General features: G+C 42.6%; 2 protein-coding genes across 3 annotated transcripts in view; one reads left to right on the top strand and one right to left on the bottom strand.

Moving 5' to 3' along the window:
- Nucleotides 1-11,901: 11,901 nt before the first annotated feature.
- On the top strand, nucleotides 11,902-46,175 carry WASL (WASP like actin nucleation promoting factor). Of its 2 annotated transcripts, XM_081211692.1 has the most exons (12): nucleotides 11,902-12,633; nucleotides 26,407-26,541; nucleotides 27,167-27,253; nucleotides 27,744-27,840; nucleotides 32,031-32,054; nucleotides 34,469-34,637; nucleotides 37,283-37,325; nucleotides 37,660-37,813; nucleotides 38,535-38,552; nucleotides 40,997-41,526; nucleotides 42,399-42,507; nucleotides 43,266-46,175. In XM_081211692.1, exons 1-12 carry the CDS (start codon nucleotides 12,520-12,522, stop codon nucleotides 43,325-43,327), a joined length of 1,542 nt encoding a protein of 513 aa, XP_081067818.1. In that variant the 5' UTR covers nucleotides 11,902-12,519; the 3' UTR covers nucleotides 43,328-46,175. The 2 variants fall into 2 exon arrangements, with proteins under 2 accessions (XP_081067818.1, XP_081067819.1); XM_081211693.1 differs by lacking the exon at nucleotides 38,535-38,552 and having other exon boundaries at nucleotides 11,906-12,633.
- Nucleotides 46,176-63,249: 17,074 nt separating this feature from the next.
- Nucleotides 63,250-72,089, bottom strand: part of LMOD2 (leiomodin 2) — a 21,404-nt gene continuing 12,564 nt past the window's right edge. Inside the window, exons 2-3 of the mRNA XM_081211664.1 lie at nucleotides 66,965-68,413; nucleotides 63,250-63,680 (exon numbers count right to left, since the gene is read on the bottom strand). Of these exons, the coding sequence (XP_081067790.1) occupies nucleotides 63,654-63,680; nucleotides 66,965-68,413 (1,476 nt within the window). The 3' untranslated portion in view covers nucleotides 63,250-63,653. The remainder of the gene's footprint in view (nucleotides 63,681-66,964; nucleotides 68,414-72,089) is intronic.

Here is a 72,089-nt window from a genome sequence, read left to right as displayed (position 1 = left end):
AGCAAAGTGGAACGCTTTCTCTGTACTAGATAGCAGCAGAGCCTGGGACAACTTTTGATGTTGATTTTTTGACCCTCCCAACAATACCCACCTGCCCAATACCCAGTAGAACACATCACTTCTAATTCCTTTCCTAGTTTGACTCCTCTTATAACGCATTTGCTCATTGGCCTAGATGGTTTCCCATTACAGTTTGTACCTTGCTCCATTTATTCCTACATGTTAAAATTAGTTCTTAAGCATTGTGTTTTTATGCCTAGCTTTTCAGTTCTCCGAGCCTTTTGTTTCTCGAGGGAACGTTCCAAACGCCCTCGGTCTAAGAATACCTCCCTTATAATTTCACGGCGAGGATTCTTTGTTCTTTAGTTTTAGCAAATTGTCTCCTGTCTCAGAGTATTTATTTCACTGTGTTCTTGTATTGCAATCTGTATTCCTGGGGGCTCGCGATCACAGAATCACTTTACTCCTCCTCGCAAGAGTCCAAAATGGCGAGGCAAAAATTCAAATTAACTCTGTGATTTCCATTCTGAGCAAGTCAGTCAAGAGTACACATACTGACTGGTGAATCTGGAACCCGGTTGCAGACTTCCTGCACCCTCTGTACATGCTGCCGTCTGAATTGCGCTCTCTTACCCCCAATCCCCACCCTCATTCAGCAACACTTTTGCACACAAAGTTTGTGTGCTCCCACTGCTGCATAGAGACTGCAGTTTGGATTATGCCCTAAATTATTAACCTCTTTGAACGCAATCACAGAGAATGAAGAAGTTCTAGGAAGCTCAAGAATAAGGGTGGGCAACCTCAGGTCTGCCGGCCAAATCTGGACCACCAAACTCCTCTGTCTGTTCCTTAGGATTCTCCCCAGTGCCCTGTTTTGAACCTTAACTGTTTTTGCCTGACTGGAATGTGTTATTCAACTCTGATAATGCTCTATATGAACCTACCCAGACCCTGAGATCATCTTCCGAGGCCCTTCTTCCTGTGACTCCTCTACAAGAGGTCCGAAAGGTGGCGACACAAGAACAGGCCTTTTCTAGAGTGGCTTCCCATTTGTGAAATAGCCTATTGTTCAAAAGGGAAAATTTATATTTCTTCTGTCCACCTTTTTTTTAAAAAAGATATTTATTAAGGTTTTCAAAATATTACAAAATAAAAAAACAAAAAAAATACAAAATAAAAATAGTTAAAAACAATTCGGTCTTTCAGTCACTTATCTTTCATTTGCTTATTTCCCGGACCTCCTCCCGCCTCCCTTTTCTGTATTCCAGTTCAATTTGTTAATTCAGCAAATCCCTCCCCTCTTTATTCATCCTAGTCTTCAATCTTAAAATATTGCAACATTAAATTTTTACCTATTAATAATCCATTTTCTCATATTCCCTTATAGCATTACAGCTAGAGACCACTTAGTTTCTATCCAACATCATTCTAACATTCATTAATTTTACAATATTTCTATAAATAGTCTTTAAACTTTTTCCAATCTTCTTCCACCGACTCTTCTCCCTGGTCTCGGATTCTGCCAGTCATTTCTGCCAGTTCCATATAGTCCATCACCTTCATCTGCCATTCTTCCAAGGTGGGTAGATCTTGTGTCTTTTCTGTCCACTTTTACCTCTGAATTCCCATACAGTCTTCAAGGGAAGGCCCACATAAAGTGCATTACAGTAGTCCAGCTTCACCAGAGAATGAGTAACCATGGCCAACCTATCCCTATCTGGAAACAGCCATGTTCTTAAATTGAAATAATTATTAATGTTCATGTGATAAACAAGTTCAGCATCTAGGCCAGCTTCAGATGGTGAAATAAAATGCCACTAAATATCTAGAAATTTCTAAGTGCACCTCAAAGTCAGAATAAATTAAATGGCAAGCACCCAAAGGGATGTAAATCAGCTGCCTAAGTAACACGTGTGCTTCTAATGTGTCATCTATCAAGTGTTTACAACAGACGTGACAAGTTAATTAAAATTAGTAAGAAGGCATTGATGAAAATGCCAATTAGAATAGCTTGGCCTTGCTAATTTTCTTGTAGACGTTTGTTAAGCACATACAATGAGGTTTCTTTGTAATTTGTGATAACTTTCTTTTAATTTCAAATACAGTGGCTCCAACATGCAATTCTGGAAATTGTGATACGGAAAGCTGACCAAGTGAAGCAAAGCCATGTCAGGTATGGGGAACTTCTGGACTGACAGGTGTTTCTGGACTACATCTCCCATCAGCCCCGGTTAACATGACTATGGAGGGCAAAGATTCCCCACCCCTGACCAACCTTCTTGGAGGCACATGTAAACAGCTGAGATGGCCCACAGTGTATGTAGCCATGGCCACATAGAGAAACCACACACATACAAGCAAGCATGCATGCATACATACACACACATCACATACTAGATCATTGATCTATTGGGACCCACAACCTGATCTAAGGTGGGAGTATTCTTCTTCTTCTTCAGCTTTAGCTTCTTCAGCTTCTGCTTCTTCCTCTTCTTCCGCCCATCTGACTGGGTTGCCCCAGACACTCTGTGCAGCTTCCGACAAATTAAAACATCAAACACAGTGAAACATCAAACAATAAAAACTTCCCTATACAGGGCTGTCTTCTAAAATACATACATACATTCTAAAAGTCAGGTAGTTGTTTATTTCCTTGACATTTGATGGGAGGGCATTCCACAGGGTGGGCACCACTACTGAGAAGGCCCTCTGCCTGCTTCCTTATAACCTCACTTCTTGCCATGAGGAAACTGCCAGAAGGCCCTCAGACCTGGATCTCAGCGTCCAGGCTGAACAATGGGGGGTGGAGATGCTCCTTCATATAAACAACTATACAAATTTCAGAAGACACCTGAAGGCAGCTATGTTTCAGGAAGTTTTTAATCTCTCATACACACACACACATACACACACATATATTTCAGTTGGAAGCTGCCCAGAGTGGCTGGGGCAACCCAGTTATTATAAGTAATAAATTTATTATCATTAGATGGGGGGAAACAGGAAATGGGTCCCCAAATACATGTTTGGATTAAAGGTGGGTCCTCTTGAGTCTGACTCCTGCACTAGCTTCTAGTGACTATAATGTTTCCTGTTGCTTCGAACAGATACTGGCTTATTTATATATGTGGTATTATCCAGTGGAGGCTGCTGCCCAATGAGACCGGGAAGGCAGAACATGGAAGGGCCAACAGTAGGTGGGGCCAAAGCATATGGCTGGTGAAGCTATGTCAATGAAAGCCAGAGCCTACTAATTCTGGTTTTGTCCTCCTCTCCACTACGAAGACAATGCTGAGACTAAGGAGGAGGAGGAGGTAATTGAGAGTCAACACCCTGTAGACTGGTTGTAAGTCAAAAAGTGGGCAGGTGGAAGCTGGCTGAGGGCAGACTAAGGTTGGCTGGACAGTGCTCCACTTGCCCTCCTGGACTGGTATGGTCCATTGTTGACTAACACGGAATCACAGAACTGGAAGGGACCCTGAGGGTCATCTAGTCCACCCCTGCAATGCAGGAATCTCAAAAAGATTATACATGACCGATGGCCATCTGAGCTCTGCTTAAAAACCCCCACTCCAGGGAAGGAGAGTCCACAACCTCCCCAGGGAAACTATTCCACTGTCAAATAGGTCTTACTGTCAGAAAGTTCTTCCTGATGTTTAGTTGCAATCCCCTTTCTTGTAACTCAAAGCCATTTCTCCTGAGCAGGAGAAAACAAGCATGCTCCCTCCTCCATATGACAGCCTTAAGAGATTTGAAGATGGCTACCATATCTCCTCATACCCAGCTCCTTCAGCCGTTCCTCATAAGGCTTGGTTTCCAGACCCTTGATCATCTTGGCTGCCCTCCTCTGCACATGTTCCAGCTTGTCAACATCCTTCTTAAATTGTGGTGCACAGAATTGGACTCAGTATTCCAGGTGTGGTCTGACCAAGCCAGAATAGAGTGGTACTATTACTTCTTTTGATCTGGACACTATACTTCGGTTGATGCATTAGCTTGTTTGGCACCTATGTAAAGCTGTGAACTGTCATATATTAAAATATAGCTGCTGCTGAATACAAGATGCTATCTGTGAAGTCAAATGCTGTTATCATGTAGACACAGGAAATGTTGCCTCTTGTGTAAGTGAACTGATCAGATATAAGCAACTTTAGTACTCCCACACTGGTTGTTAAAAGGGGCATTTTTACACATTGGTCTACATCAGGCATGGCCAAACTTAGCCCTCCAGCTGTTTTAGGACTACAACTCCCATCATACCTAGCTAAACAGGACCAGAGGTCCCAAAACAGCTGGAGGGCCAAGTTTGGCCAAGCCTGGTCTACATGAAGTAAACACACAAGACGTAACAGGCTGTACTTTTGAATAAATAAAGTATACTGTTCATTGTATCAAATTGTAGATTTCAGTGGAAGTCTCATAAAGTTCAGCGAAAAAAGCAGAAGACCCAGTGGATCAGTTCATTCTCTAGTCAGTTCATGTATAAGGTCCATACATGTATAAGTATCTATTCCACCTGTCTGTTCATAGAGTGGAATAATCCACATGAAGGGTTGTTACAGTTCCACAGAATCCTTTCACGTAGTCTATTTCTGGAATATTAGCCTTGTTTCGCCATCCTAGGCTTCATCAGTAGAACAGGCTCATATGTAATATTACAGGATAGTGGATCTTATAGTATAGGAGCGGCTTGTGGCATCCTGGAGCTTCTGACTTGAATCCACGTCAGAGGCAAAATCCAGCACACACTACCACATTATGTTTCCTCCTAATCCAGGCCATTAAGCACCCACTGAAGCATATTATAGAACAATGTGCTCAGGCCAGAAAGAGGTAGCAGATTGCCCTCTACATTTCAGTATGAAGTTTCAGCATAGGCCACTCGAACCCACTTTGGGACTACAGCACTGAAATGAAGCCATGCGATTAATGAAGACCACAAAAACAGTATCATCCCCTGACAGCTGTTCATCCAATGCTTATATAAAGTGAGTAAATCAGTTTGGCGCCCTTCTTGATGGGCAAGTGTGTTAGCATAGCCTCCAACATTTCTCTAATGAAAATGGGGACATCCTATTCCATCATCACCAACATCATTTTATTATTTACACCCCAGCCACCTGAATGGATTGCCCCAGCCACTCTGGGCGGCTTCCTACATATATAAAAGCATAATAAAACAATAAAAAACATTTTTTTAAAAATACTTCCCTATACAGGGCTGCCTTCAGATTTCTTTTAAAGGTTGCATAGTTACTTATTTCCTTGGCTTGGCGGGTCTCACAATTCCATATCCTCTAACATTTCTCTGATGAAAATAGAGATATCCTACCATACACACCCTCTAGCATTTCTTCGATAGAGACTTCCTACCATACCCTCCAACATTTCTCCAATCAAAATAGGGACGTCCTAAGGAAAAGCGGGACATTCAGGGATCAAATCAGAAACCAGGAAAAGCTTCTGTAAATCTGGGACTGTCCCGGGAAAAATAGGGACATTTGGAGGGTCTGCAAAAATGTAACAACAGGGTCAGTATTCTGTTCTCTGTCCTGAAAATTTCTCTACCCAGCAGAAACGATGGAAGGAAGGCGACAGTATTAGAGGAGGGGGAAATCCAACACATTCATGTGGTATTTTCTTAGGAATAAGCATTGAAAAAAATGTTTTGCATTGATTGCTTTACAAATGTCCTGTTTTAAATAACAGATAGCACAGCCCTATGTATGCCTTCTTCGAAATAAGTCCCATTGCATTCCATGTGACTTACTCCCAGGATTGTAGCCAGAATATCCTCAAGGACCTATTGATGGCATTTTACCACTGTACTGTTGAGAGTGTGTTAACTTATGGTCTGTGTGTGTGGTTTGGGATCTGCATGGTCAGGGAAAAAACAATGCTGTCCAGGGTTGTAAAGACTGCGGAGAGAATAATTGGGTGCACTCTTCCCACCTTGGATCAAATCTATGCTTCCAGGTGCCATAAGAAAGCTGTAGAGATAGCTCAGGATAGTGCACACCTGGGAAATGATCTCTTTCAGCTTCTGCCTTCTGGAAGACGGTACAGGGTTATAAAGACTACGACTAGCCGCCTGAGAAACAGTTTCTACCAAATGCGATTTTGGTTTTAAACGCAGTGTAAGGAATCTCTATGGGAGTAGAGTGGTACCTCGGGTTACATACACTTCAGGTTACATACGCTTCAGGTTACAGACTCTGCTAACCCAGAAATAGTACCTCGGGTTAAGAACTTTGCTTCAGGATGAGAACACTAATCGCAGCGGGGTGGCGGCGGGAGGCCCCATTGGCTAAAGTGGTGCTTCAGGTTAAGAACAGTTTCAGGTTAAGAACGAACCTCCAGAATGAATTAAGTATTTAACCCGAGGTACCACTGTATATTGTATTTTAAAAATGGGTTATCAGAGTTTTTAGGGGGCTAACCAGGTTGGGATAGCTGGGATAACAGGCTTGTTCGTTTTGAATGTTCTATGTATATGTATATGTATATGTATATATATATATATTCAATTTCGTTGCTCTGTATGGGATAATGACAATAAAGATTATTGTATTGTATTGTATTGTATTGTATTGTATTGTATTGTATCGTATCGTATCGTATCGTATCGTATCGTATCGTATCGTAAGTATGTAAGATCGGCATACGCTTCTGAGGTGAAATAAAAGCCCTCTATTGGTCAGGAATGTCACGGTCAAATCAATATTCTTTTCTGACGGTGTCCTTCACTAGCATACCCTGAAGTCAGCAACAATTCCACCCCCATCTCGTGGCTCAATACCTTGGTAACATCCTCTGCTGAGGTGGGTAGAAAGCACACAGGAATGAAGAGCCTTCCTTCATTATCTGAGGAGACAGGGATACTAGCTTACGGCTGAAATCAAAATTGAGTAACCAATATTAGGAGACTTGCTGTTCCATACCAATGTCTTTTTAGCTTGTTTGAGACTTGGAAAGTCATGCTGAAATCTCACCTTTTCTTCTTCTTCTTCTTCTTCTTCTTCTTCTTCTTCTTCTTCTTCTTCTTCTTCTTCTTCTTTTACTATTTTTAAGCTGTTCCTGAGACTTCTGGCTATTCAATGCCCCTGGGTGGGCTGCATAACTGCTGGCTGTCAGTCTTCAAAGCTTATTTTTGCTAACAGCATTCAGGGGGAATTCTGAGAGATTGATTCTGAAGAAGCGGGAGCTTCAGGGAGTCTATCATTAGGCAGACGGTTAGGCTGAAGGTCTCCATGCTGAAGAGGAACTTCCCCATAATAAATCTCTGTGGTTCTCATTAACCAGTGCTCTGCTCTGAAAAAAGGGTGGTGGTTAGTATTCTTTCAAGGTTGTAGTACTGGTATATATAGCCCTAAAACAACTTGAGAGGTGGTTACCTGAGAGAATGCCTGTAGGGAGATTTGCTTGGGTATCAAAATGGGCAAAAGCAGAATATCTATGTCCCTATTTTCCAAGGACAGTCCTGGATTTACAGAATCTGTCCTGGTTTCTGATTTGATCCCAGAATGTTCCACTTTTCATTGGAAAAATGTTGGAGGGTATGGCAGGATGTCCCTATTTTCATCGGAGAAATGTTGGAGGGTGTGGAATTATGCAAACCCCTGAACCAAGGAGATAAGTAACTATACAACCTTTAGAAGACATCTGAAGGCAGACCTGTTTAGGGAAGTTTTTTAAAAAAATGTTTAATGTTTTATATATTTTATAAATGTTGGGAACTGCCCAGAGTGGCTGTGGCAACCCAGTCTGATGGGCAGGGTATAAATAATATAATTATTAAATGATTGTTATTAAATAGGACTTCCCTTTTCTCATCAGAGAAATGTTGGAGGGTATGCAAAAGCCTTCTTAGTGGTGGCACCCCACTTTGGATCCCCCCTCCTTTCTGAGTTGTGACTAGCTCTGATGTTAATCTGTTTTCAGCCACAAGTGTAGATTTGCCATGTTTGCTGGAACTGATGGAAGTTGTAGTTCAGTAACATCCTATAGGCCAGGAGTCAGCAAACTTTTTCAGCAGGGGGCCGGACTATATCTTTTGGGGGGAAATGAACGAATTCCTATGCCTCACAAATAACCCAGAGATGTGTTAAATAAAAATAAATAAATGCAAACATTCTACTCATGTAAAAACACCAGGCAGGCCCCACAGATAACCCAGAGATGCATTTTAAATAAAAGGGCATAAAGATTTAGAAGGCAATTGGGCTGGATCCGGCCCCCAAGCCTTAGTTTGCCTACCCATGCTATAGACCAAATACTCCCACACTGGGCCTAAAAGTGATGACATAATCATCTCGAAGCAATTCGAATGAACAATTCAACTTTAATACAGTTTCTAAAGATGGAGCTTTTGTTGAAACAAAAGCACCAAGCACATTAAAAGTACCAACTCTGATTATTCAAATCAGTACCAGGAATGTTAAAGCAAAGCTATTTTTTTAAACGAAGTGAGGTTTCTCTGCAAGCTTTTCAGAATTCTTTGGGTGTATTTGGCACTGATATGTGTTGAATCTGGTCAGCTGTGAAAACAGACGGTAGTCAAAATTCTTTTTCTAACAAAAATGCTCTTTTCCAGTCGCGTTATGCCAACGTTTCTGATGTGCCAGGGTCTGAGAGTTGGCAGCCCGTCCAAATTCCCGCTGAGTTGCACAAAGCATGATGCAGCGGGATCTCCAGGTACGTAAGCCGACTTAACATTCAGCTGCAAAATTGCTCATTATTTGTATAAAGCTACAGTTGCCTGTAAAGTAGGTCTATTAATCTGTCTCTGTTTTGTGATGTGAAAGATGAAGATCTGGGAAATGTATCAGCACTGCAGCTCGACCTAGACTCTGGATTCCATAACAATGCTACCAGCCATCACATACCCTCCAACATTTCTCCGATGAAAATAGGGACGTCCTGTTCAACAACAACACTATTTATACCCCATCCATCTGACTGGGGTACCCCAGCTACTCTGGGTGGCTTCCAACTGAATACACACACACACACGCATATATAAAAGATAAAGGGACTCCTGATCATTAGGTCCAGTCACGGACGACTCTGGGGTTGCGGCGCTCATCTCGCTTTATTGGCCAAGGGAGCTGGCGTACAGCTTCCGGGCCATGTGGCCAGCATGACTAAGCCGCTTCTGGCGAACCAGAGCAGCGCACGGAAACGCCGTTTACCTTCCCGCCAGAGCGGTACCTATTTATCTACTTGCACTTTGACGTGCTTTCGAACTGCTAGGTTGGCAGGAGCTGGGACCGAGCAACGGGAGCTCACCCCGTTGTGGGGATTCGAACCACCGACCTTCTGATCGGCAAGTCCTAGGCTCTGTGGTTTAACCCACAGCGCCACCCGCGTCCCATATGCATATATACATACCTGTATATAATATATATAATATGAAACATCGAACATTAAAAACTTCCCGATACAGGGCTGCCTTCAGGTGTCTTCTGAAATTCGTAGAGTTGTTTGTATGTATATATACCTTCCAACATATATAAAAACACAATGAAACATTTAAAAAACTGCCCTATACAGGGGCCTGCCTTCAGATGGCTCAGGGATCTGATAACTCCATTCCCTCCAATGTTTGTCTGGTGAAAATGGGAAAAGTGGGACATTCCGGGATCAAATCAGAAAACACGGCTGCTCCTCTAAATCCGGGATTGTCCCCGGAAAATCGGGACATTTGGAGGGTCTGCCATCAATCTGGCAGGTCTCTCCATAAACTTGGCTGTAGGAGTGAGATAAAACAAGGATAGCAGGCTTCTTCTAGCAATACTCATGAGAACGGAGTTTGAAGCACTGGAGAACATCTTTGTGCCTTGTTGACGTGCAATTGCCCCAACTCCACTGCTATCCCACCAAGCCAAGCTCTGCTGGAGGCAGGGGGCTTCACCCTTTACCCACATGGCAGTGGCCGTGGTGGAGAGCTCTATGTTGTTGGACAAGTAGACATGCCCCTGACTGATGTGTACAGCCTCCATCACTATTTTTATCATGGCCTGCCAATTGTATGAACACCACCTCCCAAGTAGGAGGCTATGTTGTTCCACAACGGAAGTACTGTTCAAGCAGGACAAGGTGACCAACTGACTGGTTCTTCTTCACCTTTTGTAATCATTATCATCATCAATAATAGAGAAGTCATGTGCTAGCAGAGTAAGCTTTGGCAACAGTGAGTTGTGATCCCTAAGCTGAACCAAGCTGACATGCATTCTTAGGTCTCAACGACCGAAAAGACATGTATGTGTGCTTTTAATAATGGGACACCATACATCATATAATCGCAATAGTCCCACAGTTTCAAACAGAGCTACTGTATATCTATTTAACGTGAATCGCAGTCAAATATATGAAGAAGTTTCAGCCAAACATTTTCCTTTTACATACGCTGCTTAGAAATATGATTAAGCAATATAGAAATGACTAAAATTAAACAACTAATATCTATATTACTGTGGCCAGGGGGCTATTGTCCCTGTGACACAACTTTTGCTGGTTGCATTAAACCATCTCTCTATTCCCCCTGCCCACTCTCTCATTTGTTTTATATTTGAATGACTTATATACTGCAGGCATTGCACAAAAACAGGGAAAATCCAGATGATGTGATGCCCAAAACAGGACTCTGAGATCCGACCTGTTTAAGGTCATCCTCATATGCTCAGATAACATTGTAGTTCAAGCAGAAGAAACTACACTGCAGATTCACTTTTGTTTTGAATGCAGATCACAGGTAGTCTCTAAAATTTCCCTCGTCTCACTGGGATGTGTTATACTTTAGGATTTTTAAAAATCCATTTATTTTTAATAGTATGCAAGGGAATACCTGTATACTCCCCACAACCATAGGTATGTATAGAAGACTAATGATGTCAGAGGTGGCACTTCCTTTTTGCCCTCGTAACCTCTATTCAGATTCCTAAAACTCAGAGTGCATCCCTTTATGAAGAATACACTGCTTTATTCAGCTTACCCACTAGGAAATTTTATGTTACCCTTTCACTCTCTTTCTCCTCTTTGGATAAAGGTTGGTATATCAACTGAAGAAACAATAATAACAAAGACATGACAAATCAGGACGACCTTTTAGAAGACATCTAAAGGCTCAAGAAAGTTTTCTAACGTTTTATTATGATGTTCTATAGTCTATACGTTGGACTATACAACGTATAGTGGCTTTACTATATGATTTATAATAAAACCATTTATTGGGCGGGTATAGGGCAGAATATAAATTGAATAAATGATTTGTTGGAAGCCGCCCAGAGTGGCTGGAGTTACCCAGTCAGATGGGTGGCATATAAATTAACTATTATTATTATTAATTATTATGGGGTTTTTCGGTTTTTCAATGCTATGAGATTTATTCATTTATTTGTAATATTGTTGCTGTTGTTGTGAGGTTTACTCATTTATTTACAATGTTGGTGTTGATGATACTCATTCATTTATTTAGAATATTGTTGTTGTGAGAGTTATTCATTTATTTACAATGTTGCCATTGATGATATCCATTCATTTATTTAGAATATTGTTGTTGTGAGAGTTATTCATTTATTTACAATGTTGCTGTTGATGATATTCATTCATTTATTTAGAATATTGTTATTGTTGTTGTGAGATTTATTCATTTATTTACAATGTTGTTGATTATGAGATTTATTCATTTATTTAGAATATTGTTATTGTGAGGTTTATTCATGTATTTACAATGTTGATGATGATGATATTTATTCATTTACTTAGAATGTTGTTGCGAGATTTATTCACTTATTTACAATGTTGTTGTTACTGTTATCATTATCATCCACAGTTTTCTCCCCATCCAGCAGAAGAACTTCCACCCATCCTCTTCCTCCCACCCTGGCCAACAACCCACGAGCGGCGGCCTCGCCTCTCCATCTCCCGGCCGCCGCCGCCTCTTTCCCCGGCGAGAGTCAGGCTCGACCAGCCCAGCCGGTATTTAAGCGGCGCAGGCCGCGGGCCGCGCCACTAACCGGGCCGCGCGGAACAGCGGCGAGAAGCAGCAGAGCAGCCGCCGCCACTCAGTCCCCTCCTCCTTCTCCTCAGGCCGGCGGGGAAGAAGGAACAGGAAAGGGAGGGCGAGGAGGAAGGACGGGCCTCTCTCCTCCGCCGCCGCTGCTTCCCTGGCCCGGCGGCCGAGTTCTTTCCCCTCACGCCGCCCGCTCTCTCGCCGCCTCGCCCCCCCTGCTGCCATGTTGGATCGCTCGGCCCGAGCCGGGGCGAAGCGGGGCGTTTGAGGGGGGAAGGAGTGAAGCGAGAGGCCGAGGAGGAAGGGCTCCGGCCTAGAGCTCGCCCAGCCCCCTCAGCGCCGTCTCCGGTCGCCGCCCCGATGCTGCCGCCGCCGCTGCCGCAGTAGCCAGCGGGGCGGAAGCGGCTGCCGCTGCTGGTCGAGAGCCGGGGGGACGCGGCCGCCGCCGCCACGAGAGCCCGGAGCCCCGAAGCAGAAGCGGCCGGCCGGCATCTCGGAGCGGCGCGATGAGCAACAACCAGCAGCCTCCGCCGCCGCGGCGGATCACCAATGTGGGCTCCATGCTGCTCACCCCGCAGGAGAACGAGAGCCTCTTCGGCTTCCTGGGCAAGAAATGTGTGGTGAGTGAGGAGAGGGCCGAGCCGGGCCTGGGGGAAAAAAGCAAAACCGAAGTGGCCCGTGTTTACCACCCCGGGCTGGGCGTGGGGGGATGTGTACAGGACGCGTGTGCGTGTGAACACGGCTTCAGGGAGGGCTTGGGGCTCCAGGACGCTTGGCCAGCAGAGCCCCCTTGACCTCTGAGGGCCTTGCTGTGGGGAAAATATGCCTGCGACTTGGGGGGGGGGGGGCTGCTGCATTTGGGTGGGAGCAAAGGGTTTAGAATGGGGGGTGGGCCCCATAGGCATAGCCAGGATTTATTTTACAGGGGGAAAGTAACCAGAATTTTATGTTTGGGGGGCAGATAGCCAGGTGTTGGGGGGCAGATACCAAGGGTTTGTATTGGAACAAGTAGTCAGGATTTAGGGGGGGCAGGTAGCCAGGGCTTGTTGGGGGAGAGCAGGTAGCCAGGGTTTATGGGGGGGCAGGTAGTCAGGATTTTGTTGGGATAAGTAGTCAGGACTGATGTTGGAACAAGTATTCGGGATTTATGTTTTGGGGGGAGGGCAAGTAGCCAAGGTTTATGTTGGAGGGAGTTGGACACCCACCTGTCATCGTCCTCTGACTCTAGCAGATTCGGAATGAAATGTCTCAATGATTAAATTACTTTCTTTTGAACCCAAGTGCTCAGAAAAATCTGTCCAAATCTTTCTACATTTTCTACTTTTAGCTAAGTGTTTCTGTTTGTTTACTTGAATGGGGGGGTGGCAGCTGCTGCTCTGGCCCCCCCATCTACTCCCATGGGGATGGCTGCCCCTTTCCTCTTTTGGTCAAGATCGGGGGGGGGGGGGGCAGATGCCTTGCTGGTCTTTCTGGGGTTGGGAGAACAGGAACGCCGCTTGCCAGGCCTTTCCCACATAACAGCTGCTTGCTTCCTTTTTTCTCAACCTGCCCTGCCCGGCTGTCGTAGTGGGAAATAAGTAAGGTGTGTGGGGTGGAGGTTTGTTCCTTTCCTTCCATTTGGGCGAGGCGTTCATCAGCATTTCCTCTTTTTGGTCCGGTGAGTGGGGGGAATGTGGGGCACAGGTGAGTACAGCCGCAAGCAACACTGTGCCAGGAAAAATAGTCGGTGCTTTCACTGCCCCGCCTCTCTGTGTTCCCTTCCAGGTGCCCCCTTAGTTGGGTTGCACTTTGGCACTGCTCTGTGCTTGCAGGAGGAAATAGATCTGGCAGGGGACTCCAGGGACATGTCTTTCACAGGTGTACAGTCACAGCACTTTGCTTGTTTTGCACAGGTGTGAGCTGCAATGATACTGCTCGGCTGCTGTTAGCTGGTTCCTACTGGTTACTTGCTCTCCCACTTCCTCTATGCTTCTCTCTTGACAGGTATATTTTGAAAAGGGCAGTCCCAGTAATGCTCTGCGGTATGAGTGTGTCAGTCATAGAGCTGTTGCAACGCTTCGTGGAAAAGTTCAGCAGGTTAGAGCAGGCCTGAATCGGTCTGCCTGGATTGTACCTGTAGGATTTCGTGAACTTTCAGGAAACAAGGTGGTATGATCTGGGCCAGGCAAAACCAGAATGTACTCTGTTTTGTTTCCCTTTAAACAATAGGCTGACATGGCAGATGCACCCATGTAAATACACTTCACTGAGGGATCTTTTAAAAAGACTGGAAATCCTTGGTAGATTTCTTTTTTTTAGTCCTAATTATTAGTATCCTGTAGGTATTTGCAAGCTTAAGAATTCTGACATTTGCTTTTATTGTTATTGGGCACCCAACATTGTTACTAATACTGTTCAAAGCCTTTGCACTGAAACTTTTTGCTCTTTTTCCAATTTCTTAGACAAAGTAAATCCCAAGAAATACAGTATCATCCTGTTTTTGGCTTGTATTTTATTCTGTGAACTGCCTTGAGATCTTACGATGAAGGGCAGCAATACATCACCACCACCATTATGTAATGTTTGGGCCCATGTCATTGTCTGAATTAATCTATTTTTCTGGGCCATTGTTTTATTTTCTAAAACGTAAATATAAATAGTAAATCTTCTTGTGAGCGAGCTACTAAAGACTTGTTCTGATTTAATTGAGTTGTAATGTAAGCTTACCAGGAGAGAAACAGCACAGATAAAAAAATTATAATAACTAGGTATATCACAGCAAGAAGTTAGGGCATTAGAACAGGGATTAACAACCCAGCACTGGATTGTAGAAAACCAACAAAAGTAAGACATGTTAGGCAGAGATAGAAGGTCCAGTAAAGATTGCAGTAATTTACTAGCATCTGTGGAAGGCTTGATTTATTTATTTTTTAGCTCTAGAATTACTTGGGTAGATGAGGCACACTACAGATCATTGCCTCCAGCTATGCCTCAGTGAAAACTGGCTTATATTATAGATCTATCTCAAATGTCAGTAGGAATCAGTGAATTCTGACCATACTCTTCCATTATTTCCCTTGCAGTAGGAAGTATTCAGAGTCTGAGGTTATTAGTTATTTACTGAGACCATTTAGACTAATGGTAGTAAATGCTACTACAAGGGGAGGGGACTACAGTTCCCATAATCTCCTCCTATTGGCCGTGCTTGGCTTGGGTTGATGGGAGCTGGAGTCTCAACATTACAGGTTCACCACAACGCCAGTAGTAAGTCACTTTAGGCACCCTTCTTCTGAACTACTGTAATTCTTCTTACTCTTCCCCTGAGCCCTGCCTAATTGTCCACTCCGCCATAGTGACTCTAATGACTTTTGCACACTGGTATTACATAAAGAGCTTCTGCACATAGGCAAAATATAATGCTAAAAGCAAAACGTAATGCCAAAAGAGTGTCAATACTGTCGAAAGGATGCTGGCAGTGGCATTATGCTATTCCCTGGGGATGCTGAGACTTGCCAGGGAGGGTATAAATTCCTCTAGGGTACGTTGAAGTACTATTTACCTTAACTGGGCTGAGTGGCTTAATGCCAGCTCCCTTGCCAGTTGGTGCAATGCAGGAGAGTGTGCCCCACCCTCAATGTTAATAGTGCCATTAGCAACCCTCCCCCCCTTTTTTTGCACAGTCACTACATTAGATTGAGGACTAGGCAGCTGAAACAATTGCTAAGATTGAGCAGGCATTTTTCTGACTTTCAAAGTTATAAAATTTGGAACTTTTGGTAAAAGCATGCAGTAATTGTTTCATTAGATTCTAGTGGTAAAAGGATACCTGCAAGGGCTGCAGTGTTTAGCAAACTTAAATCTTTACCTTGGAGTAAACTCCATTGAATCCAGTGGAGCTTACTTCTTAGTTAAGCATAGGGCTGTGCTTTTGATTGTCTAAAAACCATTGCACCGTCTTAAAAAAGTAGCCTGATTTAATCTGTCATATTTCTTAAAGTATCCATTTAATTTTTTTTTAAAAAATACAAGAAAATAGTGTAGGTGGCAGGCATATGTTAAAAGGATCCGCTCCTTCTCCCTTGGGAAGAAGAGCACAAGCTTCGTGTGCCAAGGGTTTCACATTCATTCCTGGCATCTCCAGGTAGATCTGATAAAGACTGTTTGAAATCCTGAAAATCACTGCCAGCCTTTCTAGACGGTAAAGGTAAAGGGACCCCTGACCGTTAAGTCCAGTTGCGGATGACTGGGGTTGTGGCGCTCATCTCCCTTTACAGGCTAAGGGAACCGGCGTTTGTCTGCAGACAGCTTCCAGGTCATATGGCCAGCATGACTTAAGCCGCTTCTGGTGAATCAGAGCAGCGCACAGAAACACCGCTAACCTTCACACCAGAGTGGTACCTATTTATCTACTTGCACTTTGACGTGCTAGGTTGGCAGGAGCTGGGACTGAACAACGAGAGCTCACCCTGTCGCGGAGATTTGAACCACTGACCTAATCAGCAAGCCCCAGTCTCTGTGGTTTAACCCACAGCACCACCCGCATCCCGGTAGTACTAGACAGTACTGAGCTAGATTAACTACTGAACTGAATTGGTTTAAGGCAGCTTCAATTGCACACAAATAAATGCCTCTTCTGAGAATGTGCATGAGTTATCAAAAAGCCCCAAAAGAAAATAAAAGCATGCTAAATAAAAAACCACCATGTTATTCATATAGTTTATAAACGATGGAAGTCTTAGTCAATTATGTGTCAACACTGCAGGAAGCCTGGGTAAAATGTGTTGCTAACTGCAGCGATTAAATATTTAGGCTACCTGAAGACTCCCCACAAACGTGTGAGCAATTTTAGAGCAAGTTAGCAGTTTGCTTTGAAAATTAGGTGGTATACCCTTATAGTATTATAGGAAGTTGAATGTGTGTCAGATTAGGAGAAAATAAATAAAATACTAGGTGCCAGTTCTTCGGTGCTGCAAACATATTTCAAACTCTAGGCATCTGGGGGGCACAGTATTTAGGACATCCTATTGATGAGGTTGCTAAAATTTTATTTGAAAGTGATTATATTGCAGACTTCCCCAGAGTGGCTGGGGAAACCCAGCCAGATGGGCGGGGTATAAATAATAAAATTATTATTATTGTAATAAATAAATGAATAATAAAATTATTGTTTATATGTTGATGAGAATCTTACAATTCTGAAATGACAGAGTGAATTTTCTCTTCACTTTTCCAAGTGCAAACTGTAATGCATATGTAACACTAAGTGTACATGCTTGGTGTGCAAGGAAGTCCCAGGCTGGATCTCTGGTTAAAAGGATCAGGGAGAAGGAATGGAAATGCCCTTTTTTGTGAATCCCTGGAGCTGCTACTCTTCAGGGTAGGCAGTATTAGTCTAGATCAGTGTTCCCCAACCTTGGGCCTCCAGCTGTTTTTGGACTACAACTCCCATCATCCCTCGCTAGCAAGACCAGTGGTCAAGGATGATGGGAATTGTAGTCCCAAAACAGCTGGAGGCCCAAGGTTGGGGAACACTGGTCTAGATCAGACAGTATTAGTCTAGTTTAGATCAGGTGTGGGGAACCTTTGGCCCTCCAGATGTTGAACAACTCCCATTAGCCCCAGCAAGCTAGGCCAATGGTCAGGGATGGGAGCTGTAATTTCCATGTGGAGGGCCAAAGACTGCCCATACCTGGTCTAGATGGACAAATAGTCTGGCAGCATCCTATGTTCCAAACGAGGAATATCACACAGAAATTGCCACTCCATCTTCTGCTTATGTAAGAAATATATATGGAGAAAAAAGACATTAGCCTGTTACTGCAGAAAGGCAGATTAATTCTCAAGCTCAATACTGCAATCTCTGAACACCTTTCACCATCGGTTCCTGCACCAGCTTCAGTCAGATGTCACTATTCCAATTTTGGTTTCATTTTTGTTAACTTGGGGCTCCTCCCATGCTGCTGCTCACATGAAAGCATGCTGCAGATATATTTACAACCATGCAATCAATTGTATGATTGTCTTGGTTTTATGAAAGCAAAAGCTAGTATCTTAGGTGGCTCACATTCCATTCTTTTCTTTTTTAAAATTTCATTTATTGCTAGCCCAGCACATTGCTATAACCTATGCCATTTTTGTTTCGTAACTGAAACAGTTAAATGAGGCCCTGGTTCAGTATGTCCACTTCAGCAGTTGAAAGACATCAGAAGGCTTTAGAAAAATAATATTGATTAGCTCACACTGCAGGCTGAGTGAAATACATGTCTGCAGAATATGCATGCAATATGCTAGTTTGTCTAAATGATCTTCAAAGAAACAGTGTCATACTATATAATACCTTCATTTGTCTAATATTGACAGATCTATCTGTGGCCTCCCCTGAGTTGCCTTAATGGGCCCTAGTTTCCAGGGGTAGCCAAGATTCATGACTTGCAACATTGTTTTGTAATTTTTTTGCATCTGTACTTGTTCCTTTTCCAGATGCTTAACTCTTGACACTTTCACTTTGTTCCTCGTCCTCCCCCTTACTTCTGGCATCCAGCTATGCTGCGGAAATACAATACAATCAATGATAACAGGATTCTGCTGTTACTGTTCTGTTGACTGGATTGTACTATGGAAAGTTGGTGTTTAAGACACACTTTCAGATAATACAAAAGTAGTAGGCATTGTTCATTCTTAGACGAGGAGGCTGCAGTTAAATTTTTGCCATTCTTTCCCAGTTTGTATTGGACACTCATTGGGGAAGGAAAAAGTGGGATTTGCATTGTCTTCAGTCATGGGATTTTTTTAAACAGTAGCAGCACACAGACCTGAGCACCAGGAAAGGTAGTGTGAGTTCTTGCCGTAACAGTTGAGCTATACAAGTACGTGTGTGGAATCCCCATTTTCTGTGAGAGGAAGGTGCTTGAAGCAGGGTTCATGTGGGATTCCTGCATTTTATTAAGTGTGTGCGAAAGTAGCAACAACTGTTATGTTTCATCTAGACTTTTATACGAGCAGCCTTGTGGAATTAAGGGCAGTACTTTCAGAAAACAGCACGAACATCATGTGGCCTTGGTGTTAAATAAGCCATTCCAGTAGGATTTTTAAAATACCTTTATGTTCTGGCTTTATGTATAAATTCGTGGTGGTTGTAGCTTAGCAAGGGGCTTCTATTATGTACTCCCTTTCAGTGTTCTCTAGCGTGTGGGTTTGCATTGCTTTCAGCATGCTTGCCATTTGCCGCCTCCTTCCCCTTCCATACTGTGAATAAAAGAGTGATGAGATGATTTTGTGCTGTTAAAAGATTGAACAGGTTGTCTCGTTTTTTGCAAGCCTAGAGAGAGGGCATGCAACTGCTTTTATTGCCGATCTTCATTTGTTAAAAAAGAGTTATAATTTGAAACGTTTTTACCCTGCTCTTTAGCTGAAAAGGCCAGCTTACAGAGATCTTTGGTGAGACTGATATAATCAGTCCAAGGACTTAAGATACCAGGAGGGCTGGAAAACTCTTTATTTTGCTGTGTATTGCTTTGGCCCATGATAGGATTGCATTTTGAAATTGTTTGCAATTGCTATTAGTCCTCTGCATATTTTGTATGAGGCTTCCTGGCAAAGGGCACTTGTGAACAACAAAGCTGGGGTATAGTTACCCTAGCACCCTGAAGGATTGGCCTGCAGGACAGCATTGTCTTGAGTATGGACAGTACAGGATTGTATGTAAAGCAGCTTCAAAACTTCATTGGGCTAATAATGCAACAATATTTTTTTAAAAAAGAAAACAACAAAAAAGAAATACCCTTTGTAAAACATGATTTATTTAGAAAAGAAGTAAAGGTAACTGTCTGTGCTAGGTTTGGAATACCTGTCTGTTGATCAGTTAAACAATTGTGTTTGTCACAACTGGAAGCCACAATCTATTTCTCTCCTCCCTCCCTTCCTCCCCCTGCCCCCAGCAGTTGCCTACAATCCTGCCAGTATGGTTTTCTTCTCCCAAAGGTGAGAAAGTTAAAAGCTTTAAAGATGAATACTGGAAGTTGGGTGTAAGGTTCTGGAATAACTGCAACGGGTCAAAGACTCCTCTGTCCTGTGTCTGTGGTCCTGATTGTCTACCAGTTTGATCATGGCCTGGCAATTCTGTAAAGCTGAGTGCCTTTATGTAAGTGGCAGCCCTAGCCTCTGTTTGACTTAAAAGCAAAGCCGGGAATAAAGCTTGTAATAAACCAGACATAGAATGGACTTCTTGTTTATAGTACTGCTTGTTTTTACTTTTACAAAGTTTTGCTGCTGCATTTTTCTTCGAGTTCTTAAAATAAGAAACTACTGTAGTCACTGTCTTGTATATAGTTTGCTGCATTGATTTGCCTAAAATTGCAAAGTTAAAAATAACTGATTACAGTTATTTAGAGTAACTTTATTGCATCACAATAAAGTGGATTTTTCTGTAAGCAAAGATGATGCATCTCAAGGTCTATCCCACCTTTTCTTGTTTTGTTTTTTGGTTAAATCTATTGTCCTTTTGTGTGTTCTGCTACAGCATTTGTAGCAGCCAGGTGCAGCTTGATGTAAATCATGAGCAATCTGAGGAGGAGGGGATCTTGTAGAACTCCAGCAGTTCTAAATTCACTTACCAGCAGGGATCCACAAGTTTTGCGTATTCTTAATAGTGAAGACAAAAGTTTCTGGATTCCATGACCTTGCCCCCTTCCTTTACTACAGACCTATTAATTTCTACTTGGAAGTGAATAATAATATGTAGCTGTGCTGTCCTTGTAGGGCCTCAGCTATTCAGCAGAGCCTTACTTGTGCCCACCCTCTCTAGCTGGGGAAGGGTAGCAAGGACTGTTTGGGGCAACATAGTGCTCTGAGTACCTTGACTGCCACAGCCTGGTTCCATCCATTCACTTTGGAGCTAGATAGAGATTAGGCTTTTGGGGGCAGTAGACAGCAAACACATGCGTTGAAACACCTACTGTCACCCACTGCCCAGATAACCAGCTCCAGCAGAGATGGGTGTGACTCTTCCCCCTAGTTGCATTGAGTTTTAGAACCATCCACAACTCAACACTGACTGTGGGGGTTGTGCTTGTCACTGCCGATAGATGTAGCGACTAGAACCATACCGTATTTTGAATATGGTGTGGCATGATTTGATTAAAGGAATTACAATACTGACAGCTCTATTTTCAATCCCTTTCCTACTAATCCTTGACATGGCATTCACCGCTTTCCGCAGCCGCCACATATGAAGTCTGCACTTACATTGCATTATCTGCCACAACCCCAAGATCCTTTCTGTCAAGTCAGCACCACCTGAGAGCCCATCAACTTATGTGTGTGTTAGAATTTATTTTAGCCTGAAAGGTTGCACCACTTAATGCATGCTTACATTGAACCACTTTTGAGCATTTATCCATTTTGGAGAGATCCGTTGGGAGCTTTTTGCTTTTACCAATCAATACAATAGGCAGTCCTCCATGGGCTAAATGCCAGAGGTAGTTGGGGGCAGAGGTAAAAGTGTGTGGAACTATAGATGTGGCCTTTAAACTTGTACTGTGGGCTGTGTCTCAGCTATGCAAAAGTAGTTGTCCCCCCCCCCCCCAATACTTACACACATCTCTCCATTCTCCTATCCAGGCAAGCAAGAAGCATTATCACAGTTCAGGAAACTCTTCCATTCATTTAAAAGCGCTTGAGGATAGAAAATGTGGAGCAGGGCTGTTGAGAGGCATGACCTGGAAAGAGTCCCAAGGGGCAGATAGAGAGGCCTGATGAACCGGAAGAACCTCAGCTTGAGGTTGATGAACCGGAAGAACCTCAGCTTGAGGTTCTTCTACGTGCTGGTGTATTATTGTGTTTCAGTATGTAAGGAATGGGGAGTACATTTTAAATATTTCTGAAAACTTGGAGCATAGCTCATGAAAAATATCAATTTGGGAGAGTCTCAAAATATTCTTAATCTAAGTTTTGGTCCATTCATTGAGCCAAATCAATTTGAAATTGCTTGCTGATGTTTTCAAGGTCAGAAAGATGTATTGCTGCAGAAACGGAGGATCTGCAATGCCTGTTCTGTGGTTAAAATTGCAAGGGCCAGAATCATTCTGTAGTATTGTGGCTTTGGGTGAAATACCACAAATTAACTTCCTTTTTCTTTGCAGCTTGGCAATAGCCTGTACTCATAGTGTGTGTGAGACTTTGCCACTTTGAGTGATTACTTCTGCTTTATCTACAAGGGAACTTCCTTGGGCTTTAAGAGGAAGAGGGTTGTGGTCTGCAGGAATTGGTTTGCTGGTTTCTGTAACCTCAGCCACAACCTCTTCCTGAGGGGTGCGGGGAGGTGAAAAACTTATCAGAGTTGCCATTCCTTCCTCCCCACTTGGACATCGCATCCAAGACCCAGCATGGGGGTAGCGGGGAATCTAGAGAAGAAGTTATTCAAATAGTGGTGTATTCTAGTTCACTTTAAAATTCAGTAGGATCACGTTTTTGTTTTGCGCACAACGAGGTTTTATGACAAAAGGCTTCTCCAGCTGTGCTAGCTAAAATCATCTAACTGGAAATGTTGATGAGCCTGTATACATGTAGATAATGTGCAATGCCAGCTGTCCATATGATTTTGTATTTCTTTAACACCAGTTCTGTTGAACAGGTCTCTCTAAGACCTAGATAAAATTGGTCAAATGATGACTAATATTTTTAATTGTTAGGAAATGTAAGATGCTATTTTTTAATTGCTATGAAATGCCATACCCCGAAGCCCTGTCAAACTAGTGGTAGTTGTAACTCCAAGTGAAGATCAGTCACAAGACCATTCTCCCACTACAAAAAATATGATAAATTTATTTTTGAATCGCTATAAACTTCATAAACCACTTTGAAGAAAGTTGGGACTTTATATAAAATTAGCCATACTAAGACTTGTATATCTTCATAAAGGTGTTAATTTGCTTAGTCTTTAATTCTTAAGGCTGAAAAGGCTTTTGATTGGGTAGAGAAATTATACTACACACATAAAAGACTTTTATTTATCAGTCACTGCTGAATATTTCCAGTCCGTGATCAAATATAATGTAATGATATGCAACATATACACATATACATATTAATTTTTTTAAAGTACTACAAACAAATGTCCTGAGTCACTACTTGTTTTTGCTGTCTTTATTGAACCGCTAGCTTTTTATTATATAACACCTAAACGATATAGCAAAGAGCATTGGCATTGATTATTTGATTCTATCAAATGCAGGGTAAGCTATAAAATCAGAGGTAGCCAATGCCTCCAGATACTGGAACTGCAACTGTCAGCAGCCCCATGCAGGTATGGGCAGGGGTGGTGGGATTATAATCCAACAACATATGGAAGACATCATGTTGCGTACCTCTGGTTTAGGTGGTCCTAATTGGTAGACACTGTGGAGTTAGCATATTTTCAGACTTGTGCCTTTCAAAGTCAGTTAGGTCTTTCTAATACAGTATAAACAGAATCAGGTAGTTTTTGTCCAAAAACAGTATTTTATGGCTTGACTGCCTTTCTTTAAGGTACTGAAATATTTCCAACACAACACAGCACCTCGCTGATGCAAAGGTAGGAGTGCCCCTGTTTCCTGCAGGTTTTCCTTTAGTTATAGCCCCTAGCAACACAGCTTACACAATTCTGGCTTCCTGATCCACAGTGAGTGGCTTTTCATGAAGTTCTGCAACAGTGAGGAGGAGACAGAATAACCCTGTTACATGAAGAGAGCTTTCGTTTGCACTTGTTTAGATTTAAATCAATAAATCTTGCTAGTTTACCAGGTGGCAACTGCTTTTCTATTAAAACAATGGTCAAAAGGATTCAAGAACTATCTCGTTCAAGTTAACTAGATTCTAACCCAAAGTACAAGAATGATGGGAAGGGGATTGGCAGATGGGCCACCTCTACATCCTTATGTTTGGGGTCACTTCTTCTGTGGCCACAGGTGGGGTGTGCATTGCTCCCCTGGCAGTTGTGCACTTCATCCACTGCCCCACAAATGCTCGCCCCATCCCAGAGGTCACCTGTGGGCAAGTCCACCCCTCTGTGACATGGGCCTGAGCAGGGTGAGCTCTATCTGTCTCTGCCTAGAGCCCTGTCTAAAGGCATCTCAAGGGCATTCCTCTGTGAAACAACTCCCAGGAATGCTTGTGGGTGGAATTGCAGGTATTGTTCCACTGCTTATGTAAGGAATTGGCCTCACAGCGGTAGCAGCCTTGGGTGGGAGGGAAGGGTTCCTTAAGTGGTAAGTGTGGCTACACTCCAATGAATGTAGGATAGTTAATGTGAGCTTCTGAGAAATGTCTTTTTAGAATGGTAATCCCCTCACCCCCAATTTTATCTCTGTACTAGACATTATTTTCTTCTGTTTAATTTTAAGCTGTTAGGTTAGTGTATCTGTATTGTTTTATACAACATTGTGTGGATAGGTGTTTTTTTTGGTATTAATAGCATTGCAATTATTTCTTGTCTCTATTTTTATTTTTATTTTAACCGTTACACTTGTTCATTTGATGTGCTTCGGACTGCTTCGGCCACAATTTTGCAGAAAAGTGACGTACAAATTATGCCGGCTGCTTTGAAGTGCTGCATTAGAATCCATCTCTTAGAGTAGATCATTCAAAGGACCATGAATCTTTCAATATTAGGAAAGGATTGTCATTTAAGCAATGTTAGCAATAACCAACTTTGTATTAGGTAGTTGGAATTTGCAAGATACCTGTTCTTAAAGGCTGCCTTGGATTCATGTTGGCTGCTCGAGCCCTTGAGAGAGGGAAAGCCTGTTCTGAATAAATCTCAAATTCTGCCAGTCGTGTCTAGACTTCAATGAACCTTGAAAGGAGAGAGTACAAATAGCATATGCTATCCAGTCTTGCAGAACCAGAGTTGCAATGAAGTCTGCAAACTGCAGTGTAGGTAAATGTTTGATATTTGCAGAAGGGTTATAAAAGTCCAGTTATCTGGTCATCCCCGGCACCTGAGAAATTAGTCCCTGGTGCTGGGAGCAGGTTTTTTCCACCCTTCAGCCCTATTGTTTGTGGGACCGGCTGCCACCATCCACTTCCACAGCTTCGTTTCCCTAGTTACTAATCGTAACTAAGCAACCACTTGGTGGTGGAAGGGCTCTCAAGTCCAAGGTTATAATCTCCAGGTAGGGTGGAGCCCTGACTTTAAGCCAGAGCTTTCAAAACTTTTTATGTTGGTGACACACTTTTTAGGCATGCATCGTTTCGTGACACAGTAATTCAGTTTTACTAGCAAACCAGAGGTTAAAGTAACCCCTCTCCAGCCCCAGGAGGCATGCGGGGACCATTTGTGTGACACACCTACACACTGCAGCTGACACACTAACCTGTCGCAACACAGTTTGAAAAGCTCTGCTCTGTGGGGAGAGAGAAGGAAGAAAGAAAAGAACAATTAGGATGCTAGCAAAGCATTTCCCCTTACTGTTGCTCTCAGGTGTGTCCCCTTGTTCTTCGTTGGCTTTCAAATGTTGAAGATATTTTTGTGCCCCTGATAACGAATATATATATTTTTAAACCCCACAAAGATAGATTTATTGTCTTAAGGGCTTGTAGCTCTTTGTCATGGTGTAGTCTGATCTTTCATTTTTATTGCTGTTATGTTGTTCCGTACAGAACTTTGTAAAATTTTATTTTCAGTAGTTTCCTGGTACCTTGCACGGTGTACAGATAAAAGTAGTTCAACATGCAACTGGTCAAGATAAGAAAAAGTTTAGGGGAAAAGGGTTCCAGAAGCTCATAAGAAAAGTCACTTCTGTACTGTATTATTTAACTTAACTTATATCCCTATAGCCAGCAAATGAGAAGCTAGATATTATCGCATTTGCTGTTTTTTACTTCCTTTGAGCCTGTGATGATTATAAAACTAATGCAGCTTCCAGTTTTAAATGCATTGCTGAATAATGGAGTCTGAACCATTGTTCCCAAGTTCTTTTTTACTCTTCCACAAAATACTTGGTTCACCGTCCTAAGGACTATGGAGGAACTTGATAACTTGCTGTCTAAACAAGAATTTCTTTTGTTGAATATTCTTGTTCAGTGTTGGACTATTCATCGTTGAATGAATTAAATCCTGTGTGTGCTAAGTTTCCGTGAAACCTTGCTACCCAGTAGTAGCAATCCAAGTGGGATTTTATAGTGCCTTTGAACAAAGGTTGGCACTCTACTATTGTCAGGACTGTATCTGTTTAAAATAACACTCAGGCAAAAGCAGCATCCTTACTGTATTTTTTATAGGTGATGTTTGGTTAGATTTCCAGCAGTGCTAACCAGAACAAGCACCATTTTTTATGAAGCTCTACACAGCTTCATAAACAATTACATGTTTGTACATATGAAGGTCGCATGATGATGATGAGCTCTCAAGTCTTAACAAAACTTTTCTTCTTTTTTAGACAATGTCTTCTGCAATTGTTCAGATTTACGCAGCAGATCGCAATGCTATGTGGTCGAAGAAGTGCTGCGGCGTAGCTTGCCTTGTAAAAGACAATCCACAAAGGTCTTATTTTATCAGAATATATGATATTAAGGTGAGATTCTCCTCCTTTTGCCATCTTTAAAATATGCTTGTGTTTGTCTTAATTTGTCAAAATGTGTTGAATAGCATGCCTCTGATTTATGTATTAACGAATTGTTAAACTGTAGAAACAGAAATGAATGTGTGATATGTTTCAGCTCTGTGGCGCATGTTGATCACACTTAAAAAGTAGGAACACATGGGTCTAAAGAAATAAATGTACTTGGGAGGAGAACCATGTGGAAAGCCAGAGCTTTGCTTCCTGATCTTGCTGCAGAAGTTCTCGTAGCTCAATTAGCAAGCTGTTGAGCTGTAGCCTGACAGTTTGGCAACAAGAACTGCTGAATAAAAGGTCAATCTGAAAATTAATATTTTAATGTAATATTTTAAGCATATATCTAAATCCACGATATATAAATGATGGCAAAGTGCAGGTAGCCAAGAAGCAATGCAACTTGATGGCTTTGTCCTCAGCATAGTGTTGGCTCTTTGCTTTTCAAGAAGATGGCATGGAGTCCTCTCCTAAGAATAGTCAACTGAGAGGAAGCAGGAAGTTTGCCAGCATGCAGAAGTCATATAAGTATGTGTCTGCAGTCACTTTTCTCAGTGTCTTTTTTCCCCCTTCCATTTTTCTTTAGGATGGAAAACAGTTGTGGGAACAAGAATTGTATAATAATTTTGTATATAATAGTCCTAGACCATATTTTCATACCTTTGCTGGAGACGTAAGTATTTTGCTGTATTTTGCATAGTTATCTCTATAACAACATTAAAAGGAATAAAATAGTCCTGTCAGTTTGTGCTGCCAGGTATATGTACACCTGCAGTCTCTCTTTTATTCTCTAAATCAAGTAATATAAAGAACTGTGCAGCTTTCCTGATAATTTGTATTAAGAAGTTAATGTCAAAAGAATTCATTATTTTTTACAGATTTGTTTTCCTTCATCTTATAACCATATGAGTAAAATTCAGGGGAACAGATAGGCACAGCTTATACATATTGAAGTCAGTAGCAGTTGTCAGCAACAAACTGAAATCCCTTTGGTACATCTAGTGTTTATTATTATTTATTACATTTGTTAGTTGCTCAGTACCTAATTTCTCAAAGCAATCTAAGATTTAAAAAAAAAACTAATTTAAGATTGCAAAAAACCTGCATGTCTTAATATAGTTTCTTAGAAAAGTTATGTTCATAAGAAAATAATTGTTTTTCAGGCATGTCAGGTGGGTCTTAATTTTGCTAATGAAGAAGAAGCTAAAAAATTCCAGAAGACAGTGACGGACTTAATTGGACGACGGCAACGGAAATCTGGTAGATATATAGTTTTTGCTTTGTGTAGAACTTAGAAGAAAACATTCTTAACGCAGAAACTGACCTTAGTTTCTAGCTTCTCTGAATTCAAGAAATAGGTTAGAGATTGAAGGGGAGGCATGCACACATAGTTGTTACCAATAAATATGTATAAACTGGACCTTTGTACAGTCTACAGTTAATGCTAGCAGGATGTCATAAAATAGAATTTGGGAACCTGTGGTTGTTGGTTTCCAGCTCCCATGAGTCCCACCCAACGTAGTCAGTGATCAGAGTTGTAGACCATTAACTAGAGGATCACAGGTTCCTGTTACACAATAAGATTCAGCAGTGCCTAGTCTTTTACAATACAGCAGTGCTTCTCAAATTTGGTTCCCTAGCTGCTGTTGGACTTCAACTCCCATCATCCTTGGTCACTGGTCCTGCTAGCTAGGGATGATGGGAGTTGTAGGCCATCAACAGCTGGGGACCCAAATTTGAGAAACAGTATTGAAATCCCCAATACTATTTCTTCTTCTGATAGTGAACTTGAGTGGTGGGTGCCAATGGAAATGGAGCCAAAACAGGACAACTGGGAAATAAGAGGGGGAGTATCACCATAGTTGGGGGAATCCCAAGGATTGCTGAATTACAAATATTCTAAGGGAGAGGAAAACATGGGGAAAACCCCTTAAAAAAACAAAACAAAAAACAACAGCCCAATGAGCAGCACACACACTCAGCAGCTGCACAATGTTAAGTGTTAGTTATAAAAGAAAACAGGGGTTGGGAGGGAACGTCAAATGACCAGGTCATAAAATCCTGAACCGCAGAAGCATTCCTATTAAAGGTGGGAACGCACCGCAGCTCTTCATTGTAAGTCCCAGCGGTATTGTTAATTCAGTGAAGTGCTTATTGCTGTCAGCTGAATAAAACAGTATCTCAGTGACATTTTGCACTTTATATATTTAGAAAATACAGGCAACCTTCCCACAGTGCATCCAGTGGGGAGGTAGGCAGTGTCGCAGATATGGTTCGCAGCGATTTTTGTGATGTTGGCAGGTGGTTAAAATTGCCACTCAGCAACTGGAATCCCTCCTGGCTCCCTGAGCTTCCAGTTTACATGTAATTTTTATCTGTGTTATAGTCAAGATATTGCTGGAGCTTGCAATTACCTGAATTTATCCAGTTCATAATATTGGGCTGCATTATTAAGTGCCATTTCCCACCGAAGTCCCCAAGTTTTGCTCTCTGGCTTAGAATGTAAAGCAGGGTTCTGCACATGCATGGAGAGTGCTCAGCGGACCAGGTAGCCAAAGCAAACTGCTATGGTGCATTGTGTAGAATCTTTCCATGTTAATCTTTTCCTGCTTAAACTTGGTTCATAGAATAAGAAAAAAATATATAACCAGGCCATTTGACTTAGTGGCCTTTTGTTTGGTGAATCCTGATGCAGGGAGCTCTTCACTTCTTATTCTGTGTCTCGGATATATGACTCAAATGTTTCTCTTAAAATCAGTGCATTGGTTTATAATCAGATTTTGTGTGTCTGGAGTTAGACTTCCCTTTGATTTCAGGGCTTCCCCCCTGCTGGTCAGAAATGGTTTCTCTGTTAAGCCACCAGATGGAGTCCTAAGACTATCCTATACCACTGGATGTATTTTTTGTTCTATAATAAATTGAGGAGTCACAGCGACAATCTCACAAGGCAGACAAGAATGTATCATTTTATTTGCAGTGGAATGTACAGTGCAGCTGGTTCTATAACCCTGAAAGTTTGTTGACAGGCAGACATTCTGGGAGCCTTGCTTGGAGTTAAATCCGAGAAATAGGACACTGCTTCCTGTGTCTTTTCCAAGCTGCTGTATTGCACTACAGCTTACGTCTCACAGAAAGCAGATAAGGAGGTAATGCCTGCATCTGGGCTGTAACTACTTCAGCTTGCAGGTGGGGACTGCCATGTTGGATGCTTCTCTGTGCAAAAAACCCTCCAGACTCCCTAATGGTTGTAGAACGCGGGTAGGCAAACTAAGGCCCGGGGCCGGATCCGGCCCAATCACCTTCTAAATCCAGCCCGTGGACGGTCCGGGAATCGGCATGTTTTTACATGAGTATAATGTGTCCTTTTATTTAAAATGCACCTCTGGGTTATTTGTGGGGCATAGGAATTCATTCATTTTTTATTTTTTTCAAAATATAGTCCGGCCCCCCACAAGGTCTGAGGGACAGTGGACTGGCCCCCTGCTGAAAAGGTTTGCTGCCCCCTGTCTAGACAAACCCTTCTAAATATGCTGGGGGGGGTTTTAATAAAAAAAGTGCCAGAAGGTTTTTTGTGTGGAAAGAGTATTCCATCATGGGAGATGGTTATAGCCCAGAAATAGCCTCATAGCCTGTTTTTTCAGTAACTAGGTCCAAAAATAGCTCATCCTTCTCTGTTTGCTTACTTCCCTCTATGATGGGAACGTATAGGACCTGTATGCAACTTTTCACTTTAATTGGGCCCAGTAGATTTTTGAGCGAAAGGGGTCTGAAACAAGAATAAAACAGAAACTGGCATAGCTATTTCTCCCCTTTCACGTTGCTGTTGTGCTTGGGGGATGTCAGGAGATTTTGTACAAAGTTCTAAATAGCACAAACCTTTTACCTCCAGAATACCTTATTAAATGTAAACAAGGAAGGACAGCCTTTCGTCTGTCCTAATTAAGTACTATACCCCAGCTTTAAGCATGGAAACTATTGAGGCAGCAAGAAATAAAAACAAGACAATAACAATGTGAATAAATGCATCAACTTTAAAAGCACACACAAACAGATTTACAATTTGGGTTTGTAGAATTGGTTGGAAATAACTGAATAAGGGACATAAATGTTTCAAGACGTATAAAACAATGTTAGCATATCATTTTCTGAAAGTGAGGGATTCGAACTTAAGGCAGGAATGCATAGTTGCCAAACTGAAATGAAAACCAAACGGTTGTGAGCAATGACTTCTAGTTTGTTGCACAACTGATGCTTCTCTTTTCTGTAGTTAAAAATTTGTGGAAGGATTGCTGTGTTTGCAGTGCTCAATTTAAACAAGTTTTTTTTTATTTTTAAACAAAACCTCTTAAAATTTAGTTTATTCAAATTAGGTTTTCAGGTTTAATGCCTTTTATTTTTTAAAAAATGCACATGCACTATATCCTGTGGAAGCTTATCTTACCATTTTTGTTAGAGGAAAACAGATTGTGGTGGGTTGTATTCAGCAATTTTCAGCTATTCCACCCCTCAAAAAAGTAATCTGCTCTGGAAGATCCTCCCACCCTCTGGATCTAATGTTGGGGGGGCAGAAATCACTGATCTCCATATTCCAGTTATGGAGGTATTTTTAACAGCTGAGAATCATTATTGGCTACCAGTTACTACTTGTACATATTTGCTACACATTCAATATATGCATTTCTGTGTTGTAATGATACCAGTCTTAAATTTAAACACAACAACACATGCATTACTATATTAGTATCATTGCTTTTGGGTCAGCTTGCTTTTTTCAGAATCTCAGCTTGGGTTTTTTTAATGCATCAATTGTATTTTAAAACACTTTTCGATTAATCACAGACCGTCACAGATTTTACTCTTGCCTCCTTTAACACAGAGATATGTAAGCTTTAGTAGGTCTAAAAATGCTGAGATGTTAAGTTAGATGATTAGGTAATTGTAGGTATAATTTTCAGGTCTATTTTTTTTGCCAGTGCCAGTTCAGTGACATTTTATATACTTGGTCATAATTATGTAAGATCAGGTTTTATTTTTGTCCACTTGAAATACTGAGAGAGCATATCTAAGATCAGACAGAGTGGTATTGGAGGATAAGCAATCTGTCTTAGATCACTGAGATTTTGAAAAAAGATTGAAGACATGTCTATGAAATAGCACTTTTCTAAGCCTCTTTTCAAGCTGGAGCAATGGCAGCCCTGCTGAAAGAGTATTTGAAAGATTCAAGGTCATCCCCAGGCCATTTGAGGGGAATGTGAACCGTTTATTAAAATGAATGGAAGTTTAGTTAGCTTTTTTCTCTCCTGACAATAAACCTTCTAAAGTAGAGTTTGAAATAATAATAGGCAAACAATTCACGGATAAGAAGTCTCAGGAGAGTAAGAAAAATGTTCTAATATTCTATTTTGTGCATAAATAGTAAAAAGTGTTTTTTCCCCCTTCCTTTTCAACAGAGAAAAGGAGAGATCTACCAAATGGTAAGTGGTTTGTTTGTTTGTTTGTTTTTGCTTGCAGTAACCATGAAGTTGTTTGATTGTTTCAACGTCGCTCACTTACTCCTAGCTTATCACTCATGAATGTAATTGCCTATCTGAACATCAGTGCATCTTTTAAAATTGTTAGTGGACAGTTATGCTTTGATTAGCTGTGGGATTGCTTAGTGGTACTTTAAAATTGCAATGTAAACAGTACAGTAGAAGGCGAAAGCAGGAAGGCCTGAGAATAAAGACCACAGACAACCGTGGATGTTGTAGTGGCAAACTCCTCTTCTTAGCAAATGCTGATTATGTGGGAATGACTTAGGAAGTCAGCTTTAAACCATTTGACATACTGACATTAGCTTTTCATCTGCAGAATTCACTCAGATGTTTTAGCTGCTAAGTCATGAGCCAGAATCATTTTAATTTTTGAGGGGGGATTAGAAATAGTGTTCTTCCTTTATTGGTACAAACCTCAACAGTTGTAGAATATTTGCACAAAGGTGCAATATATGATTTGTTTTAAAGTAGCTAAAAACCCACCCTATTGTTGAAGGGCTTGGTTAACATCGCAGAATAAAAATTGTAGGATTAAACAAATTGGCATTGCTGGTTATGTAAAATGCATTAGCCTGTAATTTCCTGGGATTTGTGTTTTTATTCATGTTGGTAATGGAAAAGTCTATTCAATGTTAAGGCAGTGAGCTGTAGATTTACTGACCTTCCATCATAATGGTTAGGATGAAAATGGGGATTTATCAGAATTAGTTTTAAAAGGGCTTGCCAGGAATCATGTGGCCCACTTTCATTTTAGCACATGAGCTGGAATCTGATTTAGTCTGCAGGAAGCTGCCCTCCAGCAGGCAGCAACTGAGGAATATAAAGGATTTCCACAAAACATTGCCATGTTTTGTACCACGTTTTCGGAAAACGCTTCTGAGGATGTGAAAGATGTCAACATTAGTGGATGCTTAAGACCACTATATTGTCAAGTTCTTCCTAATGACGAACTTTATAGGCCGCTTTCGTCTTCACTGATCGAGCTCTCGACAGCTGATGGGGAAGGTGCTTGTGTTATGATGGGGAAAATTTTGTTGGATATAAATATGGCAGTGTTAGAAGAAAATGGAAGTCCCTTAGAGTCATGTGTTCCTCGTGGACAACCCAAGCCTAATGAGAGTGGTAAGCAAGCTTTTCATTGGCTGGTGGTACTTATTTCTGAGCAAACATGCTTTTGATGGCACTGCTAAAGGGGGAAAAACAGCATTAAAAATATATGTACAAACTGAGTGGTTTTTATGCAACATAGAGAAAGATTATTTCTTCTACAAATCAAACTAGTGGGCATTATCCTCCATCTATAGCATTGAAAATGTAGACCTCATAATGAATATTTTGTAACAGTGGTTTTTATTTTTATTTCTGTTTAATTTTACTTGTGGAAACCATCAATTTTTAGCTGTCTCGATACGATACCAAAAAATCAAAATCTAATCTAATTTGCAGATTATGGTAACCAAGAATAGCAAAATTATTAGACTCTTATTTTATTGTGACATTTCCAAGCATTAGCTTGATTATATTTATATTGATTATATTGGCTCCTAGAAATAGGCAAACATCAGGTGTGCATGAAAGGTACACATGGATTTACTACCAACATGTATTCTAGTAGCAACTTTGCGGAATACAGTTAAGACAGGAGCTTTCTTTCTTAGCAACGCTCTAGAAAGGCATAACCCAATTCTCACCTCTATTACAGTTTCTTTAAAATATGTGGTCTCCTAAGACCTTCTGCTACACAGAGCTGCCTCACCATGGAAGATAACTTATGTACATTATTCAACTTGCACCATGAATTTTATAAGGATTTCTTGCACATAAGAAATAATTCTACTGGTAGGCTCACATATTTAGAAGAGTAAGAAATATTGAGTAAGAAATTACTCAATTTCTCAAGAAATTATAAGAGTAAGAAATTCTTCTCAAACATCTTGACACTTAAAATGTAGCCACTTATTTTTGTTGTAAAATGGTATAGAAAGATTTGGCTTAATATTTTAGAGCTAGAGCTGTCACTGTTAGAAATCTGTTAAGCGACAGTTTTTGAAATGAGATTGGGGGATGGGAATATTGGGTTGAGATGGTAGTGGGAGTACTATTGGGTTCAAAAAAGAATCTAGTGGGAAAATGTATTTACTTTTTCTACACTTAAATGAACCGTTTTGAGATAATAATAAATGATACTGATTGAAATCTTCCGGCCCTCTGTACTGTGTGAAAAAACAACAAAGATTTTCCTAGGTATCATTTTGCTTTTAAAACATTAATCTATCCTTACTCTGTAATACTTGGAGTCCAGGAAACATAAGATGGCAGACCAAATTAATTTGAATCTATTTGCACTCCTACAGGTCCAAGTCTACCAATGGCAACTGTTGACATCAAAAATCCAGAAATCACCACTAACAGATTTTATGGCTCACAAGTCAACAACATTTCATATACCAAAGAGAAGAAAAAAGCAAAAGCAAAAAAGAAGAGGTTAACAAAGGCAGATATTGGAACTCCAAGCAACTTCCAGTAAGAGCACCGTTTCTTTTTTATAACTTTCTACAGATAGGCACAAAAATTCAATTACTACATTTGGGAAGAAAATCAGTTTGCGAGTAATACTAAATAGGTGCCCTTTTAAATATTTTCTCCATGGTAATTTGCCATTTTGGAAATGGCAGTATTCAGTTAAGTTAGTTTAAGATGGACCACCCTTTAGATTTTGTGTGTGTGTTTTTAAAGGCCCAGGGTGGCTTACACAATAAAACAACAATACAGTAAAACTCAGTATGTAAATCCTCCAAAAGCAGGAGAAGCAAAGTAGGATGATGAAATCCAGCAGAGCCAACAAAGCCATCAGTTACTGAAACGTCACCTAGCAAGCCTACCTAGGGAAGGAGATCTATAGATCTCCCAAAGGGTAGGAGTACTCTTGAGGATGGCTTCTGAGCGTAGCTGGGCACTCGTGGTAGAAGGTGTGGTCCTTGAGATACATGGTCCCTAACCATTTAGGGCACTCTGAATTGGTCCCAAAATGAACCAACAGCCCAGTGTAGTTGCACGAACACCATGGTGTTCCCTCTAAGTAACCTAGCTATGTTTTCTGCTAACTAACTGGCACTTGTGAAAAGTATTGGCCTATGTGCAGGAATCTGATCTGGACATTTGGTTGTTTAAAGCATTTTTACCCTGATGAAAAGAGTTCGCTGAGTGACTTCCAAAGGAGAATTGCAAGACAGTCCCTTCCCTCAGCCATACAGATAACGACTTACATGTTGGGAGAGAGAAGGAAAAAGACACGCTCTGGCACTAGTTCTCAGTTGTGTATTTGGTTAGCTCCCAACAATCAAAACATCTTCTCTGAAGTGGATGTTGGTTGACCTTACAGGGTGGGTCATCTACCTTCTCAAGCCTATCAAAAATCTCCCAATATCTCATTGGTCCCTCTATGGTCAGGATTAGCAAACACAGATAATTGTTGCCATTGAGGGTAAGATCTAGGTGTTTTTTAGCACTGGAAAATTAGAGGCACCAGGGCTTTTTCTCAGACAGAACTTGTCGGAACTCAGTTCTGTCATCTCTCAGGTGGGTGCCATTGCCATTCTAAGAGAGGCGTTCATAGTGAGTTTCAGCACCTCTTTTTCTAGAAAAATAACACCAAGATTTATTTAGTGACTGCAGTTGATAGGTACCAGATCGATTTGTATTTGTGTGTGTTGGTGTCTCAATGTTTCGATGTTGTATCTATGTATATATTGTAAATTGTATAATGTTTTTCCCCCGATGGTTAATATGACCGTGATGGTTGAAACAGCAATAAACAAACAAGCGCCAGATCATGTTTCATTGTACATGGACTTCAGATGTCCCAATAAAATACATACGGGTTAGGTTAAAGACCTTAACCAATCATAATACTAATAACAGAAGCAACTTTCATTATGTATTCCATCATGTATGCATGGTGTCCTAGCTTTTGTTATTGCATGCAAGCAGACTTTTTATACTGAGTAATTAAGTTTCCGCTGAGATACTTTATTTAGATATCTCAGTCGGCAGACTTCCATGGCAATCAGCTTTTCTGTCACTATTAAGCTTATCCTGCAGTTACACAGGGCTGCACTGGGCACGTTCTTGATTTTCATGAGATGACAGTGAAATCCTACTGCTGTCCCAAGTGTGCATCTAGAACGTACCTCAGTCCGTTTTCACCATGCAGGGCAGTCACGAAAAAATGCTGAATATTCCTTGGCATACACTTTGGTGTAGAAGGTGAAGCACCTTTCCATGTAGAAAGTTTGAAGCCCACTGTTATATTGTCGAGCATCCATGATTTCTAACAGTGCTGTACTACTGAATGGTAAAGGTAAATGGTAAAGGACATGGGGGTGGCGCTGTGGTCTAAACCACTGAGCCTCTTGGGCTTGCCAATCAGGAGGTCAGTGGTTTGAATCCCTGCGACCAGGTAAGCTCCCGTTGCTCTGTCCCAACTCCTGCCAACCTAGCAGTTTAAAACACACCAGTGCACATAGATAAATAGGTACCACTGCAGTGGGAAGGTAAACGGCATTTCTGTGCGCTCTGGTTTCCGTCACGGTGTTCCATTGCACCAGAAGCAGTTTATTCATTCTGGCCACATGACGCCTGAAAGCGAGATGAGCACAGCAACCCCATAGTCGCCTTTGACTGGGCTTAACCGCCCAGGGGTCCCTTACCTTTTATCTTTTACTACTGAATATGAATACGAAATAACACAGTAGTGAAACTTGTACCTGGCAAATGCAATTTAATGAAAACCCTTATTTAATAAACGCTGTCTCCATTATTATCTTAACTACTGGAAATGAAAAATGGACTTAATCAGTATAGTATGGCCATTTTTTAGGCTTCAGGGACTCTGTTTTTGAAATGTGCTAAAACTCTTATTTGAGATTGATACTGTTTAAAATCAAAATGCTATCAGTAGATCTCTTGGCATCGGCTATTTCAGAGAGTATGTGCGGAATCTGTGGAATCATTTAGGCACAGAACGCAGCTGTGTCTCATCCGAACCATTTTCCATTTGTATAAGTTGATCAATTCTAATGCAATAGTTTATCACCGTGAAGATTACGTGTTGAAATATGTAATACTCCTTATATATTCTAATTTTGCGTTTCGGTTTTTCCCTCTAGGCACATTGGACATGTTGGCTGGGACCCAAACACAGGTTTTGATGTAAGCAAGAATGAGGGTGGTTAACTGTTCCAAAACTCCCAAGTGTTCTACAGTCTTACTATATTTATGTGAAACAAAAATTGAACGGAGGGCAATTGTAATTCATACTTTTTTTTGTCATGAAGGTTTTTAAATTTGCCATGCAAGCCGATTTAACTAAGAATGCTTTGAGCTTCATGCCTGAAAACAGAAATCTTCCCAGAAACTATGCTACATCATTGCCACACAGCCCAAGGTTTTGTGTGGAGAAACTTTTCTAATAAAAGGATCTGTGTTTGCTGAACAAAACCAAAAAAAAAAAAGTAGCTTCTAACGGCTCTAATGTTTCCATTAGGTTAACAATTTGGATCCAGAGCTGAAAAACCTGTTTGACATGTGTGGAATTTCAGAGGCTCAGCTGAAAGACAAAGAAACATCCAAGGTTATATATGATTTTATTGAAAAAACAGGAGGTGTGGAAGCTGTTAAAAACGAGTTGCGTAGACAAGGTGAGTCCTCGTGCCATCCACGCATGCTTTGTAATGCCTACAAAAATGCAAGGTTTGAGCCAAACTTCACTGTAGCTCCAAGTTCTACCTTCTGCACTCTTCCTGAGGCCTGAGAGGATGGGCTGAGGAAAGGGGATCAGCTAAACTCTCTTCTCCCTGCTGCCCCAATCCGTGGGAGCATCCCGTGAGCAGAACTCGGGATACCCCCGTAGGTGGGACCACGGTATGAATCCAGTCCATTACATTGAGTTGAGATGTGCTTCTCCAGATTTTTAAAATGGATTTCTATTTGCACATTTTGTTAAACACACTTAATTTGAAATGGAATACACTTCGCTTTGACAAAATCTCCGTGGCCAACAAACTCTTCTCTTTTAAACACCATCCTGTATCTAAGCCAAAATGTTTAAAAATTGAGTCCCGAGCAGGGGGTATCCCAGGAGTGCATTACTCTGTAGAAATTGACTTCGCTGGGTTTGTTTGTTTTTGCCAGTAGCTGCAATGGCCAGCCATAATTGGAGAACCAAGAATTTCTGTCACGATTCAATACTTACATGGTACCACCCATTTACTACATAGGTGCATGTGCCTCTGTAGCATAATTATTATGGGGTAGACAGCAGATGCTAGAGACCAACAGTTTCATGGCAGTGGATTAAAGAAAGTAAATGAGACTAGGATGCTTCAGAGAAAGTTAATATATGTTACATTTATGATCTAGGTCCGCCACTCTGGAGTGGTATGTATGAATTCTAATCTTCAGAGTTCTTCGCATTGCAGTGGTGTGTGATACACAATACCTACGCATTTGGGTTATAAAATACCAGATTTAGGAATTGATACATCAATACATAATTTGTAACCATTTTATATAGTAAAAAGTTGTGGCTTTTTTCCCATTGGATATTAACTGGTAAACAGTGCCTCCAATTAATTTTTGTTAAAGTCACTAACCTGCTGCCCTTTGGTGCTTCAACCTATTGTATAATAAGCCTTATAAAATATATATCCTTGTTTGAAGTGTGTGTGTGTATGTGCTTTAAGATCTTAATTTAGCAATTTTGAACAAAGGGCTTCCTTGTTCTAATAGCAAGAGACCCCGTACTTACAAGTGGTTTTCTTCATCATGGCGAAGTAGAACACATTTTACCAATTACTACCTCTTAATTGGGTTTTGGGAATGAACTGCCCTGTACTTGCTCTGAACACAGAGGTGTTTGACCACTGGTAGGGATTGTGTACGGAGAAAGATTTGAGTCTTAAAGTGCAATCCTATGCAAGTCTGCGCTCAGAAGTAAGCTCAGTTGAGTTCTGTGAGATGAATAGGTATGAGACTGCAGCCACAATCTTGCGAAGCACTGAGGCCATTCACTAGCAAGGTGATTTCTTCGATGGTGACTGCAAGTAGCAGGAAATAATATTAGAGAGACCTTAATAATATTGCATGGTGATGCGTATTCCAGCCTTCCTCTTCCTCCTCTCACTGTTAAGGATGGGTTGAAGAGTCGAGCTGCCATTTTGAAATTTAAACAGAGAATGATGGCCTATATGTATATGTCAAGATTACGGTAACTCAAATATGCTAGTGCTCAAGATCAGCGTGAGCTAAGGCCTTAGTTCATTTGGCTACTTAAAGTTCTTCCAAAATGAATGCCTTTACACATATACCTATGCCTCAGTGGCCTCCACATTGAGATGATTTGCTGGATTTGATGTGGGGCTATGGTAAAAAGTTATTCAGAACCTTCCATTGATTATTATATGGAAGTGGGGATTAGGCCTGCCATCTGTATTGGATCCCCTGTTGCAGTAAAAATGTGCCTAAATCAACAAAGCCATGTTTGATTTGCTTTATAATGACAAATGAGCTATCTTGGGCAAAACTATATGTTGCCCATTTTCTAGTGTATGAAAACGTTTTACTCATTTTTTTGTAGCAGTTGGGTAACACAGCCAATTGGGAGCAATAGCTTTGTGTGAGGCGGAAAATTTTCAAATTTCAGTGATTCTAAAACACAGAGTATTAACCTTTCTATGGAGAAAGTTGGTTCCTTTTGGAAATGCTTTGCTTCTGTGCTAAAATTATCCTCTTAAAGGCTGTGAGTATAAAACTTCAGTGTTATGAAAGCCATGCAGATAGACCATCACTTGTAAATATTGGCATTGACCTGTATAGACATTTGAGAACATGCATTCTTCCCCCCCACCCCACTTTTTCCCTTTTGCTTGGTGTGCAGAGAGTGGTTTGTTGCAGTTGTGATGCTAGCTGGGTGAGAGACCAGATATGCTCAACTGGCAACTGGAAACAAAAAAAAATTTTTTTAACTGATAAAATGGTAGTACAGTGGTAACTCGGTTTTCGAACATAATCTGTTCTGGAAGACTGTTCAAGTTCCAAAACGTCTGAAAACTCAATACAGAAAACTCTACGGAATCCACGTGGCATGTTCAGCAACCGAGGCGTGTTCAAAAACCTAAGCATTTACAGGTTTACAGCATTTGAAAACCAAAATGTTCATCAGCCTCTGTCCAGTATATCTGATGGAGCGTCTCCACCCCCATCGTTCTGCCCGGACACTGAGGTCCAGCGCCGAGGGCCTTCTGGCGGTTCCCTTACTGCGAGAAGCCAAGTTACAGGGAACCAGGCAGAGGGCCTTCTCGGTAGTGGCGCCCGCCCTGTGGAATGCCCTCCCATCAGATGTCAAAAGAGATAAACAACTCCCTAACATTTAGAAGGCATCTGAAGGCAGCCCTGTTTAGGGAAGCTTTTAATGTTTGATGCATTACGGTATTTTAATATTTTGTTGGAAGCCGCCCAGAGTGGCTGGGGAAGCCCAGCCATATGGGTGGGGTATAAATAAATGATTATTATTATTATTGTTATTGTTATTGTTATTGTTATTATTATTATCAACAGAGACATTTGAAAACCTAGGTACCACTGTGCTGTCACTGCAGAAATATAGCATTGTGAACTGCCCTTTATTGATGCATATGCATGTCCTGAACTTATCACATCTGTGATGGAGGACAGACTACAAACTAAGTGAGGTTCCTTGGGGAGAAGGCAAAGGAACTGAGCTCTTCTGTAAATCAAAATGGTCTTTTTGATGCAGCTGTTGGTCATTGGGGGAAGCTATCCCTCTGTAAGTGACTAAGCACTTGTTTGTTTTTTGTTCTCAGCTCCTCCACCACCTCCACCATCCAGGGGCGGCCCTCCCCCTCCTCCTCCTCCCCCACCACCACATAGCTCGGGGCCACCTCCCCCTCCTATTAGGGGAAGGGGAGCTCCTCCACCACCTCCTTCAAGAGCTCCGACCGCAGCGCCACCCCCTCCGCCTCCTTCCAGACCTGGCGGTGCGGTGCCGCCCCCGCCCCCCAACAGGATGTATCCTCCTCCTCCTCCGGTTCATTCTTCCTCGGCCCCCTCCGGCCCCCCTCCTCCCCCTCCACCACCTTCGGGTGGTTCTTGTGTGCCTCCTCCTCCTCCGCCTCCCCCACCCCCTCCCCCTCCTGGTCCTCCGCCGCCGCCCGGTGTCCCAGTCGAGGTTGACCATCAGCTTCCAGTTCCTGCAGGAAATAAAGCAGCTCTCTTAGATCAAATCAGAGAAGGGGCCCAGTTGAAAAAAGTAGAACAGAGCAGTCGTCCGGTCTCCAGCTTGGGAAGAGACGCGCTACTTGATCAGATACGGCAGGGTATACAGCTGAAGTCTGTGAGTATCACTGGGTTTTTTTTGGTTCTTTAGTTCTGGTTACTAGCAGAATTTTGTGTAGTGTGTATCGTAGAATCGTGTTGGAAGGGATCCCAAGGATCATTCTGCCCAACCCCCTGCAATTCAGGAATCTCAACTAAAGCATCCATGACAGGTGGCCATCCAGCCTCTTCTTAAACGGCCTCGGTCCTGTATACCTGAAGAAGCGTCTCCACCTCCATCGTTCTGCCCGGACACTGAGATCCAGCACCGAGGGCCTTCTGGTGGTTCCTTCACTGTGAGGTTACAGGGAACCAGACAGAGGGCCTTCTTGGTAGTGGCGCCCACCCTGTGGAACGCCCTCCCTTCAGATGTGAAGGAAATAAGCAGCTATCCTATCTTTAAAAGACATCTGAAGGCAGCCCTGTTTAAGGAAGTTTTTACTATTTAATGCTGTATTGTTTTTAACACTTGATTGGGAGCCGCTCAGAGTGGCTGGGGAAACTCAGCCAGATGAGCGGGGTATAAATAATAAAATATTATATTATTATTATTATTATTTATTTATTTATTAAACATCTCCAAGGAAGGAGAATCCACAACCTCTGTAATATACTAATATATGTTTGTCACAAGAATTTCATTAACTGTCTTTTCTGTGTCAAATGTGAATTCCTAAAAATGCCCTTGATTTTAAACCTTCGTCACTTTCTTCCACCTAAGTAGACTTTTGGTGATCGAGTAAAAGTACGAAGCGTAGAATAATCAGTCTGTCCTTGTTTCTGTTTACTTGAAGGTATGCTCTAGCCATTGGCTTCTCAGAAATTGAGTGCTAAATGTTCTAAGTTCTATGTACGCTTCTACATTTCTGTATTCAATCTCCTCCACCCCAGGTATCTGATGGGCAAGAGAGTGCACCGCCTACGCCTGCTCCCACCTCGGGTATTGTGGGAGCGCTAATGGAAGTTATGCAGAAAAGGAGCAAAGCCATTCATTCTTCAGGTAGCGCATTAACTCAGTCTTTGTACGGCCATGTGCAGTTAGTTTCTTTGAATTAATACCCACGTTTATAACATGGATTATAGCATCTATTCTATCTGCCGATATAATAATATTTAACAGAAAGGGATTATAGGCTTATCAGCAGTGTGAAGTTTTAAGAAAAACCTGTATTGAAAAATAGCTTTGTAGCAACTGTAAAAATTATATTAATCAACAGTTTACTAATTTATACAATTCTAGAACTGCTTGTCACAACCCACACAATGGATGTAATTTATGGAAGCTTGTTTCTGTTTCCATAAGCATCCCTTATTTAAAAAAAGAATAGGTTATTTGGTTATTCTCCTGTACCAGATAGATCGCTTATTTATTTGGAAGAAGTATATAGATAATAGTAGGAATATTACAGATATTTTGAAGCTGTCACTTAGGACTCAATACTGTGCCACCATCAAGAAAATCATATTTTGGCCAGCTGTTATTACAAAAATCATGGGGTACGCATAAATAATATGCACTCTACTCTGAAGGAAAGTAATATACAATCACTATGCGACTTAGGACCTGGGTACTTAAATAGTCACAATCTTCACATACATGCCCAGGCATATTATTATTACTGTTATTGTTATTATTTCTTACTGTGCAAATGCCATTCAATACCAAATTAATGGGAGCTGGGGGCGGAAATGACAACACTAGCTTTTGCTGAATGTTTAGTTCTTGCAAAAATAACTTAATTTTTTTCTTATCATTAGATGAAGATGAGGATGAAGAAGATGAAGAAGATTTCGAGGATGATGATGAATGGGATGACTGATCAGTATATTATATATCATATATATTTTTAAGGTGAAATACTAAACTACTTTCTGTCTATGGATTCTGTAAAATTATCATGTAAATGTTCTACCAATTTGCTGTATATTTTTGTTGCCTTTTGCTTTTTTATTAATCTGTGCAATACCTCATTTAATCTGTAAAGGTTTGTCATAATCCTATACAAAGTTACTCCCAAAATTAATGTGTACAAGTTTACACCAGGTTGCTCAGTGTACATGTGAACACTTTCCATTCCATCAATAAGGGAGTTTTAATGTAATATGCGAGATTGACAAACACACCTTAAATGTATTTAGTTATAATGCAAGAAGGAAAACACTATTTTCATACCCTACTTTTTCTGTATCTAAATTTTCTTATTAAAACCTAGTATAGCACTACATTCTTTAAGCAATGCAGCTCCTAGTTTTAGCCCCTTCATCTTGGAAACTCTGCCACGTGGGTGAGGCTGATAAAACAATGAACCGTTGCAGTTCATACTGCTGCGATTTAAATTTAGCATTTAAGCTGACATAAAACAATCGTAAAATAATAATAACAATAATAAAGCAGTTGTGAAAATTTCCCCTGATTCTGGAGCACTGTGTTTCCTGCTGTCAGGCAGCGTTGACACCTTGAATGCTCAATTTAGGAACATCCCTGTTGGTTTCAGAGTGTGACATCTCTGATGTAAGCCACCTCTGATTTTTACCAGCTACCTTTCACAATGAAGAGGAGGAGTCTACATTTATGGCAACTGCTGCGGGCATTTATTTATTTTTATATGCTGTTTTTTACTGAAGGGCTGTGGTTATAAAGTTTGCTCTGAATAATAGCGGATTTAAATTAATTTTAAAATGTGTAGGGCATGAGAATACTAATAAATGAATTTAGGTGGTGTCACTCTGCAGTCTTTATGGATTATGGTATAAACCCAACACAGTTTAGGCACCAGATCTGTGATCTAGAAATTGAAAGCATTTATACAGGGATGGATGGATGGATGCCTTAAATATATACTTCTCCTGACTGTGACAGGCTTTCCTAAAGCGATGGGGAAAGTTTCTGGGGGAGAGAAGGGATATGAGCATGAATTCTTCACTGATGTTTCCTTTCAACTCCCTTTGGCTGGATAAGCTGAGACTGGGTGGGCTCTGTGCCTGTCAGCCTATTAATGTTCAGAGATCCACACCTCGCATGCACCCCTATGGGTTTATTCAAGCATAATGGGTCAATGTTGCCCTGTTTCCTTTGGACGCTAAATTTCCAGGTAGAGCTCACTGAACTGCTTGCCTTTTGGGAGGGTCTCACTACTGCAAAGTTGGTTTAAACCACTGCTTTTTATACGCACTGAACTTGCATATTGCAGTTTGATTTGCCTCACGCTTAGAAATGACGCCAAGGGATGTGATGCTCCGTGCTTGGAAATCGCGTTCCGACATACGACGGGGAAAGTTGAGTTCTCATCTTAATTTTCGTATTTACTAATGGACTTAGCGTTTGGATTATCTCCCTGTTTTATATGCAGGGTGCTGCATTTAAGATAGGCATTGACAGTGCTAACCCCATACTTGCAGCAAGGAAACACTGAAGTAGAAAACACTAGGAATAATCAACTTGCCTTGCTGATGCACAGTGTTTCAAGGGAGGAATATCTGGCGTACAATTAACACATGCTTCTTTCCCCTCTCCCCATCTTCTCTATTCATGGTATATTGGATGAAATTTGTATTTGCTGAAACCCAGTGTTGGCTTGATCTTGGCAGGCTGGACCTGCAATATGACCTGGCTTGGATATCTTAGTGCAGTTATAACGTATGTCTAGCATCCGGATTTTTAATACTCGAGGAAAACAGGATTTTAAAGGTTATGTTGATGAAGAGGGAGGTGTTGGAAGCAAAGCTACGTTATTCTGATGAGGGTAACTTTTGTTTTAAGCACACGGCTTGGGAAAGGAGAATTTTAAAGGTCTCCTCTTCTCCCTGCGGCTGTAGCCACAGCACTGCCTGCTTCTGGAAAGACTTTCAGCCACTGTTGCTGCTAGTATGGCTTGAGGACTGCGGGCAGGTTGGCTGAAGCCTGATTTGAATGCTCTGTAGTAGGATTAAGAATGTGCACATGAGAGGGAGTGTTAATGGCCTTCGGGACAGCGTTTAGTGCTGTCTCTCCAGCTCTGTAATCATAAAGGGCATTTTTCAAATAGATCTTGCTCAGGTGGCCTCCAAAGATGTTACTTATTAGCATGAACAAAGCACATGCTTCTAGGGTCGAGAGAACTTGGAAAGATTTAATATTATATGGCTGAGATATTTGTGTAATCCATTAATCACTTGCCCAACAGGCTTTCGTTTCGTTTCGTTTTCCTATAAAGTGTATCCACATTATTGCACAAAAGTTCAGATGTTTTGCTTTCAATAGCATATTGTACGGTCTTAATTTAAGGCATGACTGCAGTTACAGTTAGGCTACAAAGTCACAGCTGCATGTTTCTGCATTTTCCCATTTTCCCATGTGGGCTGGAGGCGACTTGTCATGTCATTGAATCACTACTGCTAACTGTTGTAACAAGGCAGCTTCATGCACCAGTTAAATTAACTGTCCTGGTAGCCTTGGCAATTAGCAAATGAGCCTGAGGCCTATATCTCAGCACTACGCATAGACAATATCAACTAGCCGCTTGTACTCTGAAAGCATCTCAATCGTTCAGTTTTCCGTTTCATCAAACTGAAATTCTTGGTATGTGAATTTTCTTTCTCTTTGGCTTTTTTTTTTAATGTACAGTGAATAGGATGTTGCACTGGTGGCAATTCATCATGGAGCATAATAAAATTAATTTGACTCAAAAACACGGTGTGGTGTGACTTTTTTTTCTTCTTGTCTGCTAACTCATGCACAGGTTATGCTTCAGCCAGGATAGCAAAATCCAACATTACCATAACTAGCTCAAATTGGAAAGTGGATTGTGTTCTTAAATAAGTTTCAGGAGGGAATCTAATGCTCTGGCCCATAGGTCAAATATGACAGCTAGCCTGCTGCTCCCATGGAAACAATGGCTGTTGTAAACCAACAGATTGCATAATGCATTAATATTACAAGGTCAGGCAATGTTGGAAGGGGTCTGTGCATTAAAAGTCTTGTTGTCTTTGCAGTTGCTGTGTGTATTGCCTGCCTCTCTTTTGCATAAAACTTAACATATTTTTTGGTGACCAAATTGCAAAGAATTTCACAAAGGAGACTTTATATCCACAAGCATCAAGTATTTTTATTGCCGTCACCGGTTTGTTGCTATATCTTAGAGAAATTCCTGGTTCTTCTTGCTAGTTGCATATCTGCACGTATAAGTATGTTGATCATATTAATAAAATCAGAGATTTGGTAGATCTCTTGGCTCTTTTGTTCTCAGTCCAAAGTGGTGTATATGACAGCGCCTTCACAACAAAGGTAAGGGACCCCTGGACAATTAAGTCCAGTCGAAGGTGACAATGGGGTGCAGCACTCATTTCGCTTTCAGGCCAAGGGAGCCAGCATTTGTCCGCACACAGCTTTCCGGGTCATGTGGCCAGCATGACTAGACCACTTCTGGTGCAACAGAACACTGATGGAATCCAGAGCGCATGGAAACGCTGTTTACCTTCCCGCCGCAGCGGTACCTATTTATCTACTTGCACTGGCATGCTTTCAAACTGCAAAAACATCAAGATTACAATATTTTTGTATACCGGAAACATAAGTAGGCTGCACTTCTTTAAAATGTGAGTGTCTTAACTTGCTGCTGACACACTGCTTGCAAATAGCTTCTGCAGTTTCCTGACAGTGCAGGCCATGTGAGATATAGCCTGTTCATCCCAAGTTTGAATAAATTGGGTTAAAACAAAGTTTGAATAAACTGATTTAAAGCAAAACCCACGACGACTTTAAAATAATTTGGGAGAAGAAAAGAGCTGTATGTGAAAAATGCATCCTGGGTTACAGACGTTCTAGTTTCCCAAATGCCTGATTTCTTTGCAGTGTGCAGATTTCTTTCCTCCAACTTCTATTGAAGCACACTGCCTGCTCAATTTTCCTGTTAGTTTTCCGGGAAATTGCCGTTATCAAGCTTCTGTTGCAGATCCGAAAAGCCCATGTGCTTTAGCAACTTGTGTCAGTAGTTGAGTTTCAAGCTTGTCAGGGACATGATGTTCCTGACCAGGCTGGGCTCTCCTAGTTCCACTTCTGTCACTCTAATGTGCATTCTCTTCCCTTATCACATACCCCAATAAGCTCCGTGTACTTAATGTCTTCGCTGCAAGCCTGAGTGATGTTGCTCTGCCTGTTTATGGCTCTTCGCTGCCAAAAGATCAGCATAAAGTCCTGCAGTTCTCTGTTTCTGTGGAGCCGGTTCAAAGCTTTTGACACTCCTGAACTTCTCCAAGGCCCAAAATAACACTTTGTTGTGGTCTCCCTATAGTTGGCCTCGGGGCTTTTGAGGTTTGCAAAGGCAGGGAGCACGTTGTTTATGGGTTGGGTTTAGCACAGCAGCATGTCAGCTGAGTCCTGCTTTCTCTTTATCAGTTACACATTTATCTTTTGTTTGAAAGAGGACCCGTTGTTGTGCACTGGCACAATTTCTCTGTTCTGGAGTTAAAGAAGCAAACTGCAACACCCCTCATTTCTGGGACCAGAACTACACAAATCTGCACAGAACCATTTTCAGTGCATGAAAGTCCACCTAGTTGAGGGACCTCCAGCTAGAGGTCCCCTTTATCTATTCTCTCTCTTTTGGTAGCTGTTTGTTTATTTATTCTCTCATTGTATTTGGGTAAGCATTGCAAGCAGGTGAAGGATCGGTTGGAGGACCTTGCGTGAGAGGTGGGGAAGGGGAAAGAAACCTCAGGATGAGAGGCTGTGAGAAGAGAGGAATGACCCCAGGTGAGAGCTGGGAGAGTTCTTTCTGTATGGCAGAGGTTTTCTTTTTTAAAAAAAAATGATATCTATTAAAGTTTCAAAGAGAAGATTACATAAATAAAAAGAAAAAAAGAAATAAAAAGGAAAAAAATACAAAATACAGAAAAAAGATAAAAAACACTTTTAAAAAAACACATCAATCTTTCCATGCCTTACATTTCATTTCCTTACTTCCCTGACCTCCTCACACCTCCCTTTTTTGTATTCCAGTTCTGTTAGTTAATTCAGAAATTCCTTTCCCTCTTTGTTTTTGTCTTAATCCTTTAACTTAATATATTATAACTTTGAATTTTCACCTGTTAACAATCCATTTTTACATACACCTTTATAACATTACTGCTAAAACCACTTAACTTCATTCTGACATCATTCTAACATTCATTAATTTTGCAATATTTCTGTAAACAGTCTTTAAATTTCTTCCAGTCTTCTTCCACCGACCTGTATGGCAGAGGTTTTCAACCTTTTTGAGTCCATGGCTCCCTTGACCAACTGCATTCTTTCTGCGGCACCCCTGTGGGGCTCAGGAGCCCAGTTATGTCACCCCTTGCCTGCACAGCTGGCAGCCTCTCACCCTTTTTTGAACACCCTTGTGGAGTGTTGCCTCAGCCTCCTTTCCCTCTCCTTGGGAGTCCTCTGGGCTGCTGCTGCTGCTGCCCCTGGTCTCTGAACTGCGCCCCCTGCCCCAAAGAGAGGTGCCTCCTCGCACTGCCCCACAGGGGCCTGGGACTTGTCTGTCCATTCCCAACAGCAAGGGCTGGTGGACTGGCTGGCTTGCTTACTCCGAAGCCACCTCAGCTTCTGGCAACCAGCACCCCCTGACCAGCCCCAGAGGCACCATTCACCTGGGAACTTGTAGTCTTGGCTGCTGCAACAAACAGCCGTCAAGACTTTGGGAAGCAGAGATACGAGAGGGCACCAGAGGAGGGAAGGAAGGAAAGAGGGACAGAGGCCAGTGTTGCCCTTGGCAATCCTGACCATCATTCAAGGCACCCCAGGGTGCCACGGAACACTGGATGAAAACCACTGCTTTGTGGGATAAAAGTTCTTGCTGTAGGAGAGGATGATATAGTTCTCTTTTCTTCCTTTTTCGTTTCTTTTTTATTACTTCTTTTGATTAGTTTTTCCCCACTTTGTTGTATCACGAAAATCTCAATACAACTTTACAGCAAAAAACCCCACCCACATTCATCTAGTTCTGCAAGAGTCAATATAACGCATTGAATGTTGGTGCTTAATAGCTATTCAAAACCAAACACACCGCCGAAGGCCTTCTGGTGGTTCCCTCATTGCGAGAAGCAACGCTACAAGGAACCAGGCAGAGGACCTTCTCGGCAGTCGCGCCCGCCCTGTGGAACAGCCTCCCACCAGATGTCAAGGAAATAAACAACTATATGACTTAGACGACATCTGAAGGCAGCCCTGTTCAGGGAAGTTTTTAATGTGTGACATTTTAAAGTATTTTTAATCTTTGTTGGAAGCCGCCCAGAGTGGCTGGAGAAACCCAGCCAGATGGGTGGGGTACAAATAATAAGTTGTTGTTGTTGTTATTTATTTTATTCAATATGAAAGGACTGAACCCAGGACTGATCCCTGCCCTCTCCCCCTCACAAACACATATCGTAGTGACTGCTTTTTAACACTTCGTTTTTAAACCAGGAGGTCCTACTCAAGGGAATCCATATTGTGTATTCTGACCTTCCATGTCATGTTTCTTGGTCATGGTAATTGCAATCACCGTTTTATGTGGGGAAAGGCGCAGAAACCCTGCAGGATCTGACCAAGAGCTTTATCTCTTCCAGCATTTCAAAGGCGGCCAGCTAGTTGCTTGCAGAGAACATATAAAAGCAAGATGTTTATTTTATTTTTTTACTTATGAACAGCATTTGTATACTGCCCAATAACTTTATCTGGGCAGTGAGCAACATAGTTTAAATGCCTTTTAAAAGAAATTAGAAACAAGCGAAGGTCAAAACATTTGCAATAGAAATGAGAAATGAGAAGCCGCCGAGAAGAAAGCTGCAAAACCATCAGAAGTGATCGGTATAAAAACAGCAAAGAAAAATCGCCCCTAAAGTTTTTAAGAATTTTAAAACCAAAAGGAACATAATGTGGGTTCTTGGTTCTTGGTTCTCACCCATTGTCTGCCCCCTGGGGGCAGAATTCAGAGCCAGACAAACATCTGTGTTTTCATGGTTACAGATTTCCAAAGAACCCCAGATCTCAAAGGACTTTTTGTGCCAAAAAGTACCCAATAGATTGATTCGTATGCTGTCGGTGAATTCTTCTTGTTTTCTTGTTGGGCTGTCTGTGTGATAAAGGGGGACCATACTGGGGTGAAGGCATCTTCTATTTGTCCCCGTGTCAGTTTGAGTTTATTGGTTAGTGAAATACACTCGGAGTCGAGAGTGGATTTCATGCTCTTTATTCAGCTCATAATGGTGAGGAGGAATGGAAGTTCCGCCAGAACGTCTGCTTTATATACATTATTTACACAACGGGCCCCACATGATTGGCTAATTCCGGGATTCAACTGTAGACCAATCAGGTTGCAGATTCACTTCCATCTGGAGCTGGATTGGGTGGCTCCTGTGGACCAATCAGACTGCTGCATTCTGAATCCTATTGTTCTAGGACCAATCAGACTACTGCATTCTGAATCCTATTGTTCTAGGAGTTCTAGGACCAATCAGACTGCTGCATTTTGGATCCTATTCAACTAAGTACATAACAGTTAGCTTTTTTAATAAGGTTGTTTCCCATTGGTCCATGCTTACTCCCGACAGGTCTCTCCAGTGTCTGTCTATGATGTTTCTGGATGCTGAGAGCAGGTGGGTTATGAGCTCTTTATGATGTGAGTGGGCATTCTGATCTTGGAAGATGCAAGCGAATAGTAAGTGAACCCACACAAGGGACGCTGACACAAAACCCCACACATACACTAAGAATAGAAGCATTGCCAGCTGACCCAAACCCCACTCACCATTCCCCCCCCCACTTTCCCCCTGTTTTCTTCCTAACCTAACACTGTATGTAACACTAATAATAATAATAATAATAATAATAATAATAATAATAATAATAATAAAAATTTTTATTTATATCCCGCCCTCCCCAGCTGAAGCCGGGCTCAGAGCGGCTAACAACAGTAAAATAATACAGCATTTTAAAAACAATTCATTATAAAATCAGTTCAAATCAAATTGATGGCAACCATTGGGCAGCCATGTCTCACAACAGATGAAACTGATCTGTAGAAAACGCAACTTGAAAAAAGAGACAATGCAAGTACAGTGGTACCTCGGGTTAAGAACTTAATTCGTTCTGCAGGTCTGTTCTTAACCTGAAACTGTTCTTAACCTGAAGCACCACTTTAGTTAATGGGGCCTCCTGCTGCCGCTGTGCTGCCGGAGCCCGATTTCTGTTCTTATCTTGAAGCAAAGTTCTTAACCCGAGGTACTCTTTCTGGGTTAGCGGTGTCTGTAACCTGAAGCATACGTAACCTGAAGCGTATGTAACCCGACGTACCACTGTATTTTTGCAAACTTATATATATATATATATATCCCCAATAGTCAGCACTTTGGTGGTTCTTGAGATGACATGGGGGGGGGATGAAATAAGATTCCCTCTGCCTCCCCCCACAATGTAATTTCTATTACATTATTGAACAAATTGAAAATTTTGCTGGCGTGCTCTTGAAATACAGCCAGCTTGTCTTAGCAGCTGCTATTTGATCGATGCAGCGCAACTCGTCGTCATACTTGCAGCATAGTCTAAGAACTGGATCCAGAATTTAGTAATCTTTCTGCATAATTCTCTGTGAGCAGCTGTGCTGTCATTTTAAGAGACTAGGAGTTCTTCCAAGAGACACAAGGGCAAACAGCTCTTCAAATGCGACCTTCTGCTTTTATTATTTCTACAGAGGTTGGGGAGTTCTAATTTTTTAGTATCGATTTCATGCTGCTGGAAGGGGAAGAGGAAAACAAACTTTGTTCACCATTGTGATCTCTGTCGACCTCGATCCTTATTCTTGCGTCTAACGTCTGAATGGAAAAGTGGAACGGGTAGGGGACTTGGGAATTTTCAGTCACCTCTGAGGCTTAACATGTCCAACAGTGAACAGTCTCCAGGTCAGGGGTTCCAAGCCCTTTTGCCCCATCCTATATTTTTGATATAGAGACCGTGCCCCCCCCCAATGTCCGCAAAATGCAGAGGTGAAGTGTGGGGCCCACCGTGGCACAACTCCAGTGGCCGGCTCCTTCTCTTCCACCTTCTGCCATGGAGGGGAAGGAGGTTCGAAACAGCCTCCCACCAGTGGCGGCACCTGATAGAGCATCTCCACCCCCATCATTCAGCCCAGACACATGTTCAGCTCCAAGGGCCTTCTGGCGGTTCCCTCACCGCAAGATGTGAAGTTACAGGGAACCAGGCAGAGGGCCTTTTTGGTAGTGGTGCCTGCCTTGTGGAATGCCCTCCCATCAGATGTCAAGGAAATAAACAACTATCTGGCTTTTAGAAGACATCTGAAGGCAGCCCTGTTTAGGGAAGTTTTTAATGTTTGGTGTTTTACTGTGTTTCTCATATTCTGTTGGGAGCCACCCAGGCTGGCTGGGGAAACCCAGCCAGATGGGTGGAGTATAAATTATTTATTTATTTATGTATTTATTTATGAGGAGGAGGAGGAGCTGCCAGGCATTGGAGCCACGTGGCTGCCATGTTTGGTTCTGCCCCAATACCTCCCAAAGTCCTGACATCATGCACACAATGTGGGTTCTCTCAATTGCCCTCGCCACTGGTGCCTCACTGTCGTTGTCTGAAAGGGTTTCCCACATGGTGGGGTTAATATTGCCATCCTTCAGGTCACATTTGCAGATGCAGAGTTGGTCTGCCAATGAGCCCGCTGCCTGATACCAGCTTCCTGTAGAACACAGCCTTAGGGATCCAGACATCTTCTATTCTGTGGGCATGACTAATCCTGGCCTTCTCCATTTAAAAGCATAGCATAAAAGAAAGGTAGAAAGTAGCTTTGAGTCTTCTAGCTGATCTTTGAGTGTATTGCAGTAAATCAGGCATAGGCAAACTCCGGCCCTCCAGATGTTTGGAACTACAATTCCCATCATCCCCAGCTAACAGGACCAATGGTCAGGGATGATGGGAATTGTAGTCTCAAAACATCTGGAGGGCTGGAGTTTGCCTATGCCTGCAGTAAATAATCAAAATCTCTATTATTTAACTGCAGCAAAGACGAAAAAGCTTTCTCCTCATTTAAATTAGGTAGCTGAAAAAGAATACTGGAGGGGGCAGTTCTGTATTTTGTTTGAAAGGATTTATGAACTTTATTCTGCTACTGCTCACAAATTCTTGAGCTCAAAAGCATCCAGTTCCTTAATCCTTAGCATAAGTCCATCCAGCCAAGCCAATGTTTGCTTGGTGGCACTGTGGGTTAAACCATAGAGCCTAGGACTTGCCAATCAGAAGGTTGGTGGTTCGAATCCCCGCCACGGGGTGAGCTCCCATTGCTCGGTCCCTGCTCCTGCCCACCTAGCAGTTTGAAAGCACATCAAGGTGCAAGTAGATAAATAGGTACCGCTCTGGCGAGAAGGTAAACGCCATTTCTGTGCGCTGCTCTGGTTCGCCAGAAGCGACTTAGTCATGCTGGCCACATGACCCGGAAGCTGTACGCTGGCTCCCTTGGCCAATAAAGCGAAATGAGCGCTGCAACCCCAGAGTCGGTTACGACTGGACCTAATGGTTACAACTGGACCTAATGGTCAGGGGTCCCTTTACCTTGCTTGGTGGACCTCAGGGATCTAGAAAGAAAGAAAAAATCAATAGTGCCAAAGTAGACCCTTTTATCCTCCTCACCCCCGGCGTAAAAACCACATAGCTAGAATAAAATGTCATGTATCGTTGGTAAACTTTGGCCCTCTCTAGTCCCTCCGCACACTGAGGAATATTTCTCCACTCTCTTAAAAAACAACAACCCACACAGCCACTTCCAGAAACTGCACAGATTGTTCAAAGTGCAGAAGGCTTTCAATATGTCCTCCACCTACGTCCCAGCGTGACATTCCGCAAATGTCAGACTTGAGGAAATTCGGTGGATGTTGTTTTCCTTCACGCTTTGGAGTTTAGAGAATATTTTTTCTTCCCCTACAGTTCAGGCTTTGCAGTGTACCCTGGATATTTTTTTTTTGGCCTTTTCCTTGGTAGTGCTCAGATGATGAAGGAAAAGATCGGGCCGGGGAGTGGGGGTGGGAGAAGGCTTTGTGAAATTCATAGCAAATTCATGGCTTGTCACAATTTTATTTAAATTATGGTCCTTGAGCTCTCTTGCAGTCAGTAGCATCTCCTCAGATGCGGCCAGCCCAACCATTGCACAGAGTGAGTCGGTACAGCCTTTCTAGCCTTCCCTAAGCATGTCTACTTTCCTCAGGCATAAGCAGTGGTTTTTTCCTTAAAAAATGTTTAGGGGAACTCTCATTCTGTCTGAGACTCAGGAAACACCATGAGAGGAAATGAGGTCGCTATCTGGGGTAGCAACGGAACTGACGATTCACTGTGCTAGAGAAGAAACTAAATTTTTTACTTTTTTAAAATTTTTTTCTCCCATCAGATTCACAAAATGCTTAGGGCTATGCATACCCCTGTGTCCCCCCCAGAAAAAAAAGCACTGGGTGTAAGTGAGATTCAACTGCCTGTCTGGTCAGCTTCTGTCCATAGAAAGGGGAGGGCCATGTTTAGTTCTTTGCCTCAGGCACCCTTTCCTAAGGGGTTATTGTGTACCAATTTAGTGAGCAAAATGAGCTGAGAGCTGGCAAGGCTGGCTGGAATCTCACCAGAGTTACTGTCTTTCAGCTCTGGCATAGCCTTCGACTGCCCCAATTAAATTGGGACATCCCATCTTGGGGTGCGGTGCTCTCAGCGCAGTGTGTGAGAGTGTGGAACCCAAAATGGCATGTGTGGGGTAGGTGACTCGTGAGGGAGCGCAGCCGGGAAGATGCGCGTCTTGGTTTTCAGCCCCAGCATGTTGGAGGGTCTGCTTTGGCCCCAAACATTCGCAATATGTGTGTCATGTTTATGGTCTGTCTCATTCGGAAACGTGCCTGGCGTGTAAAATCAAAACTCCTCTTCTGGGGTGTAGCTCCCTCCATACTTAAGTGGGAACTCGTTGGAGACTTAGTCTGGCCTATGGAGCAAGTACAGTCACACCTCGTGATACGATTGCTTCTGGTTACGTGTTTTTGGGTTGCAAACCCGGAAGTACCGGAACGGGTTACTTCTGGGTTTCGCCGCTCGCACATGCGCAGAAGCGCTAAATCGCTTCACGCGCTTGCGCAGGCGCGGCGCTTCAGGATGCGGACGCTGCGGGTTGCGGACATGCCCTTGTCACGGATTACGTCTGCAACCTGAGGTTCCACTGTGCTAGCTGCTGTGCTGAGTTGTTAATCTGTCATTTACCAAGAATTACTACTCCTGCTGCTTTTCTGACTCATTATTTATTACGTATTCATTGCATTTATATTTCACTTTTTTCTCCAAGAAGGTGGCATACGTGGTTCTTCCCCCTCTTCAGATAATCCCCAGAACAACCCTGTGACATAGATAAGGCTGAGAGGCAGTGGCTGGCCCAAGGTCCTCTAGTGAGCTTCATGGCCAAGTGGAGATTTGAACCCAAGACTCAGGTCCTAGCACAACACTAATCACCACACCGTACTGGTTTTAGAGCAGACCGTTTTCAAGATTTCCTCACACAGCAATACTAAAATGTGGCACTGTTCCCCAAATCCACAAGATGCTACAAAGTGAATAAATGATATTGTCCTCACTTCCAGACCCTCCAAGTGTCCCTATTTTCCAGGGACTGTCTTGGATTTACAGAAGCCATCCATCCTTTCATTGGAATTCTTTCCCCCCCTTTTTTTAGGGTATGGAGTTATGTGACCCCCAAGCCAAGGAGACTATACAACTTTCAGAAGACATCTGAAGGCAGACCAGTATAAAATGTTTTTTTTTTTAATGTTTCATGTTTCATTATGTTTTTTATATGTTGGAAGCTGCCCAAAGTGGCTGGGACAACCCAGTCAGATGGGTAGGGTATAAATAATAAAATTATTATTATGGAATAGGACACCCCTATTTTCGCTGGAGAAATGTTGGAGGGTGTGCACTTCCCAAAGGCTTGCAAGAATTACCTCTGTAGTGGGAAGTGCTTTTGACATTAGTCTAAACCTCTGAGCCTAGGGCTTGTCGATCGGAAGGTTGGTGGTTTGACGGGGTGAGCTCCCGTTGCTCTGTCCCAGCTCCTGCCCACCTAGCAGTTTGAAAGCACATCAAAGTTCAAGTAGATAAATAGGTACCGCTGCAGCGGGAAGGTAAATGGCATTTCTGTGCGCTGCTCTGGTTTGCCAGAAGCAGCTTAGTCATGCTGGCCACATGACCCGGAAGCTGTAAGCCGGCTCCCTCGGCCAGTAAAGCGAGATGAGCGCCACAACTCCAGAGTCGTCAGCAACTGGACTTAACTGTCAGGAGTCCTTTACCATATATTTACTGTGGGACGTCGTTGCTTCATTTCCTCGAGGGCTCTCACTGCAAGTGGCAGAGCCATAGTTACAGTACAGCTGGGATGATGGTTGGATCACATTCTCTGTAAGTCAAACGGCAAGTCCTAGGAAACTATTTCCCCTGTCCTCATGATGACTCAAGGGAATAGAATAGAACATGAAGCCAATCTGGCATGCAGGCCCCAGGGAAAGTTTGCGCAGCTCGCATTCTCAGTTTCCTGTGCAGTTCCGAGAGAGATCTTGTTGACACAACCCTCACCCTTTCTCTCCTCTTGACATAGCTTCTCCCCCCTTTTGGAAAGTATCGTAATGACTGCTGGGAAATGATCCCTAACCATGCTTTTCCTGACAGAGAAACATGGAAGGATAACAGTTTCTGGGTCGCACTCTTGTGTTTTCTTCTCAGAGTTGTGTGTGTTGTGTGGTGTAGTGGCGGATGTTGTTTGGTTGCCACTTTTGAAGTGAGATTGAATCGCCTCCCTGGTCAGTCTTAGCCTTTGCCTCAGGTGGCAAAATGTTTTAGGGAGTCCTCCAACAGTGTACATGTCTTTCAGTCAGAACTTGGTGAAACTCAGTTCCGGCACCTCTCAGATGGGCGCCATTGCTATTTTTAAAAGAACGAGGTTCATGGTGAGTTCCAACATCTCTTTTTCTAGAAAAAGAGCATTCAGTGGTACCTCGGGTTAAGAACTTAATTCGTTCTGGAGGTCCGTTCTTAACTTGAAACTGTTCTTAACCTGAGGTACCGCTTTAGCTAATGGGGCCTCCCGCCGCCGCCGTGCGATTTCTGTTCTCATCCTGAAGCAAAGTTCTTTTTTTTTTAAAATAATTTTTATTAATTTTCCAAACACATAATAAAAACAAACTGTAGATAAGACAATAACAATAACATACAAACAAATAAACACGTATAATTTCTTAACCTTATTTTCATAAACCTTATTTCCTGGACTTCCCCATACCTTCCCTATTCTGCATCCTTATTTCACATTTCTTCAGCAACTTCTTAAATCAGATTTAAACCGATAACTTTCATTAGATTTTTTCTTTGACTTATTGGTTTCAGCTGCAATTCTCTATTTCCTAGTTCCTTAACATCTTAACACTCCTCAATTTTACAACAGTTTTTAAGATATATTTTAAATTTCTTCCAGTCCTCTTCCACTGTCTCTTTCCCCTGGTCACGGATTCTGCCGGTCATCTCTGCCAGACCCATGTAGTCAATCACCTTCGTTTGCCATTCTTCCAGAGTGGGTAGTTCTTGTGTCTTCCAATACTTTGCCAAAAGAATTCTCGCTGCTGTAGTAGCATACATAAAAAACGTCCTGTCCTTCCTTGGCACCAATTGGCCGACCATTCCCAAGAGGAAAGCCTCAGGTTTTTTAGAGAACGTCCACTTAAGGACTTTCTTAATTTCATTATAGATCATTTCCCAAAAGGCTTTGATCTTTGGGCAGGTCCACCAAAGGTGATAAAAAGTACCTTCCATCTCATTACATTTCCAACATTTATTATTGGGCGAATGGTAAATTTTTGCAAGCTTGACTGGGGTCATGTACCACCTATAGATCATTTTCATTATGTTTTCTCTTAAGGCATTACATGCCGTAAACCTAATTCCGGTGGTCCATAACTGCTCCCAGTCAGCAAACATGATGTCATGACCAATATCTTGTGCCCATTTAATCATAGCTGATTTCACCGTTTCATCCTGTGTATTCCATTTCAACAGCAAGTTATACATTCTAGACAGATTCTTAGTATTGGGTTCTAGCAGTTCTATTTCTAGTTTTGACTTCTCCATCTGGAAGCCTAATTTCCTGTCCTGTTTAAATGTCTCATTTATCTGAACATAGTGCCACCAGTCTCGTACCTTGGACTTTAATTTCTCATAACTTTGTAATTTAACTTTTTCGCCGTCTTGTTCTAAAATTTCACAATATTTTGGCCATTTAGACTCCATATTAAGTTTTTTCACCTCTTTGGCTTCCATTGGTGACAGCCACCTGGGAGTTTTACTTTCCAATAGATCTTTATACCTCATCCACACATTGTATAATGCTTTCCTAACAATATGGTTTTTAAAACCTTTGTGCACTTTAACTTTATCATACCATATGTATGCATGCCAACCAAATCTATTATCAAATCCTTCCAGATCCAAAATGTCTGTATTCTCTAGAAGCAGCCAGTGTTTCAGCCAGCAAAAAGCTGCCGATTCATAATAAAGTCTTAAGTCCGGCAGGGCAAACCCCCCTCTATCTTTTGCATCAGTTAAAATCTTAAATTTTATTCTGGGCTTTTTGCCCTGCCAGACAAATTTAGATATATCTTTCTGCCACTTCTTGAAACAGTCCATTTTGTCCACAATCTGAAGCAAAGTTCTTAACCCAAGGTACTATTTCTGGGTTAGCGGAGTCTGGAACCTGAAGCGTCTGGAACCTGAAGCGTCTTTAACCTGAGGTACCACTGCAAAGTACATCGAACCCTGAACTTTGTGTTTTTACTGGAGTGACAGCATTCTATGTTGTAGGGGTGACCACCCACTTCCCTGAGCTCTGTTCACTTGCGTGACCAGTTTGAAACATCCCTTATTGCTACTGTGAGCTCAATCTGTTTTCTCTAGGATGGTGTTTTTTTATCAGGTACAGAATGAATATTATGGTGTGATGCTTGTCATTGGCATGGCATGTGCTGTAGTAGCTTTGATTACCCTGAATGGGCAGGATCTGATTCTTTTTCCTTCAGAATTTGGATCATCCCAAGCAGCATGGAATGTGTCAAGATCAAAAGAGCATCACCAATTAACCTGTTGCCCTCCATCTGGACTCCAGTTCCCACCAGCAGCTCCCCAACCAGTGGCCAGTGGTAAGCAAAGGTGAGAGTTGTCATCCAGCAGCACCTAGAAGATTATGGGGTCCTTCATGCCTGAAGAAGAAAGCCTTGGCACCTTCCTGGCAACATGAGACTATTTGATGCACACTATATAGGGACGCAGGTGGTGCTGTGGGTTACACCACAGAGCCTAGGACTTGCCGATCAGAAGATTGGCGGTTTGAATCCCCCGCTCGGTCCCTTCTCCTGCCAACCTAGCAGTTCAAAAGCACGTCAAAGTGCAAGTAGATAAATAGGTACCACTCCAGCGGGAAGGTAAACGCCATTTCCGTGCGCTACTCTGGCTCACCAGAAGCGGCTTAGTTATGCTGGCCACATGTCCTGGAAGCTTTATGCTGGCTCTCTCGGCCAATAAAGCGAGATGAGCGCCGCAACCCCAGAGTCCGTCACAACTGGACCTAATGGTCAGGGGTCCCTTTACCTTTTACTTATTATGGCAGCCAGAAAAAAAAGTGGAAGTCTGGACAATACTAACTCAAACATGCCAGTTTCTCTGAAGGTTTCTTCTTTTCTCTGGTTATTTTCTCTTACTGCCACCGCACCATTTATTTATTTTTTTGTTTCAGCAAAGACATCAGGCCTATAAGAACTTCTGCTGTGGCTACCACTCAGGAGGACTCCCCTGCTCAGCGCCTGAGGGCCCCAGTCCTGCCACTCACCATCTGGGGCCTGGTGGACTCTATAAAGGACTGCTGCCGCTGCTGCTGCTAGGCAGAGAGGGCTCCATTTTGTTTTGTTTTTGTTTAAATTGCTGTTATTTTTTATCTATGTCATTTTAAACTGTGATATTAATGCTGTATTCTTAGTTTTAGATTTTGATTTATGTGGAAATTGTTTCCCAGTTGGTTGTGTATTTTTTTGATGTGGTTTATTTATTGTTTATGACTTTTGTAATTATGTAAATCTTGTTATGCTGTAAGCCACCTTGAGCATTGTTTTTTTAACTGTGGAAAGGCGGCATACAAATGAAAAATGATGATGATGATGATGGGGCTCAGCGCCATTTCTGTCTTCTCTGAGCTTCTGCGACACACATAAATAGATGAATCTGGCAGGTTTGCTCCAAGGATATCTGAGATGAGGGGTACACTTTGAGCAAATCATAGAATTGTAGAGTTGAAAGGGACCCTGAGGGTCATCTAGCACAACCCCTTGCAATGCAGAAATCCCAACTAAAGCATCCACGACAGATGCTAAAAAACCAGGGAAGAGTGTACTTAATTTCAAAAGGAACAATGTACTGCATTAGTATCTTCTGCCCGCATTGAGCTCTTTCTTCAAACAACTTAGGAAGCTGCCTTAAAGGCAAAGGTAAAGTGACCCCTGACCGTTAGGTCCAGTCGCGGAGGACTCTGGGGTTGCGGCACTCATCTCACTTTACTGGCCGAGGGAGCTGGCATACAGCTTCCGGGTCATGTGGCCAGCATGACTAAGCCACTTCTGGTGAACCAGAGCAGCACACGGAAACGCCGTTTACCTTCCTACCTATTTATCTACTTGCACTTTGACGTGTTTTCGAACTGCTAGGTTGGCAGGAGCAGGGACCGAACAACGGGAGCTTGCCCCATCGTGGGGATTTGAACCGCCGACCTTCTGATCGGCAAGCCCTAGGCTCTGTGGTTTAACCCACAGCACCACCTGCATCCCTAGGAAGTTGCCTTATGCAGAGTCAAAACATGGGTTCATCCAGCTCAACACTGTCTGCAGGCTCTCTATCAGGGGACATTCCTGCGTTACGCAGAAATGCAAGGGATTAAACTTGGAGACCGGGTACTCTACGACTGAACTACAGCCCTTCCCCACTCAGAAACACCACTGGGATGTTAGTGTATTCAGCATGCGGAAGCTTCAGATAAACAATGAATAAAGAAATTAAATGTAAGTGAAAAGCTTTAAGGGTACTTTTTTTGGTATAGGCCTGTGCAGACATTTATGTTTTGCAGAACAGTGTGACTGTATACATCAGAGTCTCATGCAGGTACTCCCATGTATGGTCAACTCCTAGGTAGTCCTAATGTGCGGGAACTTCGCATCATGTTGATCTATAGCTTTGTGACAGAGTACATGCTTTGCGAGCAAAGGGTCCCTCGTCCAATCTCTTGAATCTCCAGCCCGGTTGGGAGAGGCCCCTGTGTGAAATCTGTATGGTGCCAGCTGCAGGGTGGTAGACTGGCAGGCCAAATGGGGGAGGCAGGGTAGGACAAGTTTGCCCTGCGAGCTGGAGGTTCTCCATGTTAGAATTCCTGCTCCACAATTGCAGTCATGGGATTGTATTTCAATTGACGGTATATGTTTTGACTTCACAGAGTGGGAAGTGACGGAGACAGGATGTTTGTGTTACTGTGTTCCATGAAGTGGGACTATTGTCCTTTGTTCTTTTTCTCTTTGCTGTCTGATGCTAGAGAGATAGGGAGCCATGTTGCAGTGCTCCATGTGTGTTTATATGTAAATAAAGTAGATTAGCCAAAATGATGAGTTGCTGAGGTCTGTCATGCAAGTTGCAAAGACTCTGTGAATCCCGACAGACTGTGCCGGTGTCTGTTGGCATCGGTCACTGTGATGTTCGGGCAGAAGAAAGTTATCGAAGCTTCCGAACGATCGACCAGGAGGGAGAGAACATGCTAGTCGGGCATGTGTCTCTGCCAAGGTCCTACTTGAGTGTAGGCTGAGCTCCTGACACGCCGTCCCTGGTGTAGAGAATAGTCTACATCCTCCCAACAGTCTATGTACAACATAGTTTCCTATGTTTCTCCTGTTTACATAGCACTGTTGGGGGGACAAGTCTGAAGTACTGTTTTGGGGGGACAGGGGGTGGGTGATGTGGGGTACTCCCTGGTCCTGAATGGGGTAACAGTGCCCCTGAAGGACCAAGTGTGCAGCCTGGAAGTCATTTTGGACTCACAGCTGTCCATGAAGGCGCAGGTCAATTCTGTGTCCAGGGCAGCTGTCTACCAGCTCCATCTGGTATGCAGGCTGAGACCCTACCTGCCCGTGGATTGTCTTGCCAGAGTGGTGCATGCTCTAGTTATCTCTTGCTTGGACTACTGCAATGCGGTCTACGTGGGGCTACCTTTGAAGGTGACTTGGAAACTACAACTAATCCAGAATAAGGCACCTAGACTGGTGACTAGGAGCGGCCACTGGGTCTATATAACACCGGTCCTAAGGATCTTCACTGGCTCCCAGTACGTTTCCAAGCACAATTCAAAGTGTCGGTGCTGACCTTTAAAGCCCTAAATGGCCTCAGCCCAGTATACCTGAAGGAACGTCTCCACCCCCATCATTCAGCCCAGACATCTAGCTCCATGGGGTAGGCAGCTCTCTTCAGTTGTATACCTTCTGCATATATCTGCCACCACAAGAAGAGAATTTCTAGCTTTTTTCACAGGGTGATCATGTCAAATGAGTCCATCCAAAATCTCAGGTATATCAAGAACCATCTCCTGCTATTCCCAGATGCTCCATATCCCAACTTAACTTAGGTGACAAACTCATGGCACTCTGGGACAAAGACTGTTTTGTCACTTGAAAACCCAAACCGCCTTTATTGTAAATTCACGAGGCAGACATCAAAAATAAAATGCACAGGTCACTGAACAATTCCTTCTCTGTATAAAGAACATGTTCTGTGAGGTGGTACTTGGTATCAACAAGAACATCTAAAGAAACTATTTCTTCTTAGAAATCTCATCAGATAAAAAAAAATGTATGTTCCAATATTTACAAATGTAAATGCTGGTGCATCCTTCGAAGCGTTGCTTGATGGTTTATCGGTCTCTGTTCATATTCAAATATAAGAGTGCACTCTTGAAGCCATTTAGATTAGTCTATAGAACAGCTGCAGAACAACTTGGTATCTTTCTCTTAACCATCATTAAACTCTCATCTCGGTCATTTGCATTCCTGTTTCTTTGTTTTTCATCGCAGTGCTTCTGGGATTTCCACCTAAAAAAAAGAGAGGGTGGGGAGTTTTGTTTTTCTGATTTAGAAATTTTAAATGGAAGGAAAAGAATCAGGTGGTCTAACTAGGAAAAAGAGTCAATATCTAATATATTGAATGGTTATGAGGTAGTAAAAATATTATCCATGATACTGGAGCACTGTTATTGTTTTTAATGTTTAATATTATTAATGATACTGGATCACTGGTTATTGTTTTTAATGTTTGACATTTTATTATGTTTTTATATGTGTTGAAAGCCACTCAGAGTGCCTGGGGCAATCCAGCCAGATGGGTGGGTTATAAATAAAAATTATTATTATTATTATTGGAACACATAAGGAGAAAATGGCTAACAGGTGGCGTACAAAGCTACGTTATCTGGTACCTACTAGACCTACCAGATATTAACCAGGATTTGGTTTTGAAAAATCATTCCAGAAAGATTTGTAAGGAATTCTCAAAATATTTTGTAAATTTAATATGCATGTTGGATTTCTTTGCCACATGCATTCTTATGAGACAAAAGCCTGCCGCACATCTTTCTACTGAGGGCAACTTTCCAGAAGCACATTCATTATTTCAGCCAGGCTGTCAATGGCCTGAGTGCATGTACACTATGCTCTGAAGCTTAGGGCATGGGTGGGGAGCCTGTGGCCTTCCAGATGTTCTTGGATTCCAACCCCCATCATCCTAGACCAGCGTTTCCTAAACTTGGGTCTCCAGGTGTTTTTGGCCTACAACTCCCATAATCCCTAGCTAGAAAGAGCAGTGGCCAGGGATGATGGGAAGTGTAGTCCAAAAATACCTGGAGATCGAAGTCTGGGAAACCTTGTCCTAGGTCATTTGCTGGGTGGATCTGATGGGAGTTGGATTCTGACATCTGGAGGACAATAGTTTCCCCATCCTTGTCCTACCAATAAGTGATGACCAACTTTATGGAACCTGAGCATCTATGGGAAGGGTTTGCTCTTGCTCTCAGGCCAGTGCATGGAGCCTCTGGGTGCCACTTATACAGCAGGTGGCCACTGATGACATAATGGGCATACTCCCATGTCCACTTACAGGATTCTCCTACTTGCTCATTAGTCTAAAAGCCTATTGTGGAAACAAAGCACAAGAGAGGCATGAGTTGAGTAAACTCTTCCTACCATACAGCTTGAGATGTTATGTAGACCTCTGGGACTGAGGGCCACTACCATTTTTGAAACTGTAACAGCAGCTCACGCTACCAATGCACAGTTCTCAAGCTCTGAGTTGGGTGGCCTTGTTTCCTACTTTACGAGATGCGGTTCTCTATTTAAAGGAGACTTCTATTTGAAGGGCTGCCCAGTTCAAAGGTTTAAAAAATCCTAAGAAAGGAGAAGAGGGGCATTGAAATTGCCCACAAACAGCTCATGGAAAGCAGATTGAGTGGACCCGCAGATCAACTGGTCACAATCTTACAGAAATTATTTCTAATTATACCTCTCAGTGTTGAATGGAATGTCAACTGAGTCACCGTTGGCTCATAATTCCCCTATTGGGGATTACGCATAATGACTGGAGAATGTACAAAATTCAGCAGAGATATGCAGACTCCCCAAAGCATGTTAGGGATTATGTCTGTTGACCAGGAAATGTGCACAATTCCCTCTTCGTGGAAAGATTATGAACACATTCTGCACAATGGCCGGCTGTTATGCACATTAGCTGCTCAGCTTACATTCCTCTTAATATATACAAATAGTGTGTGTGTGTGTGTGTGTGTGTGTGTGTGTGTCAGTACATGTATTTTCACACAAAGCCCTATCCTCCTTCATTCCCCTTTTGTGATGCATAAGTGGCCATCTTGTCAAGAAAGGAGACCCCCCACCCAAAACCCAACTGTAGGATTTCATCTTCTCTCTACTGGTCAGAAAACAGCCTGCTTTCTTTCCTTCATGGCTGAGCCTAGACACCTGATTCACTTCCACTCTGTTTTGTATTTTGAAGGTTCAATCCCTGGCATCTCCAGATAGTAGGTAAGTAGAGAACTTTGTCTGAAATGCTAGAGTAACCACTGTCGGTCAGAGTCAATAATACAGATTTAGATGGCCTGACTTGCAACTTCCTGTGTTGTTCTTATGAGAAGACTAGTCTTCGCACGATTGTTTCCTGTGTCTGCTTTTCAGGGGTCTGCTTATACCGCTACCACTATACTACACTACACTACACGTTTTCAACCAGATTAACTGTCACGAAGTTCCTTCTACCCCTCAGACTCACTCAGGAATTGAAATTGGTTAAAACAATGAAGCAGGGCATATATATTTTTTTCAGCCAGAGCTCAGTTCTGGCACTTCTCAGCTGGGTGTCATTACCATTGTAAGAGAACAAGGGAGGTGTTCATGGTGAGTTCCAGCACCTCTTTTTCTAGAAAAAAGAGCACTGCAAAGAAGCAAACTTTAAAAAGTGCTGAAGAAAATGTTATTTATTTGCAGCAGCACTCCAGTTACGTGATGTCCAACAGGGCCAGTTCCAAGTTTCTGGGGACCCTCAGGCCAAAAGGATATTCCTGAAAGGAATGGGTTTTTTTTCAAAGCTTGGTCAGGCATTACTTCAATAAAAATATCCATGCCTCACATCTTAATTCTCATGTGCATGTTGTTTGAATAGATAACTGGGAATTGGTTTTAACAGACACTAAGTACAGTCATACCTCATGTTGCGTTTGCTTCAGGTTGCGTCCCGCGGCGACCCGGAAGCACCAGAAAGGGTTACTTCTGGGTTTCGCCGTTTGCGCAGAGACGCAAAATGATGTCACGCACATGGGCAGAAACAGCGAATCGCAACCTGCGTACGCACAGATTGCGTTCTTTTCAGGTTGCGAATGGGCCTCCAGAATGGATCCCGTTCTCAACCAGAGGTACCACTGTGTGTGTATGATACAAATTGAGACAAATTAATGTGTTGTATTTCTTTTAATGCAGCTAGAAATTTTTCTTGAATATTATGCAATGAGACTTTACTTGATAGTTTAACTATAAAGGTGGGGGGGGGGGTAAAGAAAACCTCAGGCTACTTTCTAAACAAAATCTATGGCTGGATCTACACTAATCTGAAAAACACTATTAAAAACGCTATAAAAATATAGCTCTTGATGCAATTTCTCATTGGTGAAGATCGTTGCCCTACACTACAGCTCCCTCTGGGGTTAAATTTTTATAATGCATTTTTAACGCTATAACTCACCAGTGTAGATAAGTCCTACCTTGTACCTGTGAGATGTTTCTAAATCCCTATCAGCTTTTGGAATGAAGACACTTACCCGCCTCAGCTGTTTCATGCTACTTGCACGAATCGCATCCATTAGATCACTATGAATGGATCTCACTGGAGTAGAAGGTCGGGTGGAGGGACGTGAGCCTTCCTCTGCCTTCTTGTCTGGGACTGATTTTAATGAATTTTTGATTTCCTTCAAGATCTCGTTCTCGTATTTTTTGCTCTTCTTGCCTTTCTTCTTTTTCTGCTTATTTTGTGGGGCCTTCTTGGCACTTTCCTGTTGTTTGATAACCTCTGCAATATTCCTGGTTGGTGCCTTCTTTTCGGGAGTTATTTGAGGTGGGGGAGGTGGGGGAGGGGGAGGGGGTGGTGGGGGAGGAGGAGACGGAGGCTGGTTTTTAACAGGAGGAACCTTCTTAGGAACCTTTGGAGAGGAACATGGCGAATTTCTTGGGGAAGAAGGGTGGATTTGGATAGATGAGACTTTCCTAGCAACCTTTGGAGAGGACCAAGGTGAACTTCGGGGAGATGAATAAGGCGAAGAACCAGGAGTTACTTTTTGCAAAGCTTTGGTCTTTGGATTGATGGCTCCATCCCCGCTGGCCTCTAGCTGTCTTTGCTCCTGTATCCGTTTCTGCCTTTGCTTATCCATGTTTCTTGTCAGGATGCTGGTCATGCTTATCCTTGGTCCTGCAAGCTCAAAGTGATACCCCAGTTTCACAATAGTAGTATTGTCCTTCAGGAGTTTGACAATGTCCATTTCAACCTGGCTGCCCATGATATGCCTTTGGTTGTGGAACCGCAATTCCGTCAAAACCTTGTTGTTTTGCAAAGCCCTCATGATAGCAAGGATTCCTTTGCCCGTGATGAAATTGGAATCCAGATTCAGATTCGAGATGTGCTGGTTCACTTTTAACATGCCGGCAATAGCCATTGCCGCATTGTCGTCCGCATGAGTGTTGGCCAAGCTAAAGGTCTTGACCACAGTGTTGTTCTTGAGGGCCTGCGCAAAATGCGTCAGCATCTGTGGTGTGATGTTTTCAATGTTGTTTAAGTTGACTTCCGTGGTGTCGGGATCATTGTTCCTGACTTTTTCCAGGGCATCTTCAATCACCGTCGGATTTCCACATGGGTGCATGGCGCCCGCCCTGCAGCCCAAATCTTCAGTATTCTTTTCACTATGGCCATTGGTAACAATTTCATTTGCATTCTTGCTACTTTTTTTTAGTTTAATGCTGAGAGAACTTCTTCTTTTTTCGGTGTCTGCAGCATTTTTACACGCTTCAGCAGGTTTCTTTTCTTCATCGTCGTCTGCACCACTTTCTCCTCCAGCGTCATCTTCTTCCTCCTCCTCCTCCTCCTCCTCTTCTTCCTTGTCCTCCTCTTCTTCATCTTCTTCAGTGAATGCCTCTTCGGAAACTTCGCTGTTACTTTCCGTGAAATATTCTTCATTAATTTCTTCCGATCCGTCTTCATCATCTTCTTGTTTAGATTCCTAAAAAAGAACGTAGGTTCAATGACTGTCAAAATAAAAACATACCTTATCATAAGGGTTCTCAGAGTTTTCTAGGGAGACAACCCTGGGGCTTTCCCAGATGCTCAGTTTGTCAAGTAAACATAATGCACCATTATTTTTCATTCATTTCATGAGACCCAGGCATCATTCCTCAAAAAAGCAGATTTTTCATCAAAAAACATCTCATGTAATATCTCAGTACATGGTGGACTGTCTCGATTTGGAATGTTATGGCTATGGACACCCATTTGAGAATGTCCACAGCATCACAATGGGCAAGAAATGCATGATCTGATATTACTGTTCCCCTGTGTTCAAGTAGGGCAGGCATGGCCAAACATGGCCCTCCAGCTGTTTTGGGACTGCAATTCCCATCACCCCTGACCACTGGTCCTCTTAGCTAGGGATGATGGGAGTTGTAGTCCCAAAACAGCTGGAGGGCCAAGTTTGGCCATGCCTGAAGTAGGGGAACAGTAATGTTGGGGGAAATGGGCATACAGGAAAAACTGGCATACACCAAAAAGGCTGAACTGGTTTTGCTGGTCAAAAGAAAACTCAGGGCATTTTCCTGAGTAGAAATAACTGTTGGCGTTTTGCAACTTTGACCTGTTGCAGGACCTTAGCCAGACCTTAGCAGAGCATACGCAGAGTTCTCGAAAGCAATCAGTTGCAGGCAGGATGGATGAAGCAGGAACCAGTAACTTGTTACTTATAGGTGTGTTTATTATTCACAGCAGACTCTACAAGTTACTATGTACAAGAACAGAACAGATACGCGGATCTTAACTAACTCTCTCTCACAAAACCAAACGACTCTTCGACTCCACACTGACCAAACCACAAACACATACCAGTCAGCAGGTCATAAATCATTATGCCTGTGTGAGACCTTGACCAATGGTAGAGCTGTTTCTAGCCTTCTGTATCTCCAGGCAGAAATTACTCCTTTCGGCTCAGTCATCTTTGGCTGTCGGCCAACTCTTAATTGATTCTGTGTGAAGCTGCACAGAATTGCACGTAGTCAAAAACCCAACAATAACATACACATTCCGGTCTTGGGGATGGAGGGACAGATACACGGACAACACTGGCCTAACGTGGGGTGTAGGTAAAGGTAAAGGGACCCCTGACCATTAGGTCCAGTTGTGGCTGACTCTGGGGTTGCGGCGCTCATCTCGCTTTATTAGCCAAGGGAGCCGGCGTACAGCTTCCGGGTCATGTGGCCAGCATGACCAAGCCGCTTCTGGCAAACCAGAGCAGCGCATGGAAATGCTGTTTACCTTCCCGCCAGAGCTATTTATCTACTTGCACTTTGACGTGCTTTCGAACTGCAAGGTTGGCAGGATTAGGGACTGAGCAACGGGAGCTCACCCCGTCACGGGGATTCAAACCGCCAACCTTCTGATCGGCAAGTCCTAGGTGTATCAGCTGGTAAATTGCAGTGCATGCAAGACTCAGGAGAGTATAGAGGACTAACACAAAAATGGGAAAGTAGGAAGGAAGTGAAGAAGGAAAGGGAGCTAGTCCATGAAGGGAGGCATTGATCGTTCCCTTTGCCATGAGTGTGTTCCCATGAGCAGGCATGTGCATCTGTGTATTGTACCCATGCAACATTATGTTTATGTTAGAATTAATATGAGATGAATAAAACCTAAACTTTGGCAAGAAGTGCTCGTGTTAACACAAAGAAATCAAGCCGATTCACCAAAAGACAACTATTGGCTTGCGGGGGTTTGTTTTAAATCCTGGTCACCCTACAGTATGACGGACCACATGCTAAGAACAAATACTTCTTGGCCTGTTAAAAAACCCCTCAAATGTTCACCTCACCCTGGAAAAAACAAAAGGAAAGTATGACCATCTCAGGGTCACACTGGGCTAAGCAAACATTTGTTGAAAGTGTGCTTAAAACTGGGCAGCTGCATGGGTCTGCAATCTTTCTTGAGACCGTAGCATGCAAGTAGGGGTTTTAAACCTCTTCAGCATCACACTATTTTCATGCTATTTGCCCCACAAAGCTGCTATTTGCAGTAAACAGCACCGCTGGGGAAAACACCAGCTCAGGGAGATGATTGTTTGGTTAGGAAACATCACAAGGAGGACAAATTACAAATACGCCCTTTCCCTCCTCCTGTTCTGAACCACCACAAAGAAGTGGCCAGTGCTAAACCACTTAGCCTCATTCCATATTTTCTAAACTTTGTGGCCCATACTACGGTTGCCAGCAATAGATGCATTGCAATCAGTGACTGGGACTGAAATCACAAGTAAAAATCCTAGCAAACGCTAGAAAAAATTGTGGGACCCTTGACCCATTTGGGCTGCACACAGAGGGCTCCATTGCCGCCTCTCCTGGTATGCCCCATGGAGGACCTTAAGGGCCACAAATGACAACACCTTGGAGGTCCCAAGTCGCAAGCTGGTTAGATTGGTCTCAACTAGGGCCAGGGCCTTTTCAGTACTGGCCCCGATTTAGTGGAACGCTCTGTCACAAGAGACTAGGGCCCTGTGGGACTTGACATCTTTCCGCAGGGCCTGCAAGACAGAGCTGTTCCGCCTGGCCTTTGGTTTGGACTCAGTCTGACCCTTATGCTTCCCTCCCATTATGATTTTGATCTATGGGCTACTATTAAAATGAGGCTGCATTTTAAATTATATTTTAACCTGTATTTTAAATTGGTTTATTTTATTTTTTATTGTAATTTTACTGGTGTTAGCCGCCCTGAGCCCAGCTCTGACCAGGGAGGATGGGGTATAAATAAAAATTTGTTATTATTATTATTATTTCTTCTGACTTGTTGGTGGTGCATTTTGGAGGAACAGGAGTCCTAAGTCATCCCTCCCTCTTTGCTTGATGTGGGTTATGCCTGTTGCAAACATGACAACAGGCAGAAATGGAGAGGGGAAGGACTGGATGAGATATGGCAGCTTCATACAGACCCCCTTCATCCCTCCTAGCATCCATTCCACTACAGTGGTACCTCAGGTTAAGTACTTCATTCGTTCTGGAGGTCCATTCTTAACCTGAAACTGTTCTTAACCTGAAGCACCACTTTAGCTAATGGGGCCTCCAGCTGCCGCCGCGCCACTGGAGCACGATTTCTGTTCTCATCCTGAAGCAAAGTTCTTAACCTGAAGCACTCTTTCTGGGTTAGTGGAGTCTTTAACCTGAAGCGTATGTGTCAGAGCTGCTTGAAGATCCTAGCTCACAGAGGATCACGCTAGCCAGCGATCATTGAGTAAAAGTCTTTATTGAATTACAGTTTCCATTCTCACGCTGCTGCGCGCAAACTCTACGTCTAGTAGCTAGATCGGCGAAGCTCCGTCTGAGTCTCCGCCCCGTGTGCACCAACTTAATATCCTAGCCTTGCTCCACCTTTTCCGCCTGACTGTCCTCCTCTGGGTCCCTCTACCCCCCGGGGCTTCTTCCTTCCGGGATTCTTCTGACGCTGACCCGGACCCTCCTGCCTCCTTGCGCCGGGCTTTAGGACCTGGTTCCCTTTCGGGGCTGCTTACTGCGCCGCCTTCCTCTGCATTTGAACTTGGCGCGCGCGCCCAACCTTCCACCTTCCTCTTAACCGTTTCTTCGCTCCCCGATGGAGGTGTGGCCACTCCTGACTCATGCCCTCCCTCCTGTGGTGAGCTGCCAGCGCTT

This window comes from Podarcis bocagei, assembly GCF_964188305.1.
Source record: "Podarcis bocagei genome assembly, chromosome: 10".
In the NCBI taxonomy this organism is placed as follows: domain Eukaryota; kingdom Metazoa; phylum Chordata; class Lepidosauria; order Squamata; family Lacertidae; genus Podarcis; species Podarcis bocagei.
The sequence above is the reverse complement of the archived record's forward strand: the minus strand, read 5'-3'. Positions and strand labels throughout refer to the sequence as shown.

Coding starts and splice junctions, on each gene's coding strand:
- WASL (XM_081211692.1), top strand. CDS start 12,520: ATGAGCAACAACCAGCAGCCTCCGCCGCCGCGGCGGATCACCAATGTG. Junction 32,055..34,468: donor AAGGAGAGATCTACCAAATG/GTAAGTGGTTTG, acceptor GCACTCCTACAG/GTCCAAGTCTACCAATGGCA. Junction 37,326..37,659: donor ACCCAAACACAGGTTTTGAT/GTAAGCAAGAAT, acceptor TGTTTCCATTAG/GTTAACAATTTGGATCCAGA.